The sequence below is a fragment of the Spermophilus citellus genome (genome assembly GCF_964194105.1).
Source record: "Spermophilus citellus genome assembly, chromosome: 11".
Classification (NCBI taxonomy): Eukaryota; Metazoa; Chordata; class Mammalia; order Rodentia; family Sciuridae; genus Spermophilus; species Spermophilus citellus.
In genome coordinates this window covers 134573280-134644738 of record NC_138192.1, presented here as the reverse complement: position 1 = coordinate 134644738, position 71459 = coordinate 134573280, and the positions used below count along the sequence as shown (strand labels likewise).

The window sequence follows — 71459 nt, the reverse complement described above, 5'->3', positions numbered from 1 at the left end:
TGTGAGTCTTTATTTTTCTTATCCCCCTTCGCCCCTCGCCATAACCTGCTAGATTGACCATGGTGGTCACAGCTGCTACCTATGTGGAAGTGGACACCAGAGTGGCCTGTGGCTGTGCTGGTGGTCAGCGGCCATGGCTGCAGTATGAGGATCCAGGTAACTGGAGCTGCTTCTGGCCTGGATCTGCCCCAGCTCTGCCCCCCAGCCAGCTGCGTGACCCTGAGCCAGTCACTGTGCCCATCTTATCTGGGTGTCCTCATCTGTGAGGTGGGGAGTCACAGCCTGGCCAGGTGAACAGCTGGCCAGGTGAGCCACATGGCCCAAGTAGCCCAGGCAGGTGGATTAGAGTGAATCTGCAGTTGACAACATCCACTGCTGGATATGTGCCACCAGGATTCCTGGGTCCTGGTCTGTAGAAGCCTCTGCACTTCTCTGAGCTCATTCCCCATGGATTCAAACTCTGCTCTGCCTCTCTTCTGCTGCCTGTGAGTCTGACACTGTGATCACGCATCTCTAGGCTGCTTCCTCTGCACCTCGTGGCACCCAGAGTTTAGCAGAGAAGGAGCTCAGCTGTGTGGGAAGCCCTCGGGGTGGTCAGAGGGTCTGTCACTTCCAGTCCCTCAGGCTGCGACTGTGGGGGGCGGGGGTGGAATGTTCGTTCCACACCCCTTTCCTTGGAGACCAGCAGTGAGGGAGAGAAGAGCACAGGGAGGAGGGCAGGGGGCTGGGGTCTCTTCCTGGCTGTCACCAGGCCTCAGGGGACCTTTATCTACAAAGCAAGGGAGTCATTTCACCTAGAATATTCAGCAGGACTGGGTTTGTGCGAGCATTCCGCTAGGAGCTGGGATGTAGGGGTGGGAAGGGGAGCGTCCTCTTCGCCTTCCAGAGCACCCCGCCAAGTGAGGGGAGGGACGAAGAACTCACTGTGCATGTCATCAGGACTGAGGGCCTGCAAGATCCTGCCCTAGACTGGCAGGACACTGACCTGAGAACGCCAGGGTCAGCTGCAGAGTGGACAGAGAAGGCCTCTGCTCTGGAACAGGGATGGGAAAGGCAGTCCTGGGCGAGGGGTCTGCAAAGGTCCCAGTGGCTGGCAGGCAGTCCCATCAGTCAGGACGCCGTGTGGCCAAGCCAGAGATTTCTGATGTTATACAAAGGGCAACTTAAAGCCCCTGACAGCTGTCACCGGAGTTTGGATGCACAGATTCTCCCAGATCCAGGTGGGCTGTGGACTGGAGGCCTGGGGCAGGACATCTGCACAGCAGGTCACAAAGTTCTCCCTGAAAGGTGAAGGTGACCAGAGTATGGGGAATGCCAGCCCCCTGTGCATCCCAGCCACCACGGCATGAGCCCCGCAGGCGGGGACAAGTCACAGGAACCCAGTGCTCACATTCTGGAGGCTGGTGGAGTAGGAGCAAGTGCCCGCTGCAGGCGGAGCCCAGGGACTGCTGGAGCTGGGGCTGGGGACAGGCTGGTGCTCCGCTGCCAGGGAGGACAGCAGGTAAGTTCCCCGAGGACAGAAGGGCACTGGTCCCCCTCGACAGCCTGGCCTTAGAGACCTGGGGCCCCGACTCTCTGCAGACCAGCACAGGGTAACCAGGAGGGAGCCCGGGCCTCCAGGAGGGCAGTGGCGGCCGAGAGTCGGCCAGCGCCTGCTTCAGTGCTCCCACGTGACAGTGGGCAAGAACACGCCTCGGGGAGGAAAGGACCAGGGAGAACACATCTCCTCCACCAGGAAAGTGGCTCTGTCCTGCGTCACTCATCACAGGAGGTGACTTTGCTGAGTCTTTGGGGCCTATAGGAGCCAGTAGCGGGTTCCCAGGTCCTGCTCCACCCAGGGGACTGTGTCAGGAGTGGCACCCGGCCAGCTTGCTTTCCACCAGCTCGGGACAGGCATTTGCTCTGAGGTTATATTTTCAAATTAAACAGAGCACTGAGCCAGAACTGGGCAGGCTGGGCCTGCCTGAGGATGTGTGGGCGGGGAAGGTCAGGGAGCCTCAGAGGTGGGCCCCCGTTGTTCTCTATAAACTCTAAGTTGTCACCCCAAATTACTCATTTTATTCTTTTGTACTTTTAAAATGAAACTTTAACTAAAGAACAGCTCTTCCATGGTGGCACATACCTGTAATCTCAGCAGCTTGGGAGGCTGAGGCAGGAAGACCTCAAGTTCAAGACCAGCCTCAGCAACTTAGCAAGGTCCTAAGCAGCTTAGTGAAACCCTGTCTGTAAATAAAAACTAAAAAGGACTGGGGATGTGGCTCAGTGGTTAAGTGCCCTTGGGTGCGAGGGACACTTAGCCCTGTCCATTCTCAGCTGTCACCAAAAATAAAGGGCATATGTACCAATCAACACTCATGAATTACAGGGGAGCTTGAATCTGCTCACGTTACGGGTACCAGATCAAAGAGCAGGGACCAAGCCAGCAGTGTGTTCCCTGGCTGCTCCCAGTACCCTGACAGGGACCGTAGTGCTGGCTTCTAAGGCCACAAGTAGCTTTTCACACATGGGTAACGTTTTTAACTGGCACACACTGAATTCGCCCTCTGCGGTGTTGTGACAACTGCACAGCCCCCACCCGTCACACAGCCCCCACCCGTCACACAGCCCCCACCCGTCGCACAGCCCCCACCCGTCGCACAGCCCCCACCCGTCGCACAGCCCCCACCCGTCGCACAGCCCCCACCCGTCACACAGCCCCCACCCGTCACACAGCCACGACACCTTCCTACCCCCAGCCAGGCTCCCACCTCTGCCCTGCATTTCTGGCACCTCCAGAGGTCCTACCAGTGGAGTCCCACACACAGCCTTGGCTTGCTGTTCAGGTGCTCTTGCTCCTGGTCACCCTCTGGCCGAGTGCTACTCCACTGATGTGCTGGTCAGTCAATCCACGCTGCAGGCGAGGGACACTTAGCCCTGTCCATTCTCAGCTGTTAGGGTGGCAGCTGCTAATGTGTGACACACAAGCATCCCTGTAGCCACAGTCCTCCTCCCTCTAGAGCACATCGGCCGGTGTGTGCTGGGTGGAGGGTGGCCGCTGGGTGAAGGGCGTGTGCTGGGTGGTGTGTGCTGGGTGGCAGGTGGGTGCTGGCTAGTGGGTGAGCCTGGGTGGTGTGTGCTGGGTGGCAGGCGTGTTGCTGGGTGGCGGGTGCACCTGGGTGGCAGGTGGGTGCTGGCCGGTGGGTGCAGCTGCTGGGTGGCAGGTGTGGGCTGGACCCCTCCACCCCGCCCTCCCGCTGCAGTGAGACTGCCCAGCCTCTGCACCCTTGACAACACTCATGTGCTTGGTCCTTGTGATTCTTGCTATCCCAGTGGTCAGAGAGGAGGGCAGAGGCCTGTGTGCAGGTAGGCTGGCCACCTGCTCCTGCAGGCCCTCAGGTATGGGTCAGGCTGGGCCAGGAGAGGCAGGAGGCCTCCAGATCCTTAGGAAGGCACATTTGGAGGCAGGCAGGAGGCAAGAGGCCAGGCCAGGTGGTGGTTGGTGGCTGTAGCCTGTCTTCATGAGCTCGGCAGGGCTCTGTCTGAGCTGCCACAGGCCCCGTGTGGGAGGAGCAGCCTGTTGTGACTCCAAGGGAAAGTCCTGCAGCCTTGGTTGGTTTGGCAGGGGACAGTGTCCGGGAGAGAAGGGAGTGGGTGGGTTGCGCCACTCCAGCTCTGCCAGCTCTGATGCCCTGACCCTGGGAGGCCCACTGTCCGGTGACCATGGCTTTCTGCTTTCTTCTGGAGGGTCCACCCAGCAGAGCCATAGAGCCATCCTGTCCCTTCACCCTTTCCCTGGGGCTGGAAATGCTCTGAGAGTCAAAATGAGGAAAGATTTGGAATTTAGAAAGCCAAAATTCCTTGTAAGAGTGGACGCTCCAGGCTGTTGCCCCAGGTCCAGTTACACAAGAGGGGACATAAAGGCGAGCCCCACCCAGGGCTCCCTTGCCCTCACCTGGGACCCCTGACCTCCTCACCTGGGACTCCCGCCTCCCACCCCCACCCATGTGCTCAGAGCTCGCCAGCCTGGCTGGCTCCGGAAGTGCCCCCGGGCAGCCCAGGTCGCCACAGAGTTGAAAGATAGGTCTGCAGAGGGGCGTGGGGCCCACTGCATACAGTGATTCATTCCAGCTCCTGGAGCTGTCCTCCCGAGCACCTCAAGCACCCCATCACCCCGTCACCCCATCACCCAGATCACCCCATCACCCAGATCACCCTTTACCCCATCACCCAGATCACCCCATCACCCAGATCACCCCATCACCCAGATCACCCTTTACCCCATCACCCTGTCACCCCATCACCCTGTCACCCCATCACCCGGATCACCCTGTCACCCCATCACCCAGATCACCCTGTCACCCCATCACCCAGATCACCCCATCACCCAGATCACCCTTTACCCCATCACCCTGTCACCCCATCACCCTGTCACCCCATCACCCAGATCACCCTGTCACCCCATCACCCAGATCACCCCGTCACCCCATCACACAGATCATCCCATCACCCCATAACCCTTTACCCCATCACCCTGTCACCCCATCACCCAGATCACCCCATCACCCAGATCACCCTGTCACCCCATCACCCAGATCACCCTGTCACCCCATCACCCAGATCACCCTGTCACCCCATCACCCTGTCACCCCATCACCTTGATCACCCCATCACCCTGTCACCCCATCACCCTGTCACCCCATCACCCAGATCACCCCATCACCCAGATCACCCCATCACCCATTCACCCAGATCACCCTGTCACCCCATCACCTTGATCACCCCATCACCCTGTCACCCCATCACCCTGTCACCCCATCACCCAGATCACCCCATCACCCAGATCACCCCATCACCCATTCACCCAGATCACCCTGTCACCCCATCACCCAGATCACCCTGTCACCCCATCACCCAGATCACCCTGTCACCCCATCACCCTGTCACCCCATCACCCAGATCATCCCATCACCCCATCACCCTCTCACCCCATCACCCTGTCACCCCATCACCCAGATCATCCCATCACCCCATCACCCTGTCACTCCATCACCCCATCACCCTGTCACCCCATCACCCCATCACCCTGTCACCCCATCACCCAGATCATCCCATCACCCCATCACCCTGTCACCCCATCACCCAGATCACCCCATCACCCCATCACCCTGTTATCCCATCACCCAGATCACCCCATCACCCTGTCACCCCATCGCCCCATCACCCAGATCACCCCATCACCCCATCACCCTGTCACCCCATCACCCTGTCACCCCATCACCCTGTCACCCCATCACCCAGATCATCCCGTCACCCCATCACCCTGTCACCCCATCACCCTGTCACCCCATCACCCAGATCATCCCATCACCCCATCACCCTGTCACCCCATCACCCCATCACCCAGATCACCCCATCACCCCATCACCCTGTCACCCCATCACCCAGATCACCCCATCACCCCATCACCTTGATCACCCCCATCACCCAGATCATCCCGATCACCCGATCACCCCATCACACTCATTACACTCATTAACCTCATCACCCCATCACCTTGAACACCCCACCCTCCCCATCACCCTGTCACTCCATCACCCTGTCACCCTGTCACCCCATCACCCCATCACCCAGATCACCCCATCACCCCATCACCCTGTCACCCCATCACCCTGTCACCCCATCACCCAGATCATCCCATCACCCAGATCACCCCATCACCCTGTCACCCCATCACCCCATCACCTTGATCACCCCATCACCCTGTCACCCCATCACCCCATCACCCAGATCACCCCATCACCCCATCACCCCATCACCTTGATCACCCCCATCACCCAGATCATCCCGATCACCCGATCACCCCATCACACTCATTACACTCATTAACCTCATCACCCCATCACCTTGAACACCCCACCCTCCCCATCACCCTGTCACTCCATCACCCTGTCACCCTATCACCCCATCACCCCATCACCCAGATCACCCCATCACCCCATCACCCTGTCACCCCATCACCCTGTCACCCCATCACCCAGATCATCCCATCACCCAGATCACCCCATCACCCCATCACCCAGATCACCCCATCACCCCATCACCCTGTCACCCCATCACCCTGTCACCCCATCACCTTGACCGCCCCATCACCCCGTCACCCCGTCATCTCGTCACCCCGCTGTGGCCACAGAACTGACACCTTTGGTTCACCACCAACAAAGCGGCAGGGATTTCCAAACAAGGGGTCAGATTTTCAGCTGCCCCTGAGTGCCAGGTGGCACTTGAGCAGGTCTGACTCCCTGGGGACAGGGACCAGGGAGCCCCACCATGCTGTCTCTGGGGCGCCTGTTGCGGTGAGGGCATGCTGTAGGACACCGAACCTGGCAGGACCCTCCACCAGAGAAGTCCAGCTGGGACAGATGGACGTGAGAACTGCCCCAGGGAGAGGGTGGGAGGCCCCCCAAGAATGAGGGCCTGGAGCAGAGGGAGACGGGGCTGGGGGCCGAGGCTCTGGAGAGGGCGACCCCACCTCCTGGTGCAGGCCCCGACCCAGTATGTGGAGGGCGTCCTGACAAGAGGTGGGTGGGGTTGGGGACCAAGTGCTGCCTGCCCTGCCCCACCCTTATCCCAAGAATCAAGCTCTGGAAGGAGGAGGGACAGGCCTCAAGTTAGCAGCTTGACCTCCTGCCTCAAGTCACTGGCAAGGGGACAGCCAGCTCGCCTCACCCACTGGGGGGAGGGGTCCTGACAGGTCCCCGCCTTGAGGACACCCCGCTGGCACCCACCCCAGGAAAGCCCTGAAGAAACCTGGAGGCAAAGGTGCTAGAGCTCAGGTCACAGGCGACAACCAGCCCAGGTTGGCGTGAGCCTGGCGTGAGCCGAGCCGCAGGCCAGCTGAGCCCCAGCTGGGCTGAACACAGCAGCCAGGTCACACGGACATTCAGAACACTTGACCCGCCCCAGCAGCACATTCCTCCCAGCCCACACACACCAGCACCAGGGCAGACACATACCAGACCTAGGAGAATAGGAGTCAAGAGAGCCGTGGCTTGGACCACAATGGAATTAATCCAGAAATTTTGAAACGCACGGGAAAATCCCAAAGTCTTTGGAAATTAAACACACACTTCTACATGTCACAGAAGAAGTCAAGAGAAACTGAAGAAATATTTTTTTTAAATAAATGAAAATGAAAACACAACTTGTAGGAATTTATAATGTTTGATTCAGATATTAGAAGGCATAACTAAAATTAATATTCTAAGCTTCCATATTAGAAAACTGGGAAAAAAGAGCAGATGATGTTTAAGTAGAAAAAAAGAAATAATAAAAGTTAGCACAAAAATCAATGAAATTCATAACAGAAAATCAACAAGACCAAGAGCTGATTCTTTGAAATATTTAAAAATTTGACAAACCCCTATCCAGGCTGACCAACAACACGAGAGGAGAGACACATTACTAGTATCAGAAGCAGCAGGGTCATCTGCACTGACCATGGGCCCTTTTAGGGGTGAGGAAGGGATTCTATTAGCCACTCAATGCCCACAGATTTGATAACTGAAACAATGGACCAATTTCTTGTAAGACAAACTCCACAAAGAAATTGATCATCTGAAAAAGGCTACAAATATTTTAAATAAATGAGTAAACAATAATCTTCCAGGAAAAAAATGCCATCCAACCTAGATAGTTTCACTGGTGAGTTTACAGGTTTATGCAAATTCTCCAAAAGAACGGAAACAGAATGAACACTTCCTAATTCCTGCTGTGAGGCTGATATTGCCCTAAAACCAAAAATAGATGAAGAATTGCCAGAAAAAGAAGATTCAGACCAATATCTCTTCTACGTAGATGCCAAAGCCCTCAGCAAAACATCACAAATCAAAGCCAACAATGTATAAATCCAAGCACACAACAACCAAGCGGGGTCAGCTCCAGGCGCGTGGCTAGCTCAGAACTCCGAAACAAGACAGTCATCCTCTGTAGACAGGCCGGTGAGGAATGATCATACGATTATGTCTATTGGCACAGAAAGAGCTTCTGACGAAACCAATATCCAGCCATGATACAAGGTAAGAGAATCCCCTCAGCTTGCAAAAGACCGTCAGCAAGACCCCAACGACTGTGATGGTGCTTCACGGAGAGAACGGACGGTTCCCCTCAAAGTCCCAGAAAAGGCAGGGACAGCTCCTCCCGTCACCCATACGAAGCGTTGGACAGGAGGTCCTGGCCGCGCGGAGCCAGGAGAGAGCAACTGGGAGATTACAGATTGGTGAAGAAAAGGGAAAACTCTTCCTTTGCATATGACATTATTATCTGTGTTAAGTATTCCAAAGGATTAACAAAAAAAACAAGCAACGCCTTCCTAGGTCTGTTGGTTATAACAAGGACACACACACACACCAGCCACTCTCCCACGCACCAGCCATGAACAACTAGAGTCAGACATTTAAACAGCACAATTTAAACCTAGCAACATACATGCAAAATCTATGTAGAGAACATTAGACGTCTCTAATAAATAGATTTATCAGACACACGAGAAACACTAATAAATCAAGGAATGTCTAAACAAATGGAGAGATAGTCTATGTTCTTAGATCAGAAGAGTCAATATTAAGATGTTGATTCTTATCAATTTGGTCTATACAGTCAGTGCAATCCCAATCTAATTCCCAGCAAATTATTTTGTAGATATTAACAAACTGATTAGAGTTTAAATGCCAGCCAACAGAACTCAGTCTAGCCACACCATGCTGAAGAAGAACAGGGGGCAGGCTGGCATCGCCCCGTGGCAAGAGCTGCTGTGAAGCTGCAGCCGGCAGACCGTGTGCTCTCTGCAGAAGGAAGGCGGGCAGACCAAGGAGCAGACGGGAGCCCCATAGACCCACACACAGGAGGCGATCGTCCTCAACAGAGAAGCAAAGGCCTTTCCGTGAGAAACATTCTTCCCAGAAAATGGAACTGGGGCAACCGGACACTCCATTCCTATCCTGCCCCTGAGAAGATCCAGGCACCTTCCACCATCCACAGAAGTCACTCACCACGGGTCACAGAGCTAAGTGCGAAATGTAGAACTAACGCTTCTAGAAGATTACACAGAAGGAAAATCTAGGTGACTCGGGTTTAGGATGAGTTTTTGGATACAAAGCATAATTCGTAATAGAAACATCGATCAGTTAGCCGTCATTAAAGTTTAAAACTTCTTCTCTGCTGAGACACTGTTACCAGAACGAAGACAAGCCCAGACTGGACGTGAAAACACCTGCCTGATGAGGACTTGTACCCCAAGCCCATGAAGGACTCCTAAAACTCAAAAACCAGAAGACAAACAGCTCAACCTGCATATGACAGAAGATCAGAACATACACTTGGGAAAACTATGTACCAGTGGTGAATCAGCATGTAAAGAGATGCTCACATCATCTATCATTAAGGAAAGTAAGTCAAAAAGACGTCGGGCTCCCCTCCTTGGTAGAACAGCTAGAATCCAAAAGCCGGACAATTCCCAGTGCTGATGAGACGTTGAGCCACAGGGTGCAGAGCAGTGCAGCCACTTGGAAAACACAGGGACAGCTCCCCCAGAGCCAACCAGTCACCAGGGATTCAGAAAACCGCACACCGGGGGGTCTACCCCAATTGAATTGAAAACCTGTCCACATGGAAACCGACACACGGACGTTCATACGAATCTCATTCACGATTGCCAAACAGTGGAAGCCACCAAGATGTTCCTCACCTGGTGAAGTCGGCACACGCTGGTACATCCACGTAGTGGGAGACCATTCAGCAACAGAAAGAAATGAGCAGGTCAGCCCCGGAAGGGGAAAGGGGGAAGCCCTAACAGATGTTGCCAAGGGAAGGAAGCCAGTGTTAGGTCTCCAACCAGGCTTACTCCAGAAAGGTCGCAAAAGGTCAGCGTGGTCCAGAGCTTGGAAGGAGCAGGGAAGGTGAAGCTCAGGGTTTTTGAGACAGTGAAACTAGGCTGTGAGATGCCATCACGGAGGATAAGACATGGATCTGTCCAAACCTGCAGACTTTGGCAACACAACGTGAGCCCGAAGACATGCAGGTGAAAGTCACTTAGGAGCTTGAGGAGCCTCAGGGAAAAGCAGTCTTTAACAAGGAACGGAATTCTATCAGGATCTACAAAGGGCCCCTCTGAGGGCCTGAGACAGGGCTGGCTTCAGCAACTCTGAAGGCAGAAGCAGCAGCCCCTGGACACCGCGCTCCGCCTGACCATGCTGGTCCTGGCTCAGCAGCTCTGATCCTGCCTGGCCTCTGTGGGGTCTGAAGGGCTGAGATGGCAGAGGGTGGAAGCCAGACTCTCACTCTTGGAGCAGAAGGTTAAAAAGCACGGCACGTGCTCATTGCTGCTTCTGAGAAAGCTAAGTGGCCCGGTGGCACTGGACTAGGCTTGGAGACATCAGTGAGGGCGCGTGCTGAACTGCGGTGGGGACTCATGCTCTGAGGAGAAGCCCTTCCAGACACGCATGCCAAGGGTAGCAATCCACACCCGTGGCCCTGCTCTGCCTGCTGGGACCAGCAGTGACCTTCCTGCCCACCTTGGAATCACAGCAGCCAAAGTGCCCTGGACACAATCTGATCTCTCTGGGCAGTCTGGCCTGCTGAGTACCGCTGAGGCAGCCGGTGCTCCCAGGCAGGAGGGACCTTGGTCTCTGCACCTCCAAGACCTGCAGCAGGTGCCCATTAGACAGAGGCCCATCACACCCTGCCTGGCCTCCTGCCATCCTCAAAACCACCCCAGGAGCGTGACCTTGTGGTCCACAGGAGACCCAGCACGGCAGGTGAGACCACACCCACAGGAACTCCCCACCATCTCCCCACTCCTTAAGCAGGACTCGACCTCGCACCCGACTCTAGGTGACTGTCCTGCTGGGGCTGCCCTGCACTCAGGACAGCAGCCCAGGCCCGCAGCTGAGCGAGCCGCCTCAGGCAGGCCCAGGCTTCCTGGGAGCATTGTGAATTCTGCAGCCACACCTTCTGGGTCGACGCCGTGGGTTCTTAAGAAGTGACTTCAGCAGTGAAATGTGCTGCACATAAGGACGGCGGCCGTGCTGGCTTGCAGCAGGAGCTCAAGGTTGCCAGCTTTTCTGGGAAGGATCAGGAAGGCCAATCGGGACGTTGCAAAGGTTCAGGGGAAAGGAATGCTGATGGGCATCCCAAAATAGAACTTGCAGGGAAGCGCCGGCCCAGGGCAGCCAAACCAGCAGGACTCACACCCTGGAACATGGACCGGTGAGTCACAGCAAGGGGAGGAAAGTGGGTTTGAGTTTCCCCTTTCATCGAAATTCTGATGATCGTAAGATAAATCATGTTTGGAGAAGAATCAGAACAACTGGATTGACTTTTACTGCACCGTTTCCATTTGGACCCCGGTCGCCCCGTTGAAAACCCACATCTGCTGAACACTTGGATGCTCACCCTCCTAAGACGCCCCTGATCGCAGCGCGGCCCAGGCAGCCCTCCTGCACCAGGCGGCACCCCAAGGACAGGCCCCAGATGCTCCATTTCCCCATGAGGTTTTGCCTGGAAGTTCCTCTGGGTTCGTGATTATGACAGATCGCTGCCCACGCCGTGCTCAGCCCTTCCCGGACTGATGGAGGTGGAAGCTCCAGCCGCCAGCAACAAACCTTTTCCTGGAGGAGAAGGGAGCAAGGACTCCATGCGGCTTTGCCACTTGCTTCTGTGAGAGCTGAGACCTCACCACACCACACACCCTCTGGCACCCCCTGGAGGGAGCTTCATACCTCCATACCCCTTGCTCGTGAGCAGACCCTACCCAGACGTCCACCTGACCCTTTCTGTGGGATTGGCCCAGGTGGACACGGGAGAGCAGGCCCATTTGCACCTGGGGTCACGGCTCCCCTGTGGGGTCGAATGGCAGTCCCTGTGGCAGACAAGCTCCTGAGCCCCACCTGTCCTAGGGACCTAGACCTGGACCTTCCTGGAGGGGCAGCCGCCCTCTGGGGCATTTTTAGGAATGAGGTAGAAATGTCATCAGTGCCACAGGCCTAGACTTCGGGGTCTCCCAGAGCTGGAGGAAGCTTGTCCTTGTCCTTCCTGGCTGCAACACTGGCAAATTAGTAAGCCATGCGGCTTCCAGACTTCCCATCCCTGACTGGGTGTCCGTCACTGCACAGCCCTCACACGAGCACGCACAGCCGTGCACACAGAACCGCGCGTGGTACCAGTGAGGGTCGCCGCTGCACACAGAACCGGGCGTGGTACCAGTGAGGGTCGCCGCTGCACACAGAACCGCGCGTGGTACCAGTGAGGGTCGCCGCTGCACACAGAACCGCGCGTGGTACCAGTGAGGGTCGCCGCTGCACACAGAACCGCGCGTGGTACCAGTAAGGGTCGCCGCTGCAGTCGAGGGCAGAAGTGGTCCTTGGCCGTACTCTCTGTGCCAGCACAAAGGATGCGCCAATAAATGTTGCTGGCTGAGGGGAGCCTGGCCTGCCCCCTGGCCTGCCCCCCTTCCCTTCTCTATCATTGAGTGCTGTGTGCAGAGCCTCCTCCACCGCATGCTGCACACGTCCCACCTGCCTGTGTCTCCTGTCACCTACGTGGGACGTTTTCCCTAATAATATGGTATGATGAAGATTCTCTGTCCTAGGATCAGAGACTGCTGCCTGTCCTGAAGACAAAGACCCCCGAATCCTAAATGTGTAAGCCTGTGATGATCACCCTCGAAACACACAGAGCAAAACAGGTAAACCGGATGGAAAAACAGACGAACTCAGAACCACAGCTGGACTTGTCCACTCCACTGTCTGTCACCGAGAGGGCAAGAAGACAGAAAGGCAGCGTTGATGTACAAGGGCTGACCCCCGTGCCCCACTGAGACTCAGAACCCACCACGCTGTTCCAAACACCCACCAAGTCGAGCACATGCTAGTGCCATCAAATGATTCTTAATAAGTTTAAGGCTTGTGTTTCCTGACCACCTCAGAAATCAATCAGGAACCAATAGAAAGACATCTAAAAATAGAAATCTGTCTATCTATAATAGAAAACCTAAAAATTTTCCAAGAAGTTAAAAATTAAATAATACACTTCTAGGTAACTATGGATGAAGAAGAAATCACCAGGGAAATCAGAAACGTTCTTTAGCTGCTGATGACACACACACAAGGACACTTGCCACAGGTGGGCAGGGCAGCCAGCGGGGCTAGAGGGAAGCCAAGGCCATGCTTGGAGAGATGGCTGAGATCCTTGTTAGAAAAAGAGGTAGAGAGTCCAGTCCAAGGAAGAAGCAGGAAGGAACAGACACAGCAATCTAAATCAAGAGACAAGTCATAGCCGTGCGGTGATCCAGGGGACCCAGGAGGCCGAGGCAGGAGGATCACAAGTGAGGCCAGGGATCCTCCCGCAAGTGTCAGCCTGCCTCAGAATAAAAATAGAAAAGACTGGGAATGTAGCTCAGTGGTAGAGCACCCGGAATTCAACCCCCAGTAAAACGTACACGTGCACACACGCGCACACACGCGCACACACACGTGCACACACGCACATGCATGCCCACACACACACAGGTGCCCACACACATGCCCACCCACATGCCCACACATGTGCCCACACACATGCACACGCGCACGCACATGCACACATATGTGCCCACACACGCACACGCAGACAGTACAAGTGGTGGAAAATGACAGAGAATGTCAAGAGGGGAATGATAAAGTCCACGAACCCAAAGTCAGTACCCTGAAGAGGAGAGCTCAGTTTGACGGATTCCTCGTGGACTAGTCCAAGAAATAAGGAGAGGGCGGTTTACCTGTAGTGAGAGGGAAGGTCCTGGGGACCTGAGAGAGCCACAGGTTGGGCACAGGAACAACACTGCCCACCGACTCAACCGTCTGAAGAGTCCTTCATCTTTCCAGCAGCTGAGCTCACCGCCAAGAACCTCCCTCCTGAAAGCAGGGCCCCTCCCTTCACTAGGAACCCGCAGATTCTCAGGGAGACAACTTCCAACCTCAGGCAAATTTTCCAGAAAACAGAAAGGGAAAGTCCGCGTCCTCCCAACACCAGCTGCTCACCGCGGAGGCTCTCCTCCAGGAGGACGGCACCCGCCTGTCCCCCTCCCCACGGCCCAGCCACAGTAGCACAGGGTGCTGTGGGGAGGGGGAGGAAGAGGCCTCGGGGACCCCCAGCACTGCCCGGGGTCCCATCGGCAGCTCGTCCTGCGTCCTGCGGGGGTGGGGGTGGGAAGGAGCAGGACAAGGGCACTCACAGGCCAGTTCTCCTGGCCAAAATAAAGGAGCATGGATTTTGGACACTGAATCCTGATTAGATAAAACCATACCTGTCCGCTCCGTTACAGAGTCCTCGTGAGGACGGCAGCTGGCCTCTGAGCAGACCTGGGAAACTCAGCCCCACACTTCTCAGTGACCAAGGCCAGTGTCTTCCTGCCCAGCAGCCCAGGGGCCCTGCCTGCGGCTCCACCGGCCCCCTCCTCTGGACGTGCTGCGCTCCTGACCCCTTTCCCAGGCTCTCTGCTCTATCTCAGTGGGAGAGGCCCGGCCCACACTGCCACGCCCATGTTAACCAGTGACCCTCAGGGGCCCTGTCCCAACACCAAGACCTCCCAGAGAGCACTTCTGAGCTTTATGATTCTGCACCTAACACGGGCATCAAGAAGAAGTGCCAGGAGTTCTGGATCTGCTCTTTTAGGTCACAAGAGGGAGGCAGTCCAGGGCTCCCAGCGAGGGCACAAACCCAGACAGCCCAGAGGCTTCCAAGGGCCGTGAGTAAGGTCACCATGACGCTGTCTCCTTCAAGTCCAGGGCAACTCTGTGACGCAGACACTGCTGCCCGGGAAGCTCGAGGAGGGTGTTTCCTGTGGACAGCCTCCCTCTGTGTCGCTCCATGTGGGGGCCGCCAAAGCCCCGCCAGCCCTGACCCTCAGGCAAGGCAGCAGAACTCTGTGCTGTCAGGCAGGGCAGCCTCCAAGGACCCAGCCCTGTGCTGTACACACAGTAGGTGCCCAATTAAGGATCGCTGCATGATACATTGCCAAGGCTGCTCGTGACCTTGGGAGGGCAGAGGCAGGGGCAGTGCATGTCAGGACTTCTCTGGCGCACTTCAGGCACACTCGTCTCCTTCTAGGCTCAAGTTGATGACAATGTAAAGGTTGAGATTGTCAGTTTATTTCTGTACCTTTAATTGTTGCAGATTAAGTTCTACCATAAAAGAAATGTGCTGTAAGTGAGGCACTTGGAAGCCCAAGAGAATGACTAATGTTACTGGAGCAATTGTTGATATTAAAAAAATTCCAGCACAACCCAAGGATTTTTCCTGTCCCACAGGAGAGATCTGGCCCCTTCCCCTGTGTCCAGATCTACCAAGTCATGTGCTCAACATGCGGCTAAAAGTCCTTCTATAATCAGACCTGCCCAGAGTGGATAAAAGGCATTCCCAAAAAGGTTTCAACAAAATAAAGTTAAAATGGCCATATGTTTAACTTGGCCTCAAGTTGCAAAATATTTCACAGTGTTATATGCTATTAATGTTGTAAACTTATACAGGCTTTTCAGCTGATCCAAAAGCTAAAGAGAAGAAAGTGAGTTAATTTTTTTAAAAAAGAGGTGAAAGACCTAGACACAGGAGAACAAATACTCAAAATATTAAAAAAAAAAAAACCCACAGGTGACTCCGATGTCCAGTGGGTTTCCCTGGCTGCAAACATGGGGCTGATTTTCAGAAGGTCATAGGCTGCTGGGACATTTTAGGGCAGCAGTGCAGACACCCGGCTGATGGAGGCCACATACACTCCTCCAGTGCTGCTCGACTCCCAGTCTTTCTGTTCTCTCCCTCAGCACTGGTGGGTGGAGGGCAGAACGGAGGACCCCCGGGGGGTCCACAACTTCATCTCTTTTATGAAATGTGGTACGCAGGGGCCAGGGGTTCCCATCCATAATCCCCGATATACCTGCTCCACACTGACCTGCTGTCTTAATTCTCTATAATTATTAATATATGTGTGCTATAAAAAATGGAAATGCCAAATAGCACAGAAATCACCCAGAATTTCCAGTTCTGGGAATGAGAGAAGAGGTGATTCCTGACAACCTTTCCACTAAGAAAAAGCAAAACCTGGGCCAAAATCTCTGCTGGAAGACACCAGGCGGTAAAGAAAGCAAAGAAGCGTTGAAAACCGTCGACCCAGGAAGGGAGAAGGGCAGAGCCTGGTCCCTCCAGGTCCTCAGTCCACTCCAGAGGAGAGGAGAGGAAGTGGGGCGGCCGCCCAGGAGGGAGTTCTGGGAGATCTGAAGGTTGTGGAGTCGCAAGGACACGTCTGCTCCTTCTCAGTCACTCTAAGTCCTCGAGCCACCTTCTAGAAATAAGTGTGAACACGCCTGGAGCATCAGGTCCTCCACCTGGATTATCTTCTCAACTTCCACACACCACACTATAGGCGCCAATCAGTATGCAAAACAACCACACTTACAGAAGGAAAAAATCAGAGCCCAGGGGAACAACAGACAGAACCAATGGGCCTGGGGGTCAGGTAGTGGAGGGTCAGACCCAGCCTTTAGAGCAACCGCCACTCATGAGTTCAAGTGAGCAGAGAGAGAGAGAGAATTTAGCAAGGAAATTCAAAGGTTTTTTCCTTTAAAAAAGGACATTATAAAGGCAACAAAATAAAATCGACCAAAGACAGATGAGAGAAGCAAAAGGAAGAGTAAATAAGGAAAACTAAAGGTCACATTGAAAAGAGGGAGTAACCGAGCTCCCTGGGAGGAAAGAGGAAAAAATGTCAGACATTCAGCAAACACAGCACTTAACTGCAGAGGATTTGCATCAAGTCTGAAAACACAAGCAGATGATACACCATGTTCAAGATGTTCCGCGTCTCAATGTCAAAGTGTGCCTCCATTCCCAGATGGAAGGATACCTATAGATTAAGATGCTCAACAACAAAAAGCAGTGCAAATAAAAGCAAGAAATAGTGCACAAAAGATGTATTCTTAGGTAAAATAGAAAATGGGAGGATAAACAGAAAAAATCATAAGTTCAAGGACTTACTTATAGTTAAAAATAGGTATTCAGAGGTGGGGCTCACAAAATTCAATGAAGACGGGCAAACCAAAGAGAGGAGACTGAGCAAACAAAGAGGTGAGGCCTCAGAACACGAGGAGGTCTTCCTATACAAAGAGGAGAACATCACACCCAGAGCCATCCACAGTTCCATGAAAATAGGATTCTTTCTAAATAAAAACCCCAAACCAAAAAGAGCTACTAAACAATCAATGTGAGGAGAGAGCTTGCCTGGATCGTGTTCCACATGGTGAACGTAGGCTCAGGAATAGTGCAGGGACAGACATTTTTGTCACAGCATTAAGTTAAAAGGGCTTAATTCACAGGAAAATCGTTGAGGACCAGCTCAGGAAGAAAGCCCAGCTCTACCCTCCATGTGAGAGAGGTGCCCAAGGACAGAGATGTGGAGAAGGGGGAGAAGTCAGGATTAAATATGCAAAGAAAACACAGTCCGTGGTCCTGGTTTGCAAGAGGGGAACCCCGTCACAGGCAGGGGATGAGGGGACAGCCGTTTACACTGCTAGAAGCCACAGTCCAGAGCAGAGCAATTGGAATACCTCGTTCCAAGTGACAGTGCCAGCTCACACACAGAGGCCGCAGGAGGAAGACGGGGACAGGAGAAAGGGGGAGGTGCAGAGAACACAGCTGCCACCGTCAGCCTGGATGGGGCTCAGGGGCACGGGCAAGTCAGCGCAGACCTCCACACGTGCTCCCTAACCAGCATGCTCCCTGGGCAGAGTGCTCCCTGGGCAGTGGCCTCCCTGAGCAGTGACCTACCTGGGCAGAGTCCTCCCTAACCAGTGTCTTCCCTGAACAGAGTGCTCCCTGAGAAGAGTGCTCCTTGGGCAGTGACCTCCCTGAGCAGAATCCTCCCTGAGCAGGATCCTCCCTGAACAGAGTGCTCCCTGACCAGTGTCCTCCCTAAAGAGTATCGTCCCTGAAGAGAGTGCTCCCTGAACAGTCACATCTCTGTACAATGTCTTCCCTGAGCAGAGTCCTTCCTGGCCAGTATCCTCCCTGGACAGTGTCCTTCCTGAAGAGAGTCCTCCCTGGACAGTATTCTCCCTGAAGAGAATCCTCCCTGAACAGTGTCCTCTCTGAACAGAGTGCTCCCTGACCAGAGTCCTCTCTGAATAGTGACGTCCCAGAACAGTGTCCTCCCTGATCACTATGCTCCCTGATCAGTGTCCTCCCTGGACAGTGACCTCCCTCAACAGAGTCCTCCCTGACCAGTGTGCTCACAGAACAGAGTGCTCCCTCAACAGCACACCAAGAATCCAGACAGCACGCTCCGTGAGGTTTGTGAGAGGGGAATCTTACAGGGTGCCCCACACCCTGCTCTCAACCACGGGAGGCCGTGTGTGCCACATGGCAGCCTGCAAAGCCAAGCTCCGTAAATCCCAGAAAGCAGAATTGATTCAAACAGTATTTTTGTTCATAATGAAACAAACTCAAAATTAATTATAAAAGAGCCTTTCTACCAGATGATCAGCAAAACCTGTAAATTAAACACTGTAGGGTCAAAGGGAAAAACAAAACTAAATTGGAGAATTTCTTTAAAAATGATGATAATGGGAAAGTCACAGTGAAATCAATAGGACAAAGTTAAAGTAGTCATCAAAAGAAAGGTCACAGTTTAATGCAGAAATCACTAAGGAACAGAGGAACAATAGGAAGTGGATTACATATTCTAACTCGGAAACCAGAGAAACGAACTCATCTAAAGGAAAGCAGAGAGCAGGAAATGGCAAAGATAAAAGCCAAAATTAATTATTTGGAAAAATAAAACAATGGACCTAATAAATAAATTAAATGCCAGTTGTGGGGGGAGGGAGGGGCAAGCCACAAGCTAACCTGATCCTGAAGAAGGGAGAAAGCCCAGGCAAACCGAATCAGAACGAAGGGACCAAGACAACATGACAATAAAAGGGTTTTTTAAAGAAACTACTTTGCGGGCTGGGGCTCAGGGGTAGGCGCCTGCCTCCCACATGCGAGGCACTGAGTTCCATCCTCAGCACCACATAAAAATACATGAATGAGGATATTGTGTCCATCTACAACTAAATTTTTTTTTAAAAAAAGAAACTACTTTGCAAAATTGTATGCAAATGAGAAAAGTACTGGTGACTTCCTGATAACATGATTTGTCAAAATTAACCCTTGCTGTGGTCAGTTTTCTGTCACTATATCAAAAGACCTGAGATAATTAACTTAAGAAGGGTGTTTGGCTCTCAGTTCTGAGGGTCTAGCCTGGGATCGGGCAGGCCCATTGCTCTGGGTCTCTGGAGGGTGTGACAGATGGCAATGGTGGGGGGGTGTGGTGAAGCCAACTGCTCACCTCGTGGCCAGGGAGATAGAGAAGGGACCAAGCGTTCAGCACACGGAGCTTTCTGGGACCCTCATGCAAATCACTGCGGCCCTTGTAGAGAAGGTCTACACAGACCGCCCACAGAGGAAATGGAGGAGGCAACCAAGGAACTAAGCCACAAAACAGCAACAGGCCCTCCCGAGGATTTTACAAAGAATCCCACCAAACTTTCAAAGACCAGATGATTCTCATGCTACTCAAACTGTTTCAGACACAGAGAAAGAAACAACTTTCAGATTATTCTGTGAAACATATTATTGTGTTTTCAGCCTCCAGATCAGAGATTTACTCGGAGGACAAAGGCTGCGTGTGCCTCTCTAGAATCAGAGAGAAGCAGGAAGGCCTCTAGCTTCAGGAGGAGCCTGGGGCGGTGCCTGGGGTGTCCGCCACACAGTCCCCCCAGAGGAGGGGCCAGAGCCCCCGGCTGGAGCAGGAGGAAGACGGCCTCTCTATGCGCACCTGAGAAGGAGCCGTGGGGGGGGGGGGTCAAGTGCACACACGCCTTCCGTGGGACATCACCAGAAGGTCACGCAAGGGAGTAGAAGAGCAGAGGAAGAGGTGACCACAACGGGCCAGACCCGTAGGGAAGAAGCTTGGAAACCCGCCTGGGGACAGTGAGGAGAACCCTTATCCTGGGGTGTTCCCTAAAGGCACAAAGAACTGCAGGAACCTAGGCCACGTGGGCACTGCTGGGGGGGGGGGGGTTGGGCATGTTCTTCAGAAACACTAGAGATAAGTCACAGACGTGGTGTTGGTGGGAATTAGGAGTTAAAGAAAAACAAACCCAGATACAGACAGAAGATCAAAAAGGCCGAGTTGAGCATCCCATGGGCCTGATTTTATATTGGGGATATCAGAACCAAGTGTATATTTTAGCCTTAAAAGAAACACATTTCCTGTCACCAGAGTAGGGAAGGGCTCAGCATGAGACCCCCAGGAACGGGCTGTGCCTCCTAGAAGACCAGGTCCAGTGCTCCCAGGAGCTGCGGCACTTGGCCCCACACCAGCGGGGACTAGGGGGCTGCGTCCAGGTGGTGGACCACAGCTGGCCCAGGGGCTCTTCCTCTGGAATACCTGCCTCTACAGCACTTGCCAGCGAGGCAAGGCCCAGGGACGTGCTAACTGCCACCATGAAGCCAAGAGACAGTAACGGCTCGCCTTGAGTGCAGGAGGAATCGACCCCTAAGGGCAGAGGAAGGGAGAAGGAGCCAAAGACTCAGGGCAGCGGGCCTGTGGCAGAGACGCTCAGGGCTGACGGTGGGAGATGGTATCCCAGAATGGGCCTCTGACAGCAGGGAGGATCAGTGTCACAAAAAATAGGGGACAGCTGAAAGGCCAAGGTTCGTCGTCGGAGATTAAAATGCACACACACAGACAGCAGTGACAAAGATGATGCACTTGACTGCAAGCTGGTGCTAGCTTATATAGAAAGTGGGAGTCAGTTATCTTAAACCAGGAAGCTCCCGGGGCCAATCATAGTAAAGGTCAGGTCATCACCTACGGTGCAGGAACGTCCACCCTGCATAAGGTTCCTGGAGGGCACGAGCTGTCCACGATCACAGAAGACGGAAGGACCAATTAGAAGGTTTTCAAAACAACTTGTTATCCGCCCACTGGCAACCTGCCCGCCGCCATGTTGCATGAGGGGCTCCTTATCTGAAAGGCCCCAGGGACTTCGAGCTGCCCAATGGCAACTTGCCCGCCGCCATGTTTGAAAGGCCCGGGGAGTCCTCGGGGAGATTCCCTACACCAGCGAGGAGCTGCGTCAGCAGAGCAAGGTGGAAAGCAGAAGGTCTGAGGGTTCAGAAGAGGGGGACACTGCCTGGGTGGACGTGGGGACTGCAGGCCTGCCTGGGGGGTGGGGGGTCGGGGGCTGGGCAATACAGGGAGTCCTGGCCCAGGCGTGGCTCACGGAACTTTCTCAGGCCCCCTGAGGGCCACGTCTGCGTGCCTGAGTATTGAGCACAGCTGCCCTGCACATGCAGGGTCGTTGGCCAGCATCGCAGCTCAGAGAGGGGGAGCAGAAGTCCACCAAATGCTCCCTGCCGGCAGGGATAGGAGTGCTGACTCCGCCCAGCACAGGGCCGTGGTGCTCAGTGGGAAGCGAGGGGCAGAGCCGTGCTGCTCCCAGGAAGGGGCGCCTCCTGCACCCTGAACATCTGGGGTTAGGACCAGGAGAGGGAGGGACTCTAGGGCAGTTTAGAAGGTGCCGTTGGACTTGGCAGTCTGGAGACAAGGTCAAGGGGGGGACTCAAGGTCTGACTGGGACCCTACCATGTTGGCCTGCAGATGCCTGAAGCCACACAGCCCCTACCAGCCTCCCCCAAAGATCACCCAGCTTGAGTCTGCACCTGCCAAACCCCCTTGGCCACAGGGGCACCCACAAGGTGGGCCCAGGGTCAGGTCTGCTGACTCTAATGCTGTCCTCATGCAGCCCTGGCCTTTCCTGGCGGGTCTCATCTCCCCCAGTGACCAGCTGATGATCCTGGGTGCTCTGGGGACAAGTCCTGTGGGCTCATCCCGTTGTCTGTTCAGGGGAAAAATTTCGGGTCCATGAGGCTGAAAACAGTGAGGCCAGAACACGAAGCCACACAGCGGACAGTGTGGCTTCTCTCCTGCGCACACTGGGAGTCTCAGGAGGTACGCTTCCCGCTCGAGGAAAGGACTTTCTGGAAGGAGTGTGGTCTAGAGTGGGACATCAGAGACTGCTCTCAGGACCTGTGTGCTGGTCAAGGTGATGCCTGGGGCACCACAGAGTGACCCAAGCTCAGGCCACGGGGAGCGCAAGCCCCCTAGGTGCAGCCTGCAAAGGTCTTTGGGGTTCCAAATGGAGTGGGTGGGGGACTGCAGCGAGCGAGGTCCTCCTGGGGGAAGAACAGTTGGTTTGAGGAGATGCTGAGCAGGTGCTGAGCCGCTAGTCTGGAGGGAGCTGGGTCCTGCCCACAGGTGCACGTGGGAGGAGGCGTTTCTGGAGGGGACACTGCTGTCCCGGGAGGATGCGCAGAGCCCCAGCCTGGTTCCTCTCCTCCTGCGCCCCCAGGCAGTGCAGCTGGGGCACATGTGTCCGCCCACCGCAGCTCCCTTGGGAGCTTTTCTCAGCAGACCCACTGGAAGATTTCTGTTGTTGCTACATTATTACGAATTTCTTTTGTTTTTACAGAAACAGGATCCAATTGAAGCCAGGGTTTGCAGGGAAAAAGGAAAACTCAGGAGAGGTCCTCCCAGCCTCCCTCCCTGCCGGCACCAGGGCTCCCAGGTCCGTCCTGGTTGCTCCGACCAGCTCCACAGCACAGCCGGACCAACCAGCTGGACCAACCAGCACTGCCTGCAGTGTCACTGTGACTGGCACTGATTGTCACTGTCTCCCTCAGCAGCAGTGCTGCTCCGCCCAAGGCTCCCTTTCCCTCCAGGGTCCACGAGTCCAGAGTGGTTCATGTGGAATGTGCTCAGGAACACAATGGTAGTGTCGGTGTCACCTGTCACCTGGTGCGCAGCACCCAAGTGTTTGCACATGGCTTAAAGTGGTGTGAGAATATGCTGGAGAACCCACAGCCAGATGGGCCTCAGGACCCACCTCCAGGGTGCTGGCCTCAGGACCCACGCTCCAGGGTGCTGGTCCTCAGGACCCACGCTCCAGGGTGCTGGCCTCAGGGACCCACCTCCAGGGTGCTGGCCTCAGGACCCACGCTCCAGGGTGCTGGCCTCAGGGACCCACGCTCCAGGGTGCTGGCCTCAGGACCCACGCTCCAGGGTGCTGGCCTCAGGACCCACGCTCCAGGGTGCTGGCCTCAGGACCCACGCTCCAGGGTGCTGGCCTCAGGACCCACCTCCAGGGTGCTGGCCTCAGGACCCACCTCCAGGGTGCTGGCCTCAGGACCCACCTCCAGGGTGCTGGCCTCAGGGACCCACCTCCAGGGTGCTGGCCTCAGGACCCACGCTCCAGGGTGCTGGCCTCAGGACCCACCTCCAGGGTGCTGGCCTCAGGGACCCACGCTCCAGGGTGCTGGCCTCAGGACCCACGCTCCAGGGTGCTGGCCTCAGGACCCACCTCCAGGGTGCTGGCCTCAGGACCCACCTCCAGGGTGCTGGCCTCAGGACCCACCTCCAGGGTGCTGGCCTCAGGGACCCACCTCCAGGGTGCTGGCCTCAGGACCCACCTCCAGGGTGCTGGCCTCAGGACCCACCTCCAGGGTGCTGGCCTCAGGACCCACCTCCAGGGTGCTGGCCTCAGGACCCACCTCCAGGGTGCTGGCCTCAGGGACCCACCTCCAGGGTGCTGGCCTCAGGACCCACCTCCAGGGTGCTGGCCTCAGGACCCACCTCCAGGGTGCTGGCCTCAGGGACCCACCTCCAGGGTGCTGGCCTCAGGACCCACCTCCAGGGTGCTGGCCTCAGGACCCACCTCCAGGGTGCTGGCCTCAGGATGGAGAGGTAGTCCAAGCGAGGGCAGCTGGAGAAGTCACATGGTGTGAAGCCCCTCTACCAGGTTCTTCAGGGCATCCCTCCACAGTGAGCAGACTCCCTGGGAACACGTGACTGCGATGCAGGTGGACTGTCCCTGACCCAAGACGGTTCAACCTCGGATTTATCAAATTCACTATGGTGGGAAAATGGCACAATCCAGCAGAGACCAGACTTCAGACTTTGAATTCACATCTTTCCCTGGGCCAGAGACTTGCAGTGTACTGTCCTCTCCAGGTGCTAACAGCTCGTGAGCTCCAGGAGAAGTGACCATGTTCACAGGGGACCACGAAGCCAGCGGGATTTTTCACAACCACATGAGCTGTTCAAAACGTTCTTGTAAAACAGGCTCGTGTGGGATGGCTTTGCCCAACGGCAGGCTAAGGGAGTGTCCTGAGCACAGCTGGGGCAGCCGGGCGCAGCCAGGATGTTCCACGGATGAAGGGAACCAAACACACTTTTGACATTTTCTGCTGACAGTGGGTTTACTGGAATCTAACTCTGTCATAAATCGAAGAACACGGATGTACTTTTTCCTCTAGGACACATCTGCCCAAAACTACCGGGAGCTGTGTTTGAAGTTCAGGTCATCTGGGAGGCAGTGTGGCCCCTTCTTCCTGTCACCTGTGCAGGCCCAGCAGGAGGTCAGGCCACCAACAGGTGGGAAGGACCCTGTGACTGGACAAGAGGCTTAGGGTTCAGTAGCATGGACAGGCCTCAGAAATGGACATGGCCAGAGCAGCACAGCAGGAGGACGCTGCCTCTCGGAACTGTGCCTCCACCGTCATCACAGAACTCGTCCATGAGAGGCACAGGAGCCACAGGTCCTGAGGAGCCGTCATCGGGGATAGCCCTAGTGAATCAGGCAGTTCTCCAAGGAGGACAGCAGGTGCTCCCAGGGGACAACACCCTGAGACACCTGGCCTTGGGATCTTGGGGACTGCCTCTGGCCAGCTCAGTTCAGGCACAGGCACATGGCACGAACTGACCCTAGAAGTGGTTCCCCCAGGACAGTTGAGTGGCATGCTGAGCCCTGCTGAGACCCCCTGGCCACCCACGCACTCTGAGAACCAGAAGTCTATGGACTCCAGGGGCTGGGCAGGGTCAGATCCAAGAGAGGAACCGGTCACAGCCACAGGAGCTCACCCCCATGAAATGAGAAAGCCCTCATCCTCCATGTGACCACGAGAGCACAGTCACCCTCGGCAGAAATCAACAGAGTCCCCATCTGGCTCCAGAGGATAAAGCAGGCAAAGCAGGAGCCAGGCAGGGGGAGGAAGGACAGAGGCCAGCAAGGAAGCTGGAGAGCCAGCAGCGGAACCAGCCACCAGGAAAATGAGAACTGATGCGTCTCCGTCAGTGGCAAAGGCTCCTGTGGGGCGGAGACGGCTTTGCTCGCTGCCAAACAGATGGCTGAAAAGACGGCCGATCCATCTCCGACTGTCCAACTAAACAGCTTCTGTGGGCAGCAGTGGGATGGGCAGCAGGTCAAGGTCAAGGTGAAAAGCAGGAAGTGAGGAGCAGGCATTTCAGTCCACGACATGAAGGCTGCCCACAAGCAGGACGGACAGAACCCAGCTCAGAGGCAGACCCCGCGACCTGCTTCCCAGCACCGAGGACGCCAGGCACCTAGTGCTGGGCTACCACCAGGGAACAGGGGGACTGTGAGAGGACCGGCTTGTGGCTGGTGATTCCTGTGGGGCTTTGCCTAGATCCCGGGACGTTTTCACACGGGATCAGTGAGACGTCTAACTCGCTGATAACCCCACTGGTAATCCCGTTAACGACTCCTGTGTGGGTAACACACCGTGAAGCTGATGTCGCTGCCAGGGGAGGCTGGGGGAGCTGCCAGGGCCTGCTGTGCTGTGTTTCACGACTTTTGGTGAGAGGACGTGTCATTTCAAGAGGAAAGCTTGCACACGTCATTAAGTAGAAATCAATTTGCACAGCATCTCACTTGACAATGCAGCCACCTCCGGGAGTGTGCCGGACCCGAGTCATCCCACACTGTGTGCGTTAATGTACCCCCAGTACGCTGAGTGTGGCCTTTGGTCAGGATCGATGAGGAATGAGACTCGGCACTTGAACACGTGGGGTCCTGGCCGAGAGACACCCTCAATCAGGGCTGAGAGTCAGGGCTGCTTCAGGGGGTGCCGGCCCCGGAGGGAGTGAGGGCCTGTGCGCCCAGGACACTCTCCGGCTGCCTGTTCACCTCCACTGCTTGGCCACCCACCCGCGGGCTGCCCAGATGGACTTTGTCCTGTCCTCCTTCATTTCCATGGGCAGTGGGGAGCCAACAAGTAGAGCTCCTGTTCCCCCAAACTGGACAGAGGCCGCGAGACTTTTTTTTGTCCGTTGCAGGGTGGAGCCGAGTCCTGCTGTCTTCAGCTTCTTGTGGACGGTGGGGGAGGCCCAGGAAGTGTCCGCAGCAGCAGTGTCTTTCTCCCCAGAAACCTGCAAGGCCACCAGCACCTCGGGGTCCAGGAAAGGCTGGGCCGACCCCACGCAGGACGCTTGACAGGAGAAAAGCCTCCTTCGGCCCCACCCAGGGCCTCCACTGGGACGTCTGTCCTGCTGGTCGGCCCCGGAGAGCTCCAGTCCCGGGCATTCTCCCCTGGCTATGGCTGCCCCCACCGCACCTCCTTGGGGTCAGAGATACTGGATGAAGGGTGTAACCACGTGAGCACACGCACGACCTTGGGCTGCCCTTTTTAACAGGAGATGGCACAACATGAAAATCAACCGCAGTAAGCCCCACGGTGTTGGCGGCAGGGCCTGGGGCTCCTAGCATCTGAGGTTTCTCCCTCTCCCCGAAAACCCGCGCCGCGGGGCTTGGAGAAGAGGGTTCATCAGATAAAAAGGAGAAGCTGGTATTTAGACCCCCAAATATCTGTGGTCTGGCTGGAGTCGTGAGAAGCCAGGAAGGGTGGTCAGGAGCCATGACCCAGATGTGTAAGAAGGTGCCCAAACCTTGGAACAAGTCCTCATAGGAAAGGCCAGCAAGGGCCAGTGTCCTGCAGTGCCCAGGGCAGGGAGGTGCCTCCTAGAGGGAGAGTGGGTGAGAGTGGGCGCCATGCCCTGGCCGGGCCAGCCCACAGGCCGCTCACCCAGCTCCAAAGAAACACCACACGTCTCCTGACACAAGGACTGTCCTCTCCTGACAGCCCAGCTGCGAGAGCTTTCAGAAGTCCCTCTGCCACCACAACCTCGAGGCCATGGCCAGGGTCCCACAGGATACCAGGGAGACTCGTAGTCCACCCCACTGGGAAGAGCACCCAGAGGGAGCCCCCAGAGTCACCTCTGAGCACGGCCCCTCCACCCTCTCTGCCTCCCCAGTGCTCCCCCTCCCTCCTCCACCCCCCTCCACCCTCTCTGCCTCCTCAGTGCTCCCCCTCCCTCCTCCGCCCCCTCCACCCTCTCTGCCTCCCCAGTGCTCCCCCTCCCTCCTCTGCCCCCCTCCACCCTCTCTGCCTTCCCTGTGTTCCCCCTCCCTCCTCCACCCCCCTCCACCCTCTCTGCCTCCCCAGTGCTCCCCCTCCCTCCTCCACCCCCCTCCATCCTCTCTGCCTCCCCTGTGCTCCCCCTCCCTCCTCCACCCCCTCCACCTTCTCTGCCTCCCCTATGCTCCCTCCTCCCTCCTCCACCCCCTTCACCCTCTCTGCCTCCCCTGTGCTCCCCTCCCTCCTCCGCCCCCCTCCACCCTCTCTGCCTCCTCTGTGCTCCCCCTCCCTCCTCCACCCCCCTCCACCCTCTCTGCCTCTCCTGTGCTCCCCCTCCCTCCTCCACCCCCCTCCACCCTCTCTGCCTCCCCTGTGCTCCCCTCCCTCCTCCACCCCCCTCCACCCTCTCTGCCTCCCCTGTGCTCCCCCTCCCTCCTCCACCCCCCTCCACCCTCTCTGCCTCCCCCGTGCTCCCCCTCCCTCCTCCACCCCCCTCCACCCTCTCTGCCTCCCCTATGCTCCCTCTCCCTCCTCCACCCCCCTCCACCCTCTCTGCCTCCCCTATGCTCCCTCTCCCTCCTCCACCCCCTCCACCCTCTCTGCCTCCCCTGTGCTCCCCCTCCCTCCTCGCCCCCCCCCTGCTGGCGTTTCCCAACACCTCTCTGCCTGGTCCCAGTGGCTGTAGGGAAATGTCACCTGCTGTCCTCTGGAGTCTGGGGACTCCAGCTTCTGGAGGTGACAGGAAAGGTCAAATGGCCCCAATCCCCAGGGCTCAAGACCTGCAGCTCTAGGCCCGGGTACTGGGTCCTGCTCGATGCTCTTCACGTCCTTCTCCCCGCAAGCCGCTGTTTGGATGGCCTGTCGCCCACTGAGCCAGAGCCTATTGAGTGCAGGGGGTGACAGGAGCCCAGGACAGAACCGCAGGTCCCTTGGCCTCTGGGGATGCCAGTACTGGCTCCCGACCCGGGCTGTGAACCTGGGCCGAGCCCAGGGCGCCCTTCCCTCCCCACCTGACCACGGCACACTTGTAGGGGGGCCTTTATCCCCTCTGTCCTTGAAGGGTGGTCCTGAGTCACCCGAGTCCCATGCACTTCCTCCTCTGTGCCCCTCGTCACCTTCCTCAGTGACCCTCACGTCTCCCTCTTGTAAGGGCCCTGTGATGACACCGGGCCCCACTGGGGAAGGGCCTGCCAGGGTGAGATCCTACAGGTAAAGGCGCCTGGGAAGTGAGGGTGCAGATGTCTCTGGGGTCCTTGTTCTGCTCCCCACAAGGCCCTTGGGAACAGAACACCGAGGGGCAGGTCCATCCCCCGGGAGGAGTCCCAACATCCCAACAGCTGCAGGCCACACTGTCCCAAGCCTAGGGGTGACAGCAGTCTCTGCCCCAGGAGTCCACACTCAACAAAGAAGAGAGGAGGCCACTCACAACAGGGAGGCCAAACACCCAAGGCCCAGGGGCCATGCCACCCGTATGGAGGGTGGGGACTGACACTGCTCCCCACCCATCTCCATCGATGCTGAGGGGGCAGGAGGGCACAGTGCAGCCGGCCCGGCCCAGCGCCATTCCCAGGAGAGCCTAGGTCCCTGGAAGGTGGCTGCTGAGCGGCCCCGGGGGGACAGAGTGCCCTGGGTCCCCTGCATATCCCTCTGCCTGCCTCTCTCCCTCCACTTTCCCTGCTAGATGGACACGGCCATGTGCTGGGCTTCACCACAGGCCCTCAGAGGGGGGCCCACGGGTCCCTGAAGGTGCAGGCTGAGGTGAGCAGGGAGACTCACGGCAAGCACTCTCGGCCCACCCTGCCACCCCAGGACCCCAGGGTCCGCAGACGGGGGCACTTCTGCTGCAGCAGTGGACCCAAGGAGACGAGCCCCCTCCTCAGGGGGCGAGCGGGTGCCCCTGACACTTCTCTGTGAGTTAAAATGTCTTCTAAGTTGTCTGACCCCGTCTTCTGCCTGGTTGTCTAGACTTCAGGTTGGCTCTGAGGGGGCCCTGGACACTCAGCCCCTGGGGCCAGGGACACAGCTCCTTCCAGGGCCACAGCCTCAGGGTGTCTGCAGTCATTGGCTCCACACGGGCTTCAGCTTGGGCCTGGCCACTCCCACCTGGAAGCCCAATGCCAGACCCAGGACACAAGGGACGTTGTCATCAGTCGCCTCGAGCAAGCTGGCCCTGCCCTCGTCTTTCTGGCTCCTGTGGGCCAGGACACGTGAGTCAAAGGGCCATGAGCTGAGCAGCCAACTGCTGTAGTCCGCTGTGACGCCACTGTGACCACAAGACCTGGCAAGAACTGGTAGATGAGGAGGTTTACCTGGGCTCACGGCTTCAGAGGTCTCCATCTGTAGACAGCCGGCCCGTCCCTCTGCCCAGGTGAGGCAGAAGTCCGTGGGGAAGGGCGTGGTGGAGGAGGGCAGCTGGGGACATGGCACCAGGAAGCAGAGAGCTCCACTCACCAGGGACAAAGTGGAACCCCCAAGGGCACGTCCCCCAGGGAGGCACCTCCTCCAGCCACACGCCACCAGCCTACAGTTGCCTCCCGGTCGGTCCCTGTCGGTGGCTGCCTAGGTTAAAGCTCTCGCAAGCCGGTCATTCATCTGAACTCTCTTGCACCGTGGCACCGTGAGCTTCAGGGACCTCCTCTCTTAGCACCAGCCGGAGCTGAGACGCTGGGACTGTAACCCCATGGGGTCCAGAGGACAAGGAGGGGCCTTCACTGCCTCACAGCCACTCGCTCTAGGGAACCAGGGGCTCAGTCACCCACCCTGCCCAGCGTCCACTCCGCCATGACGGTTCTCAGCTTGAGCTTGAGAGATGGTGGGAACTGAGAGCAGGGTCTACTGGGCGGTCTTCAGGTCACCGGGGCATTCCCTTGGAAGGGACACGGACCCAGCCCACCCCCTTACTCCTGTAACTTCCTGATGGCTGAGCTCTGCCGGGTGCTGCTGCTCACCACAGGCCCAGGCACCGTGGGTCAACAATGTCCCAACCAAAACCTCTGACACCTCGAGCCAGGGTAGACCTTTCTTCTTTATCAGGTGATTGTCTCAGGTACTTGTTATAGTGACAAGAAGCTGACTGACAGCAGCTCACCCTCCTGACATCCGGGGCTTATTCCCAGGCCTCCGACTCTCCTGAGGTTCTTCTGTGGTTTGTACTTAAGCCTTTTCCCTGTGGATTCTACCTCGAGTCCCTGCAGAGGGATCTGGACTCTCATCCTCATGCCATGTCACCCTCATGCCACCCTAGGTCCTCCCTGAGGTCTTTTCTTCCAGGTCTGCCTGGTAGGCCTTGGCCCTTCCCTCACCTCCCAGCCTGACGGGCCTCAGGGTCCCCAGGGAGGGTGGGCTGAGGAGAGCTAGGAAAACGCGGTGTGGGTAGACAGAGGACGCAGGGTGCTGGGGCACTCTAACAGCTCATGTGGTTTCCTAAGGCCATCGTGGATGGAGAGGAGGCAGGTGGCCACGGGACGGAGATGTTGAAGGTCTGGGCAATGTGGCTTGGGAACTGAGGGCTGGACAGGGGCAGCAGGCAGGGCCAGCGGGGAGGGTCTCCCACTCCCAGCCTCAGGGAGGAGGGCAAAGGGGAACTAGGAGACTTTCCACATGGCCCTTAGTCTCCAAGCTACAAAAGGTGGCCAGCATTCAGCAGAGGATCCTGCGCGGGACTGCGGGCGCCACCTACAGCCTCCGCTTGTTCTGGGTCCAGCCTCTTGGGAAGCAGAGCAGGAGCCGATGGACCAGTCCAGCCCTTTACGAAGCAAAGCAGAGAAGGAGCCTGGTCCCAGGGTTGGATCTGGATTATGTGGTCACTGGTGGTGGACGCTAGCCCTCCAGTACTGGAACTTCACTTCACACTGACCTCAGGGCAGTCACGTCCACTGCTGGCCGACTGAACTCACCAAACCCTAAGATGCAAGCTGCAAGCTCGTTTCTCTCCAGCCCATGAGGGCACAGCCAGGGCAGCCACTCTACAGAAAGGCTGGGTACAGATGGGCAGGACAGGGGCCGGGGCAGGGTCACCTGACCAGGTCTGCAGGAGGGACACCTCTCTTACTGACAGGCCACTTCCCCATAGGCAGTGGTCAGCATCACACAAGTGCACACTGGGTCACCTTTCCTGGATCCTGAGTGGAGGTTCACCTAGAGGGGCCACCCCTTGTCCAAGGGGATGAGAACACAAGGGTCCTTGTGTCCCTCCTCAGGAGGTCTCAGTGGAGTGGACACCAGCCCCAGAGGGCCAAAATGTCTACACCGACTTCCCTCCTGCTTGCCCTTCTCCTGTCCCCAGCTCATCAGTCTCTTGGGTGTTTAGGGAACCCTCTTCCCAGGCTCTGTGTTCAGTGGACGCTGAGAGCCAAAGAGGGCATGGAGGCCACAGCCCACACCAGGGGGAGGGGCCTGGGGTGGAGGATCAGGCCCCACGGGTGGCCAGCAGGCAGGACGCTCCAGCACCCTGGGGCAGCTGCAGGGCGGCCAGCAGGCAGGATGCTCCAGCACCCTGGGGCAGCTGCAGGGCGGCCAGCGTCTGCCCAGGAAATGGACACCAGCCCCCAGGAAGTGGGCACTTGTTTTAGCTTCCAAGGCTCAGGAACATGCAGCAGAAAGAGTGGCCTGGAGCTGACCGGAGCCGCACCGTGGGGCCCCGAGGAGGGAACCGGCCCTGCCCAGCTGGCTGCCCGCTCACATCTGCAGGGCCTCCAGGTCCCCTCGGCCGGGCTGACTACCCAGGAAGGGCAAACAAGGAACCCGAACGTCCCACCCCAAGCACAGGCAGTGCCTGGGCCCCGCACCCCATTCCATTTGAGCCCCTCAGGCCTGAGGTGGTCACTGAGGTGGTCACAGGGCTCCCGTGTGGCTGTCACCGGCAGCCCATGCTCAGCCTCTGCTTCCTCCCTCCTCCACCCCCTTTCCCTCTCCCTCTCTCCAAAGAAGGCAGAAGAATTCTTTGGACGATTCCATTTTCAGTCTCCAGGCAGTGAGCCTGATGCCTGTAGACAGCACCTCTGGAGTTCTTGGGGACACGGATGGGCTGCCACGTGCCCCAAGATGGCCCTGGAGTCCTGCATCCTGGGGATGTGTGGGTTCCGAGGACAGGGGCAGTCAGGGCACCCGTGTTGGCTTATTTGGGCTACGATGCATGGTCTTCTCTGCTGCATGCCAGGTCCCTGCAGTGACCCCAAACCCTCCCAGCGGTGGCATGAAGACAGCCACCACTGTCCCCACCATGGGGAGGGAAGATGGAGCAGCTCTCCCACCTGCCACCACACAGGCAGCCATCCTGCCTGCTCGCTGGGCTCCTCACCAGGGCAGGGTTGTTCAAACCACCCCCTGGTACATCTCATCAGTGTTGGTTGGTTGTCCCAATGTCCACTGCCTCCTCCACGGGTGACTTTGAACGACACCCCCTCAGATACCTGGGCTGTTGGCTTCTGCTGTGAGCTGATGCTTCTTCCATGAACACATTTGTTGTCTTGATAGCTGCCTGGCCAGCTGCTAGGCCAGTCACTGGACATCCCTGTGCCACTGAGTCCCCACTGAGCGTGTGGAGCATGGGCGCCTGCCCTCTGCTGTCCATCAAACACTGACAGCGGGCTACGGTGAGGGCTGTGGTCATCCACTGGGAAGGAGCTCCTTGGGTTCCGGTCGCACATGGTGACTGGTTTCTTGGTCTTCCCGAGCCTCATGTGGCAGCCTCAGGTGGCACCCAGGGATATGACTTTTCCACTCTGCTCTCTGACTTGGGTGCCCCGCTTAGCAATGCGTTTCGCCCCAGAGTGTAAGAGCACTCACAGTGCGCCCCTCGCCTGCCCTCCCGTCTCTTGGAGCCATCTGGAAGTGATTCACTGTGAGGTAAGAGTCCAGCTTCAGCTTTTCTTCCCCCCCCCCCCCCCGCTCCTTTTTCAAAAACTGTGGCCACCTACGCCAGGACACGTGTTGCACAATCCGTCCTCTCCACACGGATCTGATTATCTCTTTTCATGTGACCAGCGCTCAGAGTCTCGGTCATTTCTCAGGCGCTCCTTCTTCGGCTGCCACCGCCGTCAGCCTCAGCCGCGGGATTCTGCATTTGCAAACTTTTGAGGGGTCCTGAGTTTGGGCTGGGCCACCTGCCTTGATGCTCTAGTCTTGGTTCTTGCGTGTTCTTCTAAGTGGACTTAGCATCATTCTGTTCCCCAAACTTGACTCTGGGGACTTTAGTTGGAATTCCATTCCCAAGGTATTCGAGAGCCCTCCAGGAGAACTGTGCACCTAAACAGGGCCGCGGGCTTCCCCTCGCTTGCCTGCAGAGCGCCCACCGCCTCCTGGGGTGGCTCACGGGCAGCACTGGAGAACTCGGTCACTCTCACAAGGGAAGCGTGTCTTTTCAATAGAGCCATATTTCATTCATTAGAAGACAGTGTTGATTAGTTGTACTAGTAAGTTGATGTCACCTTCCCAAGAAACAGGGCCTCAATATTTAATATATGTCATGGTTATGAAAATAGTTCTGTTTCAGAAAAATTAGATAAACTTGGTTTGCTGATAAATAAACATCTAGGAAAAAGCATGGTTTCTTAGGTTCTGTTCTGTGACCGCCCAGCTCCCGGAGGCCCATCTGGGTTTGTCATCTTCAAGCTGTCTCTGGACCTCCTGGTAGCTACTGTCAAGGTAGCATTTGAGCTTAGCTCAAGGCAAATGATGTCCTTTAGGTCCCAGGGCTCTGTGACAGCAAAGCCAGCCGCAGCATGTGCTGGTGGGGGCAGCGTGGAATGGGAGGAGCCCTGCTAGTTCGGAGGGGCTGTTGGGAGTGTCTGCCTTCCGGAGTGTGGGATGCTGCACACGCCTGCACACTTTGAGATTAAACAGCTGCCCCAATATTGTGTAGCAATGGACAAGTTCCCAGTTTTTATGAGTTAACTAGAAATTTCTAGTTTGTAATATAAGAATGGATCATGAAAAGGTCTAACAACATTCACAAAAAGTCTCAGTTCTCCGAGAGCAAGGGAGCTGGCCAGCATGAGCTTCTCAGGAAGATGCTGCACCGGAGGCCACGGGCTGCCGTCCTGCCCAGGGGCTGCAGGCGGGACGAGCCCAGGCGCTGGCAGGTGAGAATCACAATTGACCGCACTGTACCCTGAGGACACCAGGAACTGGGACAGTCCTGGGGACCAGCTTTGGCATTGACTATGTCACAGCCAAGCCCTCGCCGGCTCTCTGTGTCCCAGATGTCAGGGCCCGGAGTCCACGCCGCTGGAAACCTCCACCTGGCCATTCTACGCCAACAAAATGTGCAGGAACACAAACCCACTGCCCTAGAGACCAGGGCTCAGCTCACTGCCAACACCTCTGTCCTGGAGGCAGGCCACGTCCTGATGTCCTGCCAACCCAGACTCCAGGGCGAAGGCTTCTGGGCCAGGTTCTGGCATTTGTGACACCACGCACCTCCTTCCTGCCTCCTGAACCGTGTCGCTGCACCTGAGTCCCAACTGCCACCACCAGGACGCTGTCAGAATTGAGCACTGGGCAGGCACGGCTTCGCAGGTCCTCCGTTGGTCACAGGATGGCGGCCACTTCACTGCACAGGTGATGGGAGACGCCCCTGGCCTGGTGTGAGCGCTCCACCTGCACATTCCCCACGATGAGGAGACTCCTCAGCCCCTCTGCTACCTCGGGAGCCCATGACAGTCACAGCTTAGAGCCAGCACCCAATCCCACCCACCCCTGCCAGTCCAGCATGCTCAGCTCTCCAGCCAGGACAGCAGTGCTCAGCTGTCCAGGGCTCAGGGGGAAAGTGGCCCCTGGGAATGCAAGCTGTGGGTGGGGATTCGGGCGCACCCTGCAGCGGGGCGGAGCCGCCTTCCTACGCTGTTTATCCCTGCGCAGGTCTGCACAGCCTGCCTCTCCCTCCTCGGCCAGACATTAGGTCCTGCTTCTATAGACGCACCTCTCCCTGCCATGAGCAGGAGCCAACGACAGTGGTGGAAATGGATCCCTCTGGCTCCAGAGAATGTCTTGGAGGGCTGAAGGCCATCGCATCCAACTCCTGAGCTGGAGGGGTGCTCCCAGGCCAGATTCCTCGTAATTAATCCTACTTAGCTTTTGTACAGTGATGACAACAGAACCCGGTTTATGATCTCATTTATCACCTTCCTGTCACTAAAGTATGAGATGCAAACACCCCACCCGAATACTTGAAGGAAAGCCAGTGAATGCAAAGCATAAATTCCTTCCCCAACACCATGGCTTGCAGTGTCCTCCTGGGGTGGCTCTGAGTGCTGCCTCCGCGCACCTCACCTGGGATTTGCTCATGGAGCAAGAGCGGAAATAGACTCAAATCAGTTTTCGTCTTGGGAATCCATCTCCTCCGAAGCCAAATTAAATGCATGTATTCCATTAATGTGTGGTAAGAGATGAAAATGATGATCCACTTGGCTGGTCTTTTAGAACAAAAATGGCAATTGTCTGCTTGTGGGAGGGGTCATTTGTGAGTTTAAAAACTCTGAAAATGAGAATAAACACTCCTCTGACTCATGAGTGAGTCACGCAGGGGGACTTTCCCGACTCCCTGGAGCAGTCCACGTGTTGAGGTGCATGTCGGCCATGCTGACCTCGCGCTGCCCACACTGCTGAGGGCAGTCCACGCTGGCTCTCCCGGCCCTGGCCCACGACCACGTGTGCGTCACGAGGCTCTTCTAGGAAACAGCAGTGACAGATGGGCACAGGACGGGCCATACCCCTGGATGCAAGCCTAGTGCTGCACCTTGGGCTTCACTAATGGACACATTCCCCTGCAGGTTTTCTGGATCTTTCCCCCAGGAAGCAGGACTGGGGGACACAGAACGAGCACGCAGGGAGTCCTAAGGAGTGACGGCTGGCGTCAACGTAGGAAGGACGTCCGCAGAGCTGCCCCACGGCACTGCTGTCTGAATCACCATCTCGAAGGCACTTCCTGTGGGACCTGGACAGTAGGTGTGAGGGATGCTCCAAGGGTGGCTTCAGCAGTCCCAGCGGGTGGCCTGCCGTGGTCCCTCCTACTGGAGGCCCCGCCGCTCTGTCTGCAGGTTTTCTCCACGGGGTGATCAGGCCGGAAACACCAGGCAGTTGAGCCCAGGGAGTAGCCCTCTCCCCGTGACTGCCAGGGGTCCTCTCAACGCTTGGTTTGACTGACCACAAGTTCCAGTGAGTCAGAGGTGCCCGTGGGAACAGCCGGCCACCCACGGCATCACTGACGTTCCTTCCGGGGCTGCCCCCTGCGTCTCACCTGGCATCCACCTGCACTGCCGCCTGCCCCCCCCCCAGTGTGTTACTTCCCCCACGACCTTGGCTCAGCGTCCGTCATTGGGGCCAACTAGAGGGGGCTGTGCAGCGGAGGAGTCAGATGGGGGGAGGAAAGCTGTGTCTCACCTCTGAACCGCGACGTCTGAGCCTGGAAGGAAGAAATGGAAGGTGACTGATCGTGGTCAGAGGTGACAAGGCTGAAGCCAGGCTCAACTGGGCCACCACTGACCACACCCTGGGACCTGCAAGAGGGCCAGGTGAGTGCCGTGGCCCTCAGAGATCCGCCCTGGGAGCCCCACAGAAGCAGCTGCCTGGGAGGGTGCAGCCTGGGGCTCCAAGACAACGTCCGTGACGCCCCACAGCCTCTCCTTAGACCCCCACGAGCTCCCCCTTGAATCCCCAAGGGCCTCTCACTGCGCGTCTGTGCACGTGTGTTAAATGTGTGACGATGGTGGCGTCACAGATCGGAGGAGAAGCATGGGTTACTGAAAGGTTTAGGCAACATTTATAAAGTCATAAAGTTAAATGCTCATCTATGTCTTAAGCTAAAATCATTTCAATCATGATTAAAACATTAAACATGAAAGACAAATGAACTTATGAAAATCCTAAAAGAAATGATCGTTGAATATTTACATAACAATAAGCTGAGATGAAGAATTTTTAAAATGGCACCAAAAACAAAAACTATAAAGAGAAAAATTGATCAGTCCACGCAAACATGTAAAGCTTCTTTATAGCAACAACAAAATAAAAAGGGAGACGATGAGAAGAAAACAGTATTTGCAACATACAAGACACTTACCAGTGTTTTCATGTACAGAAAGCATTTAAACAACAACAGTGAAATAAAGAACAGGAATATACAGGCCACATAAATCAGAGGAGAGTCACTCTTACGAGTAGTCCCAGGAAAATGCCACATCTCCTACCAAGAACAGAAGGCTGCGACCTGCCGTGGGCCATGTTGGGAGGTCAGAGGCCACACAGCGCACTACCTGACGCCAGGTGGGAGCCGCTGCTCAGAGCTCAAGATACAGACACCACAGTGGGGGCCCACAGACAGAGGACCCGAAACCCGAGGGCTGGCTCTAGAGCTTCAGTCCCTCTTCTCCAAATGTGAGCATCGCCCAAAACTCGCATCCTGAAGACTGTAACAACGAGAGTGTCCCTAAAAGAAAACGTCGGGATAGAAGTTATGGAACCATCCAGAAACAAGACGGTGACTAGTCAACCTCAGTACATCTACACAGTCAGGTGCTATGTGGTCACTAAAATACTGTTAAACCCACATATCTGTTGTTACAGAAAATGTTCGCAAAGTGTAGTTAGGTGAGATCAGAGGCTCAACATTTTGAGGAAAAGATACATGAACCTAAAGGATCTGAAAGCCACCAACAGTGGTTTCACAGTCAGGGGATCATCATGGGTTTGTCCCACTGTGTTTTCTGAGTTTAATAAAAGTCTGTTACCTTGGGGGTAAGAAAAATCCATCCCTGAAATTTCATTTTGAATTAAAAATAATAAACATAAATCATCTATGCATTTAACTAAAACAGAAAGGGAACAAAAATATTACTAATTAAAATCTAAGAGGAAGGAAATCATAAGGAATAAAAAATGAATTAAGAAATTATGAAAGAGAGCAGCACCATTAATAAATAGAGCCATGTATTCTCCAAAAGGCGATCAATAGACAGAAAAGCAAGAGAAAAAGCATGAGCTCAGTCATGTTCTAAAGCATGGAAAACACTCAGAAGCCAACAGCCTGGTGCGGAAGGCCACATCTGGGCGTCAGGCTCACGTGTCTGTGTCTGTGATTTCATACTCTCATGATTTTCCCAGTATTCTACGATGAACATGAGTGCACGTAACAGTTGACAGCAGAAAGCTGTACGAGGGGGACAGAAGCAGGCAGAGGTCAGTGAAAATGTTGAAGGTGGGAGGGGTCCGCAGCTTAGACGGGCTGAGGGGGAGGCACCCGGGGGTGGGAGGTAGGTCCCTGCCCCCGGGAAGCACTTGACCCCCAGGAGGGGCTCCCCAGTGCCTCAGGCCAGGCCAGGCAGAGGGAGAGGGCAAGGCAGGAGCTGCGGGGCTGGTGGCAGGACAGAGGGACATGCAGGATGGAGGAGGACCGAGTCTGGAGGAAGGCAGGAAGGAGAGAAGGGCCACCAGAGCCCTGCTGACAAGCACCGGGCTCCCAGGTGACGACCCAGGCGGTGAGGGAGCTGCAGGACCATGGGCCGGGGAGACGTGGGGTGGACCCAACCTCAAAGTCAGCCTCAAAGCCAGCAGCACAGGCCGGGAGGGTACTGCCCTTGACGGGAGCCAGGGCCCTTCCTCCTTCCTCGCCCCTTCTGTAAATGTGCTCTGGGTGCCCGGCTTCGAGTCATCTTGTGGGTGTCTATGACTCAGGACTCGTTCGTGTCACACATTGTTTCTATATTAAGGTTATAGCCATGTTAAATCAAATGTTCCAGATATTTTTCAAAGACAATGATCAAACGGTTGAATTTGAGAATGTATTGGGTTTTCCAAGGTTTGATGAAATATTTTTGGCCAGACTATGGAGAAACATTCACCCTCCTCATACATTGCAGAAGAGAATGTAAAATGCAAATCCTCCTACGGAGAGGAATTTCAAGATACTTAGCAAAATTACATATTCATTTAGCCTTGGATCCAACAATTTCACCTCTGGAAACACATTGGAATGGCACACTGGGAAAAACATGCAACAAATATGCATAAAACTAAACTTGGTGACACTGGTTATAATAGCAAAAGAGTAGGGGCCATCCAAAAGAGGGCTGGGGGGTAAACCATGGCACGTCTGCATGTAAAGCAGTGAAATATTTCTACAAACCACCATGGCATGACATTTAGGACAGAGTTGTCGTATTAAAAAACTGAGATGAATAACCGTAGTATCTTCAGAATGGTATGCTGCCATGTGCCAAAATATGGGAGAATGTGAAAATATCATCTATTATAGTTCTAAATGGGAGGATAAAACGTACGTTCTACTTGCAGAGGGTGGAAGAGACAGAGATAGAAACTGAACTTCTCTGAATATCATGTCGTCTTATAGATCTGACTTAGGATCCATTTAAACAGTGCACATCCTCATACATCACACAAGAGATGACTTCTAAACAGCAAAATGAAGCAAGTGAACCTGGATGTGTAACCAGTTGGCAAAGAACAGAATAGAGAGCGACCAGTGACTGTGACTTCACTATTCACCCCTGGTGGGACACACCCAAGGACAGACAGACACACACACACACACACACACAGAGTCAAACTGACTTCAGGAATCATGCTGCTGGTAGTTTATGCCGGTGTCATCATGCGGAGGTGGTGGTGTGTGTCCTATGCAAATAAGTGACGGTGCTGGGGTCATCGACACCAGGACTCGGGCTTTGGAAAGGAGATACACATGGATCAATCAACTTTAGTAAAAAGGAATAGCACTAAGCTGGAGCTGGAAGTAAAATTACTTAGCTCAAGAAGTACAGTCTTTTTACATTTTTCTTTCCTCTCGCTGTCCACTGGAAAGACCTAGAAGTGAGGGACGGCCAGTGGCAGTGAGCACTCCTGGAGCCTCCATCTTGGCTTCTTTGACAGGAGCCATGGCAGCTAGGGATGGTGGGGCTTGCCCGTGAGCACAGCAGCTTGGGAGGCCGAAGCAGGAGGACCAAGTCCATCCTGGACAACTTAAAAGACCGGGTCTCAGATTTTTAAGAAAGTGGGGGGCAGTGGGTGTTGCTGGGGATATACTAAAAAAAAATCTTTGAAAAGAGCCATGGTTCTTCAGAGAAATGGCCAAGCCCAGGCACAAGACAGAAACAAACAGAGGAGCCTGCAACTTTTTTTTTTTTTTTTTTTTTTTTTAGTCACAGATGGACACAATCCCTTTATTTCATTTATTTATTTTTATGTGGTGCTAAGGAATGAGCCTAGGACCTTGCACGTGCTAGGCACACGCTCTACCACTGAGCCACAACTCGGCTGAGCTGAACCCTGTTGTCATACCAAAAGCATGAAAGGCACCGAGAACTGCTAGGACCTATCAAAGTCCCTGACTCCACTTGCAGAGGTTTTCATTGGACAAAGACGTGACCATTTGGACATGAATAAGTATAACAACTGAAATAGATTGAGATATACCAAATTATTATATCCATGAATTCATAGTTATACTACTAAAAAGTGTCTCACTGGTCAGCCTTGAAGGATGCTAGGAACCAAATCATTAGAAAATTGATAAATGAAGAGGGAAAAAAGTACTTATCCTGTCTTTTCTATATGGCCTGGACCTCTGGGTAAGAGAGTTTGATAAGTGGAATTTTTTTCATAGAATTGTTCACACTGATAATTGAAAAATAAATAATAGATTTGAAATATCAAAATTTTGCACACATGGGGGAAAAACATTAAAATAGTGATCTAAAGACTCACTAATGGTTGCTACCATCATATATAGAAAGATGACCAGAAATTGCATGCCTCCAGATGGAAATACACCACTTACAATGTGCTTTTATTTTAAAAACTACAATTACAAAATCTTGTATTATAAATAAACCATAATATCAGAATTCTAAACAAACTTAGCAGATAGAATCTATAAATATGTAGAAAGTATAAAATATCACGCAAAGTTGGTTTCCTCCCAAGAATGCAAAGTTGATAATTCAAAATGAGGATTAAAGGAGAAATTATAAAATCACCTTATAAATATGTTAAGAACACTTGAAAACTCAAAACTGACTCAGAAAAGGTGTAGCAAGCTAGTAATAAAAGTGACTTTCCTTAATGTGATGAACAACATCTACAAAAACACAGCAAATATTATAGTTAGTGATGAAATATTAAAAAGTACAAAATATTGAAAACAGTAAAATATACAGATATCTGCTATCACCACCTTCAATACCATGCTACAAATCTAGATCTGAAAATAAGGCAGTAATATATTCTCTTGGAAATAAGGCAGAACATTATTGATATATAAATTGGAAGTAGAAAATTTAACTTATTATTTGCAAGAATTGATTATATATACAGGGAAAAACTATTCTACTAACTTCGAACTATTAAAAAAATTTAAAATTACAAAGTTTAAGTAAACAAGAATAATTCTATGTATTAATACAAGCAGCAAAGGATTCTAAGTTGAAATTAAAATGATACTACTTACAATAACATTTAGTATCCTAAAACACCTAGAAAGAACCCTATGCTGTATTGTTGAAAGTAATTATGAAAAATCTAAATAGATGGTGAGATGTACCGTGTTCATGGATTGAAAGATTCAATATTGTAAAAGATGTCAGTTCTTTGATCTAAGATTCAATATAATCCTGTTCAAAACCTCAACACGTTTTTGGTGAGGAACTTAACAGAAATCATTTTTCAATGTATATGAATAGATAAAGGGTCACAAGTAGACAACACTGAAGAAAAATAAAACTGAAGGACTTACACTACCAGATATAATAAAATTATAATGATCAAGTTAGATGAATTGAGAAAAGGATAAGATATAATATAATAAAATAAAATAAACATAGATCAGTGAACAGAGTCCAGAAAGATTGAGACATACACATGATAAACTTGATCTTAAAATGGTAGCTCTGCATTGAATTGGCAAAAGACTTATCTTTAAAATAAATAGCACTAATCAACTAAATATTCATATGGAGAAAAGAAAAGAATCTACACCTGTACCTCACACCATGCACAAATAACAATAATAATTCCATGCAAATTGTAGACAGAACAGTGAAGACTTTAGAATACACCATAAGAAAATGCATTCTTAAAAGTGTATTGGGCAAATAACCATAAAGGAAAACACTGATATGTTGGACTACAACAAAATTGAAAATTTTTGTTCAGACATAAATAAATATTTATATAGTAAAAAGTAGTAAATAGTAAAAATCCAAGCCACACAATATGGGGAGAAATATTTTAAATCCATATAAATGATAAAGGTCTTATACCCGAGAAATGTTCTTGAAGTCCTACAAACAGGGAAGAAAAAGACCCACAGATTTTGAGGTGGGCGAGAGACTTGAAAACGTGCACCTCAAAGAGGAAATGCAGGAGCCAATAAGTGTAAGAGGGGGCGAAGATGGCCTTCAGTCAGTGAGCCGTGGACACTGAAATTGCAGTGAGATGACACCAATAGTCACCCGGAGACCCACAGGTAGGAGCATCCGCAGTGTTGCTGAAGGGCTACAAATGGAATGACCCTTTTGAACAACTAGTTGGCGGTATCTAGAAAGCTACTGCACACTGACAAGCTGGCGATTCCACTCCTAGCACAGACCGAGAGAGCTGCACCAACAACTCGTACAAAACACTCACTGCGGCTCTCTCAGTGGAAGCCTTGAGCTGGAACTAACCAAATGCCCTCACCTGGAGTCAGAAAACGAGCTGAGATGTGTCTACACACCGGAGCTTCCTCCACCGCGAGGGGCATGAGTGGTCCCGCTCCCTGCGTCAACATGGCTGGATGTCACAGACAAGTGCTGGGTAAACGCCAGGCGCCAGGCGCGCCGACTGTGGGATGCCACTCATGCAGATATCCAGCATGGATCTGACTAGCAGGTGGGGCTGCAGGTCAGCATGCCACTTGCCCTTGGGGAGGGGATACAGCCGAGTGAGTGGGAAGGACAGAAAGGGACCCTAGGGTGTCAGTGGCATCCCGTGTCCTGATCTGGGTGGGTGTTGTATGGATGTGTTCTTGTGATACACATTCCTCCAGCTGTACCCGTGAGATGCGTGCCTTGTAAATATGTGTTTAACAAAAACAGAAACAACACCACGTGCACGGCAGCGTGACTCCATCACTAAAAGGTGGAGGAACTCGGTGTTGGTCCAGGTGTGACGGCATAAGCACCAGGTGGCGTGTACACCCAGTAGTGTGTCACTCGGTCCCAAAGGGAAGGACATCTGATCGTACAACATGGATGAACCTCGAGGGCATGGTGCTGAGCGACCTACCTCAGCCAGCGGCAAGCTTGCCCGTGCCTGGCCCTGGAGGAGTCAGACTCATGGAGACTAGGGAGGAAGGGAGGTGCCCCAGGCTTTGGGGAGGGAGGTAGGGCTTACTGCAGACAGAGTCTCAGCTCTGCAGGTTCCGGAGACGCTGGCTGCCCGACAGTGTAAAGGTCCGTATTGTCACTGCACACTTACCCATGGCTCAGTTGGACACAATGAGAAAAACTGGAGACGGGTGGAAATGGGGGGAAGCTGCCCAGGTTAGCAGCGATGGCAGCACTACGGCTTAGGTCGTCTCTGACCCTCTTGCGCTGGACTTGAGGCAGGGGAAATTCTGAGGCCAAGTACAAATGTGGGCATGGGTCAGGTTGCCAGGCCTGTACTTACTCGCTAGAGAATGAGTTTCCTGAGGAGGGGGCAGATGAAAGACCCGTTTGAATGACTGCTATTTCGAGTCTTTATTTCACCCAGCGTACCTGCAGGGCCTCGCTGTGCCTCGAACACTGGGTGGCCTCCTGCCTTCCGGACCAGTGCCTCACCCCAGCCCTATCTGCCCAGCTTCCTGGGAAGAGTCTGCGCTGGTCACAACTGAAGGCAAGTGACGGAGAATACAAAAAGTGACCGAGACAGACCTCAACGGATCAGCGCTGCTTTATTCAGCATCTTTTCAAGAGGAAAATGGCCACCGGCTACAACAAGTGTCTGTGTTTTATGGGGTTTAGCAGGGCCACACCACGGGAGGAGTTTGTCCCGTAGTGTGGTGGCTTGCTTTGGCAGGCAGGGGAACTGTGGCAGATAGAGAAACCACGACAGGTCAGTCCTCGGTGTCCTTTCCCTGCGAGGGGTTGTAAGTCTCCACCTCCTTCAGTAACATCACCATCCTGGTCCATGCCTGTTAGGGTTCGTATCTGGAATGTCCCCCAAGGCCCACGAATGGGGGCTTGGTTCCCACTGTGACGATGTTCAGAAGTGGACCTTTAAGGAAACGGATGGACCGTGAGGGTTCTGACATCGTCCCGGATTACTCCCCGATAGGTTCCTAAGTGGACAGCGTCCTTGGGAGGCATGGGCCTGGAGGAGAGGGGCATGGTTAGCAGGAGCAGGTCACTGGGGTGAGCCCGTGAGCACTGACTCTCGTCCCTGGCCCCTTCCGCCCCCTCTCTGCCTCCCGGCTGCCGGCTGCCACGAGGTAAACTGCTTTGTTGGGCCATACCCTTCTGCTGGCCATGCAGTTCTGCCTTGGAACCAGCCGACCATGGACTGAAACCTGGGGAACTGAGAGCCGTACGCGGTTTTCCTCGCGTGTTTCTCCCAGAGGGAAGAGCGTCTAACCCGGCGGCCTTGGCCCCAGCTGGCTCTCTCTCCTCTTCCTTCCATATGCTGTAGTTGATGGTCATGTTTCGGCCAGGACACTCACTGGCCTATACTCCACATAGGGACACAACGGGGAATGAGCTAGGAACGGGCCAAACGTCACTGCTGCCCAATGCTGCCCTCAGCTCGTGTTCCAGCCGTTTAGGCAAAGACCACCTGGGGGGGAGGACACAGATGGTCACAGAAGCTAACAGACCACAGGAGCCTCTGATCTTCAGACACCACCTGATTAACGCAGACGGCTGGTCAGACTAGGGTCCCAGGGCAAGGGAGTGGTCACCTGGTGCTCAGCCACGGCACAGCTGGGAGAGCAGAGAAGATATCCCCCATCTAGAGGCACAGCCGCCTCCCACCATTCCCAGGGAGGACTCTAAGGACCGGAGGGAGGACTGAACAGGGCTGTGAGGAGCTCAACCTCGGGACCCCCAATTCCAGCATGGAGGTGCCCTGGTGTGTGGGCTGGTGTTTCCTAACATCTCAAAGCCTAAGCCTTGTGTTCAGGCATCCCATGTACTCGGTGATGCTTTAGCTTTCACTGTTGTCTACAAATCACCACAAACTGTGCGAGCTCACGGCTCTGTGGGGGAGAAGCCTAGCGGCGTGACTGGGTTCAGCTGGGCTAGGACCTTAGCTGGAGGTTGGATTGGGGAAGAATCCTCTTCTGCCTTCATTGAGATGTTGGCAGAACTCAGTCCCTGAGGCTGGGTGATGGAGGTCTCGCCTCCTCGCGGCTGGGCGATGGGGGTCTCGTCTCCTTGCTGGTCACAGCTGGGGTCTTTCCTCAACTCCCGAAGCCTTGCTGGGCGCTCCGAATTATTCATTCTTCAGTTCTCCAGCTTTCCCTGGCTCTGACTTCCAGACTCAGATCTCGTGTCAGGAGCCTGACTCGGCCATCTCTCCTTCCTCAAGTCAACCATGCTTCATAATCACCTAATTCTGGGGGTGAGACCCATGGTATTCCCCGTGGCACATGATATGCCCAGGTGTGCACCCCAGGGCAGGTCTGGGGGCAGCCGACAATTCTTCATTCTGCCATGTGTCCCAAAGCAGCCCCAAAGAACCAGACACCTGGTCCACAGACCTAACACCCACCTTTAGAGATGTCCACGGGTTGGAAGGACCTCAGCAGTCCAGAGGCCAGCCTCTCCACGTGGGGGTGAACTTGAGCTCAGTCCTACTGGGGAATCAGTCAGAGCATAGCCAATTCCCGCTCTGCCGTCCTGGTCTGGCTCAAAGTCTTAGCATTCCCAGCTTTTCCCTCCACCTGCGAGAACCCTGTGGAAATTATTCTTAATGGTCCATGAAAAGATCAAGGACAACCAAACTCAGATGTCTTCAGTTGCTAAACTCTAATTTATTGGCAATATGTAGAGTAATGTTTTCCTGATTGTTTCCTGGTTAGGTTACTTTACCAGATGAAAAATGGCCAACGACAGTTATTAATTAAATAAAAATTCAGCAACTCAATGTGAAGAGCTCAAATTCTTTTATTCTAAAGTACCCACCCCCCCGCTCTTTTTTTTTTTTTAAAGAAACACTGGGCAGAAAAGAAAGTTGACATAACTCTTAATTTATAAATTTATTTCCAACATCCATATGCAACTGACTTCTGGTTTCATTTCCTATCAAACGATTCTTTGAACTTGTTTGCCTGCTAAGATCATCCCAAATAAGCCCATATTAACTCATGAGTCAGGCCACTTTGGTTTCAGAAAAACTGTGGAAAGAAAATTGAATCCATCTCCAAGTGTGAAGAGAAACAGTGCTGAAGGGACGCTCTGCCGGGTCCTGCGGCTGATTGACAGCGCCTTTCTTGCAGTTTTTATATCATGCTCCAAACCCTGGCACTGTAGAGGCCTGGAAACCAGGGGAGTCTCGGGCACCATGTCTTTGTTTGGCAGATGGAGAGGTCAAGGCGAGAGTTGGGGTGTCTCAGAGCTGCACAGTGGATTCCCCAGGGCTCTTCCCACAGCCAAGTCATCTCCCGACCCCGGAACAGGGCAGGCGGCCCTCCTAAAGCATCTCCAGGCCGCCCATGGCTTCATGCAGAGGCTGTTGCTAACGGAAACACAAGATGACGTAAATCAGGCCGACTCTCATGTGTTACTGTTTTGAACAAAGACAGAACATGTGTCTTCGCTTTGCCCTTGTGGAGGGCCCTCTGCGTGAGCCTGCTGTGCGTCTCTCTGAGGATCCTTGCAGGACGGGCCAGAGCAGGGAGTGAAGGGGGCCACATGGCTGGGGGCCAGGCTGCCAGAGACTGAGGACCCTCACTCCAGGAGGGGCTGATAGAGACCCCCAGACAACCTCCCAGCATGCAGTTCCACTCCCATTAGCCTTCACACCAACACCTCTCCGGTCCTCAGAAGCTGCCAGTAGCTTCTTAAGCTATTCAATGCCATTACTTTTATTAACAAAGCACATTTTGAAGATTAAAATTGCTTGTAATAAATCAATTTAAGTATTATGTGTTGGCATAAAAATCATCGATAATACTCTTCCTGTACTAAAGAGCGAAAAACAATTATAAAGGTTTATAAGTTTTGCAAACAAGAGCTTATAAATCCCTGCATGTCTAAGCCAGCGTCTGTCCTGGTACCCCTCGCATTGGGGTCTCACAATCCTGCGTTGTGGGGCATGTGCCTTGTGAGGTGTTAGCATCATTCTTGGCCTCGACTCACCAGACACCGGTGGCATACCCCTGCCCCTGTGACAATCAGCGATGTCTCCATGTACTGCCAAACGTTCCCCGGGGGCCAAACACACTGGCTGCACACTTCCAGGCTTTTCAGATTTGAAAGTAAACAGCATCTGCCACTGTCCAGAGCCAGGAGCTCTCAAAGGCGGTTTTACAATAAAGTCACTAACCAATATCACCAAATATGTCTCCATGGTTCTGACCAGAGGACTTCCCCTGAGGCAGAGGGCCCAAGGAACCAGCTGCCTGAGAAGCTGGGGTTCATCAGCAGTGTGTCTACGAGGACAGCCGGAAACCACCCGCTCAGCTGGGCTGGAGGGAGAGAAGCTGCCGGGGTGGGTGGAAGTGGCCAGGGCCACTCAGCTGTCTGAAGACTGGGTCAGAAGACTGGCATGGGCCTGTGAGAGCGTCCACCCTGGGCCAGACTTGGGTTCCCATCATGTAAGCATTTTAGATTGATTATAGTAATAATGTCACCTTGTAAAAAAAATTGGAAAGTACATGAAAGTACAAAGAGACATAAAAAAATGATTTCCCCCAGTCTCACCATCAGAGAAGTCGCTCTTGATGTGTGCATGTAGCTCTGTCCAGATGATGCTCTGGGCACATTCTTGCCTTGTTAACATTCCATTTGTTTTGCTTTAAAATTCTGTATTTGGGAACTTTTTCCTCCTTCAATAAAACTCTTTGGAATCAAAATGTATGGTAATGTAATTAACCATCCATGTATAAATACATGGAGATACAGCAATCTTGGTCTCTGCACGTGTTTCACACCTGTGACGTACACAGACCAGCACTTGGGGAACGCCGAGTCGGCTTGTGACATCATCATTGCACCGTCCCACACTTCCCGAAAGTTGCCTTCCTGCCACAGTGCAAGAAAGCCTGTCTCACTAAACATTAACATCTCTTGAGTTCTTGTAACTTAATGAGTGAAGATGATATTATTATCTTAGTTTACTTTGCACTTCTTCACTACATTTGAGGCTGAATAATCAGGTTATGAAACACTCTCTGAAACTCCTGTTTTGAATTTCCTGGGACTCACTTTTTTCTTTATACACCTGTGTAAACTCTGCTTTTAATAAAGTTGTTGGATATTAACCTTTATCTTTTTCTGGGGCTTGCTCACAGCTATCTGTAGTTACACAACTAAACACAATTTTGCTCCAGGACCTGGGTCCCAGGCATAGTAAACTTTTAAATAAAAGTATAAAACACTTAACAAAATCTATTGCCATAAGTAATTAATAGAATCACTCATTGAAGAATTCATACTTATTGAAATAAGAAGAAAATGGAATGACTTAAAAAGAATTCTAAAATCAAGTTGTTGGACTTCATGGCAACAGAATGAATAGCAATTATTATGTGGAACAGAAATTTCAGGTTTAAGAAAGATCCATTTGGAAATCCTGGCACAGTTACTGAAATAAATAATCATCAAAAAAAAAAAAAATCCGTAGGTGGCTTAAACTGTATACTAGACATAAATGAAGAGAGAATCAATGAATTAGAACATAGATCTAAGGATATCACCCAGAACGCAGCATAGAACGATGAAACATGAAAGATTGGTTGGATGTCTTTAAGAGGCATATAAGAGGAGTTCTGGAAGGAGAAAGTAAATGAAATGCGATATGGGAGCATTTAAGAGATAACAGCAGAAAATCACCCTAATTGAAAAATGAGGGCTTAAGCTGTAGCTCACAGAGAGATGCGAAGCATCCAGAAGAGACGCATGATGAGAAGCACCAGGGAAAGGCAAAACATTCACAAAACCTGAAGGAAACCAAAGACCAGTTGCAGAAGCTTTGTCAACGTGAATATGCCAAAGAATCTTTCCGTAACAGACTCAAAATGCTGAGGAAAGAACCATCAGCTTGGAATCCTTTGCTCAAGTCAGCTGCTGTAGACATATTTAAACGTGCAGAGACAGGAGTGTTCACTGTGATACGACAGCAGTCCCCACGTGTCCATGTGTGGGGTCGCCTAGGGAGCCTCATTCAGTGGTGAGGTCTGCACTCACCCCAAAGATGGGGTTTCATGGTTTAAATACGGGTGTTCTCCCAGAGCCCAAGTGTGAGCCACTGCAGCAAGTCTAGAGCCTCAACTTAGTAAGTGTGTTGATCCCCGGTAGGGATTAACTGGGGGGTAAACGCAGGCAGGTGGGGTGTGGCTAGAGGAGGTGGGTCCCTGGAGTACTTATTTGTCCTTGTTGCGGGAAGCACTCTCTCTGCTTCCTCAGCGATGTCCTGAGCTGCTTCCCTCCACCACACTCTTCCCCCATGATGTTCTGCCTCACCTTGAGCCCCAAGGAATGGACTTTACTGTCTATGGACAGAGACTTCTGAAAACATGAGCCCCAGATTATATTTTTCTTCCTCTAAAATTGTGCTTGTCACATCCTTTAGTCACACAGTGAAAAAGCTGACTAAAACACTGGGGTCTAACTGAAATGAGCCTAGGGTTTGGAAGTTTTCTAATGTGAATACGAGTCTGATTTCCACTGTCTAGACCCTTGCATTAACTGCTGAAGAATGAACTTTAACACAAAGAAAAATGAATCCCCCAACAACAAAGGAGTGTAATAAAGTTCAGTGAACAAATAATTCAAAATGTTATTCAATATTGAACTTTAAATATTATAAACAACCCAGGTTATATCTTCATTATAAAAAAATAATGATGATGAGCAACAAATTATTTTTAAAAATAACAGGTATTAAAATTCTGATTAATAACATGGGAGAAAAAGAAGCAGGAATTTCAGAGGAAAATTAAAGTCTTCCTAGATTCCTATTTTGTTTGTGAAAAATATAGAGTAAGTCACTTGTTAAATGCTATAGGTGATCACTTAAAATGCCAATAAAGAATACTTAGCTTTCAAAAGGTTGAGCAAGGAAATAAAGAAAACTTCCAGTCCAGCCAAGTCAGGGAAGAAAAAACAACAAGGAAAATGACAGTATATAGAAAATAAAACCAAAAAGCATGTAAAAAAAAAAAAAAACAAGCCCAAATGCATCAATAAACACAATAAATGTAAATGAATTAGATTTACATTTCTAAAGACAGATTTTTTTAACTACCACAGATCCTAAAATTCTAGTTTTGACCTCAATTGAAATCAATGTGAAAATCCTAAATGAAGTGCCAGATTCACAAAGGAAATGGTTGAGAGCCAGCCTTGAGCTTTAAGCCTACACACACTCACAACGCAGCAGAGCTGAAAGAGGAGGGGGCATGGGGTTTGGGAGGAGTCTTTGGTGACGGTGGTGCTTACAGCTCACCACCCCCCAAGAGAGACAGGGAAGGACCACACTCCTCCCCAAAGAGGAGGGATTTGACTGTGCCTTTAGAGAACCTGGCAGATCCTCTTGAGGTCCTGACCAGAGAACCAGCTGGAGGACTGAGAGCCTTGAGCCACAGACCCTGAGGTAGGAAGGAGGGAGCAGCCGCAGCAGGATGGGCCCCTGAGGCACAGCCCAGGGGAAACATGAGAACATAGGCCTCCAGAGGGAAGGGGCAAACGTAAGCCCACTTTCACCTCAGCAGAAACGTGCTCATTGCACACTGTCACCAGTGCCCCCTCCATGCACCTGGAAACAGGCCGAAAGCAAAGAGACAGGAAAAGATACAGTCAGTTGCTAAAGAAAAGAAAGTTGGATGTCTTATAAATGTTAGAAAAACACAGATTTTAAGGCAAAAGTATTGCTAGGGATGAAAAAGACTATTTTATATGATAAAAGCAATAACTCTCCAGGAAGGTCAGTAATGCTCGACCCACACACATCTCTCAACATCGTCCCAACACACTAGACAAAAAGTTGGCAGGACTGCAAGACGTCGGCAGATCCAGAGTCAGAAACTGCTCCACTTCTCCTGCTAAAGAGGAATTAAGCTTCAAAATATTGGTAAGAATAAAAAAATATTGAAACACCATAGCAGACAGACCTCGGTATATATTATTGTATGTCCCATGTTCCTACTAATACAGAGGACGCATTCTTTTTGAACACACATGTATGCTTTTAAATCAGGCACATGTGGAGTGATTCACAAAGGAAGTCTTGCAAAATTCCCAAGATTAGAAAAGAAGCAGCTGACAAAGAATTTAGAAAGCTTTGGAGTCAGCTAAAATGCACCCATACATTTGGAAACTACATAACACTTAAATAATTCATGGGGCTGGAAGAAATTGTAATGGAGATTATAAACAATGAGAACCGAATGACAAGGAAGAACTCTACATAGAAGTCTGTAGAAGGCAGATGAAGGGTGTATCACAGGAAATTTAAAACAGTAAATATACACACATATTTAAAAACAAACAAGATTTTTAATTAATGAGGTAAGAATTTAAGAAGTTAGGAAAATGAATCTGTGGGGGAAAAAGACAATAAAAAAAGTTGAAATCACTGAAATAGTAATTAAGTAAGCCAGAAGGGGAAGCAGAAATCAAAAGCTGATTCTTTACAAATGACTAATTAAAAAGTTTATTCTCAGGAAATAAAACATTAATAAAAATATTAAAAAGAAGAACGAAACTAATCAGTAGTGATTAAAAAGCAAAAATAAATGAACAATTTGAGCTCATGTATTTACAATCTTGTGTGTGGTGGATGATTTACAATTTTTGATTACCAAAGCTTCTATTTTTACCAGTGTGCTCCAAGGAGTAGAATACCAGGGAAAACTATCCCCCTTCATGAGGCAAGCATTCCTGTGGTAGGACGGTAGGTAGCTAAACAAGATAGGGCAGAAGGAAAACTACAAACACAGACTCAACTATTCTAAATAAAATACTAGCAAATATAATCCTACAATGCACAGGAAAAAAGGTAAGTCATGACCAAGTTGGATGTGTCCTGGGAACGCCAGGGTGTTTAACATTAGAAAATCCAGGACTAAATCGCAACTCACCATGGAAACAAGCCAAGAAAAACCCTGTGGTGATCTGAATGAATGCAAAAACCATGCATTTGATATTAAATATCCATTGATGACTAAAGGAAGAGACGGTAATTTCTTAATCTATTATATGTATGCAACAAGAACCTTCAAGAGATATTCTAATAGGGATATATTAATGTGTTCTCCTTAAAACTCCAAATTGGAGGTTATGCCCCCTGCCACATTATTCCTGGATTCTTCAAAAAAGATCCCAAAAAGCCAAAAAGGGATTGAGGATCTGTTCTTAATTAAAGGAGATTGAAGAGTGACAACCAAGTGCAACATGTTATCCTTGATTGTATCCTAAATCAACAACAACACAAGCAGTTGTGGAGGGTCTTATGAGACAGCTGATAAAATTTACATATATATAGTACAATAGGTACTAGTCTTATCAAAGTAAATTTCCCAACTCTGGTTCCATAGAAGAATGCCCTTATTCTCAGTTGACGATTACTAAAATCATTAGATGAAATATCATAAAGTCTGTACCTTATACTTTTGTGGTTTAGAAAAACAGTGATAGAGCATTTAAAATGGACAGACATAATAAGATTGCAGTGTGGTTGCGCCCATTATCCACAAGAGATATGTTCCAAGACTTCCAATGGACCCGAGACCATAGATAGCACTGAGCCCTGTGCATACACCATGTTTATTTCCTATACATAGATACTTATGATAAAGTTTGATTTATTAATTAGGCACAGTAAGAGATTAACAACTAATAATAACATAGAGTGACTATAAAAATACTGTAACAAATTGCCAGTATCACAACCGTTATGCTTTATTAAGTTAATACTTGAACACAGGCACTGCACACCATGTCCACCTGATAACCAAGATGCTACTAAGTGACTAACAGGAGGGCCACATAGACAGCATGGACACACTGGACAAAGGGTAATTCATATTCCAGGAGAGACAAGCAGGGTGGTGTGGAGTTCAGAAAGGCACAGGGTTTACAATTTATGAACTCTTAGACAGCAGAAAGCCAGACGGTGCCTTAGGAGATCTACTGTATGGGTACAGGACAGGGAGGTGATGGTAGGACAGAAAAGAGAGCCAGAAACAGAGCCTTCTCTGTGTGAGATGGCAGGCACCAAGATGCCACTCCCTGTGGATGGGGACTGGGTGCACTATACAACGTCTCTGTACTCTTCACCAAAGCATCATTGTAGTTCTGAAAAATGTAAATTCCAAAGGGGTGGACTCACTAAAAGTAAGAAGCAAACCTTAAAATTTCTAAAATAAAGCATAGAACAGAATTCACATCTGACGTCAGGGAAGATTTTTTTGAAATAAGCCCCTAAAGTGCACAGCCCACACGGATGGCCAGCAACAGATGCTCTGAGGAACCCACCTGTGTCCAGCTGCAGACTTGAGGCGAATCCCAGGAACTGCTGGAATTCAGCTGATCATTAGTCCAACATGCTCTGCTCAGAGGCGGGCACCCACCTCTGAGGGTGCTCAGGAAGAGATGAAGCAAGACCTGAGAAGAGAGCATGGTCCAGAATAGCCAGAGGACATGGTCACCAGCATCAAGTTGACAAGTGGGTAGTGGCACCCAGGGGATGTTGGAAAGCAGTGGGTGGCCCCATTGGCGATGTCCACTGTGTTCTAGCTCTCCAGGGGCTCCCATAGGGAGAAGGGCCAGGCCTGACTCGTGTGGTGGGTTCCCACTGGGCCCCGGGCAGAGCTGTGGGGTGGGACCTCGGGAGCTGGTGAGAGTGGACGGGAGGGTGGGAAGGGAAGCGGGTCTGGAGCCAGCAGGGGGTGTGAGTGTAGGCCCCTGGATAGGGGGTGACAGGGGCTGCAGGGGTGGGGATGGCTGTGGAGATGAGAAGGTCCAGTGTGTGTCCAGGGTTGGAGCTACAGGAGGAAAGTGGCAGGCCAGCTGGCCAGGGCTTCCTAACAATTTCCTGTTCTAGGCAATCCCAGAACCTCTCCTCACAATGTCCAGACTCATTTCTGGGAGGGTCACAAAGGACAGACACACTGGACAGACACATTGTCCACATCCCCATAGCAAGGACATACAAGCCACCAGAGCCCTCTGTGCACCGTCCATCATGCACAGCGAGGGACTGGCCAGTGGATCTCCTAATGCTGCCTTAAGGGAGCAAACCAGGCCCAGTACAACCAGGAAAAGGAGGCCAGTCTCAGAGGCCCTGCCCCAAAGGCCCCCTGGCTCCATCACAACTCCACCTCCTCACTCAGACCCTGCCCAGGGTAGGGCTGCTGTCCTGCACACGTTTATAGAGTACTTGTGACCCGGAACCCAGTGTAACCGGCTCCCTGGGGCTGTGCAAAGCCATGCCCTGCCCACCTAGGCTAGTGGAGGCCCACCCACTGCCCCGGAGGGCCACTGGAAAGAGCCCTTAACCAAAGGTCTCTGGCTCACCCACCAGCCTGGTTCAGGCTGAGGAAGGCCACTGAGGTCAGACCCTGTCCTCCAGACAGCCCTGGCCCCTCCTCTGGTCCCCTCCTGGGAGTTTTCCTGATACCTGTGGGTCTCTGTTCACAGGGGAAAGAATTCTGTACAGCATGGATTTCAGAAGGTGGGGACTTCCGAGATCTCCAAGGGCCGGAGATTGGCAAACCCTCTGGGGATGTGGACCGCTGGGCCGGCTAGACAACGGGAGATGGAAAGACCCATTCGCTCCTACCGCGTTCGACCGAGAGCTTTCCTGGGGGGCACTGAGACCCTTCCAGGGAAAGCCCCGCCCCCCACAGCCACCTGGGGTTCCTCTCAGTAGTCACGGCACTTCTGCAGCTGGCAGATGAGGTGGCTCCCGTCACAGCTCAGCCTCCTCCATGTGGCTTCCCACACGGCCAGCTTCTCTGCTAAAAATAAAACCTACTCATCAACAAATGCTTGAGTATTGACTTGTTTCCTGAGCACGCTGCTTACCAGCTTGCGTCACCATGTACAAGGACATGCCAATGGTGGTAAAGTATTAAATCAAGTGACACTTGGGAACATGTGCCTCCTTGGAGCTTTGCTTCATGCGCGGGACACAGTGGGCGGTCATCGGGCAGCACTGTGTAGAGCAGGGGCCTTCCTGCCTGGTTCTTCCCCACCTGAGAACTCCCAGACCACCCCCTCCGCCCTCCTGGGGCTGATGATGTGCATCCCACACCCACCAATACAGAGGGGGACAGTCTGCCCGGCTTCAAAGATAATGGACTTCACCACTGCAGACTCCCCTGGATGAGAGCCCGGTTGTTGACCCTGAAGCAAGGTCGAGAAGGCCAAGGTGACCCTCCCCAGCCAGTGCACCCGCCTCCCACTCCGACTCCTTCTCCATGAGTCCTGTGGAAAGTCTGCCCTCAGGTTGCTTGTGTCCCTGGGTCTGCCCCTGCATCCCTGGGTCTGCCCCCATGTCCCTAGTCTCTGTCACCTTCACGCCCATTCGTCTCACCCTGTGGCACCACAGCTGAGCACTGGCTCCAAGGAGCGGAGCCCACAAGACCTCTGCCCTCCAGGAGCCCCTGGTCCAGCTGGAAGGAGACCAATGACCAGAAGCAGGCCACGTCACGTGTGCAGGAGCTGGAGGGTGGAAGGAACAGCGGGGTTACTCCTCGGGCCAGGCCAGAGCCCAGCAGGCAGTCCCCAGAGGACAGGCACAGAGTGGCCTCAGCACCTCCTTCTTGGTAGGCTCAAGGCCCTCCCGCTGTCCAATGCCCTGGGTTCCTTCCCGACCGACTGAGTTGTTGGTTTCTTGCTTTGGCTTCTTCCGGAGCGTCTTCTCTCCAGAGTGACTCCACTCTTCAGGAAGCGGCCTCACACCCCAGCCCCACCCCAGCCAGCACCGTGCGAAGGCTGCAGGTCACTGTTGGTGAACTCTGCCACCCCAGCAATGGGGAGGCCCCAGACTCCTGACCTCTGGATCTGACACATTGCAGAGCAGACGAATGTCCACTTTTTAGTTTGACTGTTGGCCATTGGACGATCTTCCAAATCCACATGTGGCCACTAAAGCACAAGCAGCCAGCAGAAGTCATAGACAGAGACGGAAGTCGCGTCACCTGCTGTCCACCAGGACAGAAGTCCCTTATCAGTGACATCCACATGAGTGCTGCCCAAGGGTCTCCAAGTACATTGAAGTGTCTCCAAAATGAGAATCTTAAAAAGAACCGGTGCTTAGGGAAAGGGCAGTGTCCACACAAGTCCCTGTGAAGAGCCCAAATGTCAGGCCTCACAGGCTGCTGACGCTGAGCAGTCGTGGTCACGTGACCTCAGCATGGCCACCACACATCTGCCCACCCCAAGGAGCAGGGCAGGTGGGCCTGCTACCAGGACACTGGGCCCTGGGGTCCTGCCTCGGGTGCACCCACCATCACCTGGCCAGCATGGCCTCTGGCTGGCTCCTGGGAGGCACTGCCATGCTCCCAGCCAGAGAGCCAGCTGCCCCAGGGCCTCTGCTGGCCCCCTCTGGGCTCCCATGAGTCCTTGCTGCCCTTTATAAAGTGGTGGCCACTCACCCAGCACGGTGGGGGCTGGTCCTGGTCAGGGGTGGAGCCACTGAAATATGCCAAGTTTATAGAATAGAAAATCAGCAGGAGGAGCAAGAGGCTGGTGGCCCTGATGTGGACGGGGGTCACCACAGACTGACTGGTTCTGCTGGTGGGCGTACCTGGTCCCCTCTCTCGATGACAGAACAGGGCTAAGGACTCCCCAGGTCCTATTTGGGCCTGGTGTTGGGACCTGTTGTCCTACTCACCTGTGCTAAGGAAGAACAGGAGGGAAGCCCGTGGGCCTCGTTAGACGTGTTCCCAGGTCACTGAGGCTCACTGGGGAGACCACGGAGCCCGGCTGGAGCCTTTCAGTCCCGAAGGGCACTGAGGGCAGCGACTCTCATGACCGGGAGTCCCCCATGCAGGTGGACAATCCAGGAAGACCGGCCTTGGAAGGGGAAGCGCAGTCTGGCTGGGCACAAATCACGAGCCACTCAGGCAGGAACAAACTTTATTTCCAAACTCCCACGAACGCGGCCTTCTCCGGGACACACCACACACCCACCGGAACTTCCCCAACCCACGCGAACTCTTCAGGAATCCCCGCGAGAGCTCAACCGGAACTCCAGGGGAACTCCGCGGGAACTCAAAAGTCATCATCGTCATGGCTCGCTGGCGTCACCTCTCAACCACGACTTCTGGCAAAAATGCCAGGCGTCATCCCGACTCGGCTGTGGCCCTCAACAAGGGGATACCCTGTCCATCTGCCCGAGACCCCCACCTGCAAACTGCTGCCTCCTAAGCAGGACCCCACCCTGGGGCTCCTGACAAACAAGGGGCTGCTGCCCACCGTGGCACACAGAGAGACGCCAGGCCCAGACCCCGCAGCTGCTTCCCAAAACCCAGTGAGCCCCAGGGAAAGAGCCAACACCAGCCAACAGATGCAGGGGAGGGCTGCCCTCTACCCACGCACCGGCTCCACTGTGCTCTGCGCCTCATAAGCTTTAACTGTGCCAAGTGTTTACGTGATGGCGATGACAAAGGCTGAGTACTGAGTCGGCCAAAATGACCCAGCACATCCACACCTGCCTCCACACCTGGGGAGAAACGCCACACAGGACTTAGGAGCACGCAGCAAACACCTCGGGGAGTCCCACAGTGAGAGCAGGGGGCTTGCTGTTCAGAATCAGCCATTTGCACCAGTGTTTTAAGTAGAAAATCAAGCCACCTGAGGCTTTCCTTAATCTCTGGGGGAACTTCTGAAAATTTAAAACTATTAGTTTTTTTGTGACTGAAGACACCTCCTACGGAGCCTGGCACAGAGACATTTTCCGATGCGGACCCTCACCCTGCACACACAGCACCTGTGCACACACACATTCCCTAAAAGCTTTGTGAACACACCACAGGTGGATAATTCGGATGCCGAACTGAGAGTGCAAACGTATGGAAGATGTGGCAGTTAGTAATATGGACAGTGATAAGAGCAGTGTGGTAAGAGGATGAGTCTCTGGGCATGGTGGCACATGCCTCTCATCTCAGAGACTCTGGAGGCTGAGGCAGGAGGGTCACAAGTTCAAGGCCAGCTTGGGCAACTTAGTGAGACCCTGTCTCAGAAAATAAAAAACAGGTGGAGACGTGGCTCAGTTGAAAAGTTCCCGTGGGTTTAATCCCCAATACCAAAAGTAATTAAAGTAAGAAGGATGAGTTTAAGTAAGTACCACTAGAATATTTGTGAAAATATCCAATTATTCCAAGAAGAGAAGTCGCTGATGTGGATCCAACACACTTTGGATATAAAGTTCATAAAACAGAACAAAATCTTCAAAGCAACAAAATGAAATCTTCAGAGCAAGGATGAGAGTTCAAAGAAGTCTGGACATGGACAATTATGGAGGAGACTGGTCGGAATTTCCCTGGATAGGTCAGGAATGGGCACCTGCCGTCCTTTTAGTGGCCTTTCTACAGGGGAAAGGAAAAAAAGAACCACCTGGACGCGTGGACAGAGGATCAGACAATCTTGGTAAATCCAAAGGACGGTCATGCGGGCCACTCCACAAGGTAGCCCAGGAGAAGTGTCCAGCCATCCTTAATGCTCAGCAGCCCCTGGAGAGGCCGCAGAGGCCAGCACCACCTGCAGAATGTGGCCACAGCAGGAAAGGCCACGGTGTGCCCAGGGCCCGTCCATCCTCCAAGGTGGCACCTGAGCAGCGTCCCCGCAGAGCTCAAGGCTGCCCCTGTATGGGGGTCACATCCACTGTGTGTGGGGTCACGTCCACTCTGTGCTGGGGTCATGTCCACTGTGTGCAGGGTCACGTCCACTGTGTGTGGGGTCATGTCCACTCTGTGCTAGGGTCAGGTCCACCCTGTGCAGGGTCAGGTCCACCTTGTGCGGGGTCACGTCCACTCTGTACTGGGGTCACGTCCACCCTGTGCAGGGTCAGGTCCACCCTGTGCGGGGTCACGTCCACTCTGTGCTGGGGTCACGTCCACTCTGTGCTGGGGTCACGTCCACTCTGTGCTGGGGTCAAGTCCACCCTGTGCTGGGGTCAGGTCCACCCTGTGCGGGGGTCAGGTCCACTCTGTCTTCTTTTAGCCTTGCTGTATTTCCCATGGTTCCTCCGGTGACACTGCTGTTCTCCTGTGGGTCACAGGAAGCTCCATGGGCACAGAGCCCCTGGTTCCAGCTGGGAGGTGTCCTCTTCCTGCTCTCGGCCTCTCTTCTTCTCCTTTAGAAAACTGAAAGAGAGTCCAGTGGTGCACTCTGACCTCCCAGCCACTCTGCCCTTGCCACATGGTGGTGTTGGGTGGTGGGACACTGGGGGAGGGTCCTCTGGAAACCAGATACTGGAGCTTGGCTGTGGACGACTTCTGAGCTGCGGTCAGTGCGGGTGCGAGGATGGTAGGCCCGGGACCTCGGGGTAGACGTGAGCCGGCTTTCCACCACCGCGCAGGCTCCTGGGGGAAACCAGACGGCGTCCGACCTCGGTGTCTCACCCCAGGTGATGAAGAGCCCCGTCCCACTCCCTGGGATGCTGCAGGCCACAGTGACCCAGGCAGGGCCCCTGCCCACTGCACACTGAGGCCGCAGGCCGCCAGCCAGGCCTCCCCGCGTCCCCCTTGCTGCAGGATGAAGGGCTTCTCTTCCTCCTGCAGCTGTGGCAAGCTCTGCAGCCCTTCACTGAAGGGGGATGTTTGAAACGCAGTTTAAGCCTGAGGGGAGATGGCACCTTGGAAGTCTGCATGTTGGCTCGGACCCCACGTGCCATCTCACCAGGGCCATCGGGGCCCCTCCGAGCTGTCCCAAGTGCTGAGGATGCATGTGTGCCTTCTCAGGGCTGGGCTCGGTGCTGACCCTTCCTGGGCAGCAGGGAGAACCAGCCAGCCAGCTCACCACGCAAGGCCTGGCACACACTCGCTCTCGGCCTCGGGCGTGGGCAACCTGGCTTCTGGCAGCCAGAAGTCCAGCCAACCCCTGGGGCCACCCCTGGCCAAGGCTGCCCAGAAAGCCCTTTACACAGGACAGTGACAAGTATGTGACCTTGCAGGATGGTGTCATTCACTTCAAAGGTCACTTTACAAAAGGAGAGCAGAATTTTGTCCCTTAAAACAAATCTTTGTGTGTGTGTGTGGTGCTCGGGATTGAACCCAGGGTAGAACACAGATGGCTGGTACCAGGCCTGGGCAGATTGGGGAGATGAGGAAGAAGCCGCTTCTTTGGGGGGTTGCTTTGGAGTCATGGAAGTGTGTTGAGACCAGACGAGGGGCGCTCGCATCACCTGGTTCGCGCACAGCACCAAGGCACGGTTCACTTCCAAAGGATCGAATCCATCTCGTCGAGTACCTTAAAATCCATTCCAAGTCCTCTCCCCTCTGAATGGCAAGGCTCTTCGATGTGGGCACTGGATAGGATACACACAGCTGGCTCCCAAGGGCCTGGGGTCCACTTCCCATCCTGCTTTCAAGTCCAGGTGGCCTGGTGCAAGGTGCTGCTGGGCGGAGAAGCCCTGTGAACCGGGTTCCTCTAATAAGGCGATGCTGGTGTGTTGAGACGTGCACAAATAAGGACGACAGGCACCCAGCCAGGCCCCTGCTCAGAGGGGACGCCCTGCGTTGTCGCACAGGCTTCTACCCTCCGTCCACCTGTGCTCAGGCGCCCCCCTGCCCCCATCACTGCTCCTGGGCTGGCTCCAGGACTCATGGAATCCCCCGCCTGGCCCTAGGAAGTGCTTCCTAGATCGGGAAGGGGATCGGAAAGACCTATGAGTTGCACCATTGAGATTGGCTCTTTTAAATCCTTAGGTTCTCTGTGCCCTCCTCTGTCTCCAGTGCTGGTTCAAACAGCACCGCTTTTCCCTCTCCTCAGAGCATCTGTTTATTTTCTCTTCTTTGACTTTCAGAAGCCCAAGGCATGACTCATCGTGAGTGTGCGTGTGCATGTGCCTGTGTGTGTGTGTGTCTAGCAAAGCAGTGAAGGGAGTGCCATCTAGAACAGCTATTGGAATCTGATTCTCCTGCAGATATTTCAGTGAGAAGCACATCTCCTTCCGGTGACAGGAATCTGCATGTTCGCTATGAGCCAAGCAGAAGGTCGGCTGCGACTCTGAGTGTGGCCGGTTGCCCTTCCATTGAAGGGAGCAGTTCTCTGAGGCCCGGGTGCCAGGAGGCCTGTGTCTGCACTACTGGCCTGCAGGACCAGCCCAGCTCTCCCTCTGGGCCTGTTTCCACCCCTGCAGTCCCTCCTCGCTCTCCTCCCTTTCGATACCTATTCATAGTCCCCTGTTCCCAAAGGGCAGCTGGTACCACCTATCCCCACAGTCAAGTAGCTGCACCCCCTGGAAGGGTCACTTCTCTCTGGAAACAGAACTACTAAAACAAATAGGTCCCCAGCGGTGGAGTCCAGGGGACCAGGCAGAAGTCAGTGGCTGCTCTGGGACAAGAGCCCCGGAGCTGCTGATACTCTGGTTCGTGGGAGGGCAACCCAGGAGCCAGGCAGCCTCAGACCCCCACCTCGGGCCTCTCTGTCTCTCAGGGCCAGCCACAACACAGCCGGCCCAGACCAGGACCCAACCCCTGCCCTGTTCTCCCCCGTCCTGTGCTACCTGCAGGGTGCTGCTTCTGCCTGTGGGCAGCTCACGGGAACCCGGGAAGGGGCGCGCGTCAGGGAGCTCGCAGGCTGGAGACCACAGCAACTTGGGGTGGACCTCACTTCCCACCTGCCCCAGCTGCTTGTATCCATGGCTTCCAAAGCTTTCAAGTTTTCCAAGAAGTTTCCTTGAACAAATCAATATGTCACTGTCACCTGAAAGTCCCCCCAACCCAGTACTGCCTCTCCTCTCCCTGCATCTGAAGGCAACCAGAAACGAGAAGCTCTTTCTGACACCCTGCACCCCTCCAGCCTCCCAACAGGGCTGCTCCAGGGTGGGAAGGCCCGGCCCAGCGCTACCCGGCCAGCCACCGCACACCAGAGGGTTTCCGAACCAGGAAGACGCACAGGCCGCCTCCCCGATGGGAGCCAGTCCCCACGGGCTAAGCCTGCAAAGGGTTTGGGTGGAGCCAGAGGCCCCATCCGGGGGCTGGGACAGACCGGCTGCTCTGCTCCTGTACCTAAGCTTGGAGCCCAGGCCACCCCAGCGCAGGATGAGGTCATCTGGACCCATACCTGAACTGTGCCCACGGGGGCACCAATTCCATCAGCCCTACAGAAGCCACATGGGGAACCCAGGCCACCCCCGGGCACTTTCAAACATTTCCCCACCCAGTACTCAAGGTCATCATGAAGTTCAACCACTCAAGGAAGGACTGAGCCCCTCGGTATGTAGGAACCTGCTCTCGAGGTCCTAGCAATTTGAACCTACGGACAGAACGTTCATCAGGACTGTGTGCCTCCTCTTCAAGGAGCGTTTCCTCTACGCTGTTCATGGGAGTGACCAGGAGGAAGTCCCTCTCCATGGACGGATCCCGACTGATTAAACGGAGGAGTGATGGGCTAAGAATGGGACCCCCTGCCTCCACTCCTGAAATAGTGGCTCTGCACAGAGGCAGCCAATGGGGGGCACCGGGCCCCCGGGGAGGTTCCTGGCCACAGTCTGCCTCTCAGCATGTTGGCCACCGGTCATTGGCCAGGCCAGGAGAAGGACAATCTTTTTTTTCCTTCTTTTTTTTCTGGTTTAAGGAGACTTTGGGGACACTGTAGGACCCTGAATGTAAAGAGTTTAAAGAAATAATAAGATGCATAGTTGGATTTCAAAGCACAAAGCCCCATGAGATAGATACCCTTCCTAAGCATTTTACAGCTGCCAAAATCCACAGCTACCTAACGGAAGACTCAGCTGTAAACTAGAACCTTCTCCCAGACCGTCCCAGAGCGTGCCCTTCCATCTCAGCTTCCCTCAACAGTGAGAGTTGCTTAGGATTCTTCGACTCACACAAATACAAGTCTCAGGTTCTTTTCTCCTTCAAATGACAATTATCAAGGTATTAGAAAGAAATTACATGCGTAATATACTTGTGAATTTAGCATTTTATTTATATATCGTTAAATCTCATTTCTCTAAAGAATAAGCCATGTTTGCCTTGCAAATCCCAGCCGTGCAGGAAAAACAAAGGGAAAAAAAAAACTTTGAAACATGTGTTGCTCTTAAAACCAGACAGCAATGGCCGTTGCTGTGGTCCTGGAGAGCCGGAGCCGCCCGGCCGTGCCCACGTCAAGCATATCTGAATACGTTTCATTGAAAGGTTTCCCTCAAAGCCGTCCCACTGGTTGATATCTTCAGCATGTCCTTTGACTTCAGCGTCATGGAGGAAGGGGAGGAAGGGGACCTGAGGTGCACTTGCATTTCCTGAGACTTTCCATGTGGCCCTGTTTGCTGAGAGTTTCCTGAAGTCATATAAGTGTTGACAATCTGTTCACTTTTATGCTTGATGTTCAGCATGCTGTGACCTGCTAGGATCCAGGTCACCACGAGGAGCGTGCTTCTTGGCTCTGGGGAAACGTTGGTCTTTGTGTCATTCTGATGGCATCTGGAAGGTGGGCACTGGGGCTGCTCCCCACAGTCCTCTGTGCCTCTCCTGTGCACCACTGCAGAGTGGGGCTTGCAGGACGCAGCCAGCCAGGCCGACACCCGTCCCACCAGGAAGCCAAAGCTGCCCTCCCCAGAGGCCCCTGAGACAGGAGGACAAGGAATCCTCCACTACCACCTTCTCAGACACTGCTGAGAGCTGACCACCCAAGGATAGAAGTCAGCCAGGCTCACAGACCAGAAATCATAATATCTGGGGACACACAGGGGATGGTGGGTAGCATTTTCTGGAAAAGTGGAGCTACTCTTCAATCTCTTAAAATATTGTAGTTGACTTCTCTGCCTAAATTTGTAAAGGAAAAGTCACTGAGTGTATTTGATCAGTGCGAAGCTGAGTGAGCTGGGAGGACCGTGGAGAGGAAGATTCCCACAGCTCCATGTGGCGGCTGTAGAGAGAAGAGTTGGTCTACACGCCTCCGAACTTCCTTTCTCTTCAGTGAATCCACAAGATAAATTTATTCCTTGTACTTTTCTTCTTTCTCCTAAAAAGCACCATGTACTGAATTTTCCTTTCCATTTATTAAAGGCTTTTAACATCTGAACTCAAATAGTTTCACCATCTCGTCTGTAAACTGAGTTCTAAAATGCTCCCGACGACTCTTTCCACAGACCTTAGAGTCAAGGTGGAGAAGGACCAAGAATCCCACTCTAACCAGAGCTGAAACTGGGACGTAGATGCTCAGAACCCAAGCTTTGAGAGCTGCTGGGGGAGCGCATGGACATGAAAGGGGCTTTGGTTCTGCTCTTGGGGACGCCTAACATCTGGGCACATCTCAGACAAACCAAAACATGAAGAAAATTTACATTAGAGCGAGATCATGGAGAAAACCTGGGCCTCTGCGGGGGTCTGCCTCCGAGGGGGTCTGCCACAGGCCCCAGGCGAGGAAGAGCAAGCAGTTCACAGGCAGCTCGAGGCTTCTCTGGAAGGAGCGTGAGGAGCCTGTCCTGTTGCGGGGACTCATCCTGGCCTCAGCTGGCCACAAGGTCTGTGTCCTCTGGCTCTCTTCTCACCTGCAGGGAGCGGTGGGCACACCATCCCCTCGAGGCCCCCAGCCAGTCCCCTGAGGGCTGCGGCTGTGTTCCCTGAGACCAGGGGCCCCACTGAGACTCACATGACTCTGCACCTTCACCTGGATGCAAGATGGACAAGAATGACCACAAACTGCCAGCAAAGGCCACCCAACAATATGGCCCTGGCGCCCAGGACACTGCTGGACGAGGTGACGATGGATCTGTGCCTCAGTCTCTCCGTCAGGACTTCCCCACGTCCTTTTGACGGTGGCCCCCACTTCTCAGGTACATCCACTTGCCTTAAAGTGAAGACCCCATGCCTCCCCTGGAACAGCCCTGCCAAGAGATGAGGGGCCAGGGTGGGATCTGCACACGTCAGTGTCACCAGGCTGGGTCAAGAGCTCCTGAGAACCACCCTGGGCGCCAACAAGATGCACAGTGCTGCCCAGGCACGAGAGCCACCTGGGGGACGGGCCTGCCCCACTGTCCCAGCGTGCAGCACTCCGTCACCCCGTGTTTCATGGCTGCTCCTCCCCCACGGGAGGCCAACCCTCTGAAGGCCACTGCCGCGGGAGTGCCAGCTGCAGACCGTTTCACCTGTCCGTCAAACGTTGGCCTGAGTCGCATCCACTCACGAGCAGGCATGACTGTTAGATGTCCCAGCTGTCAGGACAAGTGGTAGGCTCAGAGGGTGAGTCCCAAAGCCTTCGAAGGCCAGCGAGATGCTGGTGGCCTTCCCTGCAGTGCCGAGCAGAGCAGCTGTCTTCACCCGTGTCACGTTGGTTCACCACAAAGAGGCACATGGTCCAAAGTCAAGATGGCCTCCGCCTCGAGTCAGCACCAGGCCTGCCTCAGACCCAGCGGCTCCGTGGCTGAGACCCGGGCTGCCTGACTCCGGGGAGAGCACGCCATCGCCTCTCCGGCCAGGAGGGGCTCACACCGGGCGCTGTGCGCCGACGGGACTTCAGAAAGTGCAAGCTGCCCACGGGAAGCCCCGGCCTCTCCTCATTCTTTCTCTTGCTCAGCTTCATGGTACACAGGTGCAGAACTCCAGCAGGCAGGCCTTGCTCCCCCGAGGTGCAGCAATGAGGCCAGGCTCAAAGGCCCCGCAGGGAGGCTGCGCCTGCTCCTGGGTCAAACCCACGGGGCAGACGCCAGGAACCTCACAGTCGGCATCTTCAAGTGCAAATGGGATTCAGAGATGGAGCCTGGCCGCCCAAACCACTGGACATAGAGATAAAGGAGTTGTGGCCTGAGGGTGGCACTCCCCTGCTCCCCTGCCCAGGGCTCATCTCGTGGATGGGCCACTGAGAGACTGCCAAGCCCTGGGTGGAGGCCTGCCAGCCAGGTGAGCGGCTGCCGGTGCCTTGGCTGCCTGAGCCAGCCCCTGCTCTGTGGCGGGGACACAGCTCTCCATGACCGACCTGAGCTCTCAGCTCAGTACACCGTTCCCACTCCTGACAGGCCATCTGGAAGCCCTGGGGCCTCGTCACCCACTCTCCAGACGTGGCCACCAGTGCACCCCAATTCCTGGTGGCTCCACCTTCTTTCCTAGTCCCTGTCTTGGTGCCCGAGGACATGCCAGCAGTCCCTGCTCACAGCACTCGGCAGGTCTCCCATCTGCCCTCAGGGCCATGGCCGACAGATGGCTGACCTCCACAGCTTCCAGCCCTCCCCACCTGCTGCGGCCCTCGCTGTCCCCAGGCAACCCTCTCGGTCCCCACTGCTGGCTGATGTGACAACCAGGCCTCTGGCTCTGGTGCTGTCCTCTCACTTCACCCTCCACCTGCAGGAGCTGAGGTGACATCCTGCTACACTGCTGCAGCAGGAGCAGCTGGCAGCAACCTGGAGAGAGGCTGTGTCTCCTGCACAGGGACAGCCCCACCACCAGGGGTCAGCCCGCAGGCCAGGCCTTCAGGAGCCGGCCACCTGTCCTACCAGCCCGCCTGTGCTGAGCACCGAGTCTCCACATCCGGGCTGCCGACAAGGTGGATCCCTAGCTCACAGGGCTCAGGGCTAGGAGTCCTGCAGCTCCTGGGCCACCTGGCTCTGACCACACAGCCCCTCCATGGGCCATCCTGCAACAAGCCAGATCCCTTCAGGGCCAGCAAGGGCGTGTCTGCCACTGGCCTTCACCACAGGGTCTCGGGACAACAGGGAAGGACATCCCAGCCCTGTGCCAATCTTTTGCTGGTCAGATGTAGTCAGATGCCAGCCACAGGTCACCCCACCCGCAGGTGAGGGGTCATACAGAATGCTGAGGCAGGATTATCCCTGATGCTCCCACCACACGGTCCTGAGTCAGCCCCTGGGTGGCTTCTCTTGTCCTCAGTGTGTCACCTCGTTTGAGCTGATGGGAAGGCCAGTTCCCGGAGACCGTGGAATGGCAGCACTGGAGCCAGAGGGGCCAGGGAGGGTCCTGGCAGAGTGGGGGCAGGACTGCAGGCCAGGACCCCTCCATCTGCCACACTCTCCGCAGGACCAGTGTGTCCATCACATCTCTAAGTGGCAATGTGCCTCAGGCCAGCAGAGACAAGTAGACATCGTCCTTTCAGGCCACCTGCATCATATTGTCCCTCTTAGCCATGGCCAACTGCTCACTTCCAAATCCCAGCGCTTCCCTGTCTGGAAGACCTAACCAGGTACAGATGTTAAGGAGCACAGTATTCATGTCACCCCTTCCTGGGTCACATCCATATTGATAACAACAGTCACAGCTACTTGTCAGGAGTGCCAAGCCACCTTGTCAGCAGCCTGGATGTGGAGACTCGGTGCTCAGCACAGGCAGACTGATAGGGCAGTGGCCGGCTCCCGAAGGCCTGGCCTGTGGGCTGGCCCCTGGTGGTGGGGCTGTCCCTGTGCAGGAGACACAGCCTCTCTCGGGGTTGCTGCCAGGCCCTCGGAGGCAACAGGCAGGGCGGCGGACACTTTGAAGGAAATCCAATCTCTTTGGCATCCTAGCTTAAACATTCTTGGAGACGGCTGAGGCTTTCCTGAAGAGGGACAGTCCTAACGCATACAGAATGTGAGCGACAGGGCCGAGTCCAGGAGGCCAGGGCCTGCCCTGGGAGGAGATGTGTGTGCTCGGCCAGACTCTGTCACCCACATGTCATGGCTGTGTCCAAGCTCACGGGAGAGCGTTGACACCTGCAGGCACGAAGGAACACCACGCATTTGCCACTTGGAACACAGTGCTATCTGTGCAGATTGCCAGGGAGGCTCCACACACAGGAGTGGAGACCAGAGCCCACGGGGGGACTTGTAGGCCACGCCGGCCGCCCATCAGGCAGGCTGGGGTCAAGCGGCAGTCCTCTGCTTCTTCCTGATCTCCGCAGGAAAACAGATTGAAAGTCCCGCGAGCAGATGGGAAACAGAAATCCCCCTTTTGCATGGGGATTTGAATATTTTTAGATACCTAGCTCAAGTGCCCAAATGAGGTGTGTTTCAATTAAAGTGGATTCAACCCCCAACCCCCAAACAAGAACCTCATAAAGAGCCTTCCGGCAACTTCTAACCCTGTTCTCTCTGCCTCTCTCCGGGGACATCTGTTCAGAGAGCAGATTGCATTCAGCTGATGTGTTCACCAGATGAGAGGGACGTGCCCTCCCCGGTTGGAAGAGGCCACGTGTGTGCTGGGGGTGCAGGAGACACAGATGTCGGGCACACAGACCCTCTGACGCACGCGAGCCTGTGATGTTAATGCCGGGCGGCATCTCTCCTGGTGACTCACCAGGGGGTGGGTGCGTGGGCCGCCTGCTGACCTCTGCAGCCACTCAGCCCTTTGGAGTGTGAAATCTCAATTTCTACATCAGAGCTTTGCGTGTCAGTCCCCAAAAATGCTCCATGTGAGAGCAAGGTTGATGCTTTCCAGGTCGGCGCTGCAGCGGGGAAGCAGGGAGGGAGACAGAGGAGTAATTTCCACCAGGCCCGCGCTGCCTTTGATATTGTGCTCTGCGAGCTCACCATGCGCTCGGCAGCCCACTCCAAAGACACCCCCCACAAAGCCACAGGAGACGGAGCGGCCTTCCAGTGCCAAGGATCCCCCGGACTCCAGCCGCCAGGCTCCCCAATCCTCTCTACAGCTGGACAAGAGCAGGATGCAGGCCCAGGGCTGGGCCAAGGGAGCCCGCAAGGCCCACTGGAGGCTGGCTGTCCTTGATCGTCGGCAGGAAGGGGAGGGACAGGTTGGTGTGGCTACGCACAGCTGGAGTCCCAGCACAGCTGCCATTCCTGTGACCCCAGATGCCTGGCTTCACCTCCCTGCCAGCCCCCTCAAGGTGGCTTGCCCTCCTTGCCTGCACCCACACTGCTGGCATGTGCCATCCTGGGCCCACCGAAGCCCTTCCTTCGGCGTGAAAGCCAGGTGCATGTCTGAGCCTTCTACTCTGAGGCCAGGTGTTGAAAATATGCCCGTCTCTGTTCCATGGGATGAAATGACCATTCCTCTCCTGCACACGATACAGCAGAAGGGAGTGGGACAGAGGGACAGGACCCCCACTGCAGACAGCGCGAACTCAGCCACTTCCTCTGGTACGGAACTCTGTAACACATGCTGGTGGCCTTAGGGTCACCCGTCTGCCCCAGAAAGGGAAGTCTGGAGGACTTCCCTGAGTTTGGATCGGTCACAGCCCCTCTGTCGGTGGTGGCCAGTAGCACAGTCGTGTCTGTCCCTGGGAGCACCTTACAAACCAGCCCATTCTGTTCTCGGAGGGAGGATTTGAAGGTATTAGGAGCACCAACTGGAGCCACTGGCACCTGAAACTAAAGTTATGGGGACCCAATGGAGCCAAGGCACTGGCCCAGAGGTGGCTAGGGCTGTGGATCATCAGGGAGATAAGGCAGGGAAGGAGCTTGACGTCCCCCAGACGTGGACTGCACCCCCAGGAACAGAGTGACCAGAGTGCAGAGGAGGTGGCCTGGCTCCCCAGGGGCCCTGTGCCATACCACTTCCCAGGCTGGTGTTGGGGCCAGAGTTCAAAGTCTTGGATTCAAAGCCATCAGAGCAGAAATCCCAGCAGAAACTTGACCCCAGCTGCTTTTGCAGGAGGACCCTGGACTGGGAGACGCACTTGCACCCTACCCAGCTGTGCCTCCTGCTGGCTGCAGGGGGGAGTCCTGTGCACACACACGTCAGGTGAAGTGAGTAGAGTCGCGTCCCCAGGTCAGGTCACGTCCCCAGGTCAGTGGCCCCCAAATGAGCAGCAATGCCCAGAGGGCCTCAGAGAACAGTGCATGGGAAATGCCAGGCATTTAAACACAACAAAGATGAAGCTTAGCCAGATCTGGATCAGCCTGAAACACGAACACCCATGCCTACAACTCCGGCAGAGAGGGGTCCGTGCCCAAGAGCCTGGGAAGAGAGCCGGTCTTGGAGGGCCAGCGCCCCTCCAGGGGACCAGGATCAGGGCCTCTCTTCATGGAGTCAGGGGGCTTCACTGAACAATTCTGGAAGGACTTTTCATGCTAGATAGAGCAACCCAGGGTCCCGGCTCCTCAGCGCATGGATAGGGCTGCTCACAGGCCCTGGGGCTTCCATGGTGGGTCCCTGCACCCACTCACCACCCACGCATGCCCACCCACCCACACAGGCCACACCCGCACTGCATGCACCACACACTCCCAGCCCTGGTCAGGAGGGGCAGGAGTGCAGGTGAATGGGTCCCAGGCCCACTCTCTCCCCTGTAGATGGAAGGAAGGGCTTCTGCACAGGCCCATTTCAAGGGGTCCTTGGCCACACAGATGGGAAAGCTCCAGTCCCCACGATCAGTCCTCCTGCATCTCACCAGGCCCCCTCAGGATCTCCTCGCCTCCCTGTGCCTCAGGTGGCTTGTCCAGCTCCCCATGCCTGTGCCCCAAGAGCAGCTCAGTGCCTCCCCCTGACCCCCTGGGCAGCTCCTGGCCCTGCTTCCCTTGGCCCTGCTCCCCTGCTGCTCCCCTGCCCTGGGCACCGCAGCACTACCTCTTTCCCTGGAAGGGCATGGCACCTACAGAGGGCACAGTGACCAGAGGCAGCTCCCTGAAGGCCCTGAGCCACTATGGCACACAGTGGTCACACAGGCCTGGTGACCACCAGGTCAGGTTTACCCAGCTCTGCCACTGACCTGCACGTGGTCTGGCTTCTTCCAGGCACTGAGCCTCCGGCTCCTCTGAAAAGCAAGGAAACCAACTGAGCAATGAAAGGCAGCACCCAGACCAAACCAGCACCCCAATGAAGCACCCCAGAACCAAGTCAGCACCCCAAGGCTGCACCAAGACCAAACCAGCACCCCACGGCTGCACCC

At 54.0% G+C, this 71459-nt stretch overlaps 1 long non-coding RNA gene across 5 annotated transcripts; it reads right to left on the bottom strand.

Moving 5' to 3' along the window:
* Positions 1–35760: 35760 nt before the first annotated feature.
* On the bottom strand, positions 35761–57641 carry LOC308630756. 5 transcript variants are annotated; one of them, XR_014018019.1, is made up of 4 exons: positions 57352–57641; positions 55132–55471; positions 53988–54116; positions 35761–36721 (listed from the first exon to the last, which is right to left on the bottom strand). It is a non-coding gene; the product is annotated as an uncharacterized lncRNA (long non-coding RNA). The 5 variants fall into 5 exon arrangements; XR_014018020.1 differs by lacking the exon at positions 35761–36721 and adding an exon at positions 37237–37744; XR_014018022.1 differs by lacking the exon at positions 35761–36721 and adding an exon at positions 46495–47025 and having other exon boundaries at positions 57352–57639.
* Between the last annotated feature and the right edge of the window lie 13818 nt (positions 57642–71459).